We start from the raw sequence: 70974 nt of genomic DNA, 5'->3' as shown, positions 1-70974 counted from the left end.
TGTTTCATTAAAAAAAAGCCAACAAATAGTTGGTCATACTAAAAGGGATGGTTGTTTGTGGAGCCTTGACCATCCCCTTATCTTGGTTGCTTCTGGGCACATTGACTTAGTAGGGATTAGTCATTGTTGTCTGACCTAATTATTTTGTTATTCGGAGTGTACATAGCTGTGTAAACCAAATCAGGTTGGAGATTTGGAGGAATCGCAAGTAAAATGAGGAAGATCTGTTGCCATCAGCTGATAAACTCGCTCTACACGGGCTATCAAGACAGTGATAGAGCTGCTGAGGCACTGACAATATCTATCTAAATGATGCTCGGACAGCTACATGTACTGTTTGTTAATGGTTTGGTTCTTGCATGACAAATTCACCAATGCATGAAGTTCAAAAAATTTCACAGCTGGTCACACTTTTTCCCCACATTGCATGCTTTGTTCACATTTCAATCAGTCCCTGCATGTGCTGCGAAGAAATATCAGTTTCTCATCGAAAATATGTTTTGTTTTGTGTTGCAAGTCACGTTTGGTTTGGCTTGACTTTGGAAAAAAACTCCACTTGTGTGAGTGACATTTCATCAGAACTGTGTAATAAACTTTCAGCAGCAGCAAAAACACTTTTTCAACATTTCATATCAAAGTGACTCCAGTTGTAGCAGTGCTGTCTTAACCTTTTAATATAAAATGCTGCTTTGATTTTCCCTCACCAAAGTAGAAAAAACAGTCTCCACTATATATATTTTTTAATTTAACACAAAATCACTTGAGTAGCACGTAACAAGAAACCTAAAGAGTGAAGACAGACTTTTCTGTTTCTGCTTCTATGGGCGTTGTTTCTCCCCCTCTCTTTCTCCTCGAGCCTCTCACATAGTTTTGAGAAGTTTGTCGTATGATATATAAGATGTGATTCATACATAAGGCATCCACCATATGTTTCTCTTTAATTCTTGAAGGAAAGACTGGGCTCTTTCCTGGATCCGTGTTTAGGCCTGAGGCTCGACTCACTGTTGACAACTCCTAATCAGATGAGAAACTTTAGCCTGTATTTTCTCAAACACGTTCTTCAACTGCAGGTGGTAACCTATTTTTACAAAGATCTCCTGATTATGTCCCAAGTTTTGCTCGAGGGTTAACTGGCTCGTCAGGTGACTGTTCTAGTTTCAAAACAACAAGCTATGTGGTAAGACTTAACTGTAAACTTCATCATGAGACTAATAATGTCACTGTATAGATTAGACCAAGAAGTGCAGCTCTGTGCAGTAGCATACAGTATATAGAAACAGTACCCTGAGACTCTTAACAATATCCTGTCTCAGGTTTTCAAAAGAGCTGTCACACTCACAAATTGGTTCACACACCAAATGTGTCAACAGTGTTAACTTCTTGATGTTTCACCTTTCATCATGTTTCAGTGAGAACCCGGGTCAGTCATTGACTGTAGCTCAGCCTGTGTCTTTCTCCACACACTAACAAGTGAAATGAATAAGTTACTGTTCCCAGGCCGTATTTAAAACAGGCTTTTCTATTAGCTGTATTTGTACAGCTTTATCCATTCCCAGCCTATGTAAATATTAACCTCCATGTGGTGCACTAGTGTTGTCACTTCTCATTCCAGTGTTTCTGCCAGTGTATTGCAAGCCCAGCGGCCCACTGGGCCTACGTATCAGAGGATTTTTTTAAAAAAAAGTATTTTTAGATGGGTTCTAAACTAAAATGTGTTATACAATGTGCATATTGGTAAAAATGTGCATAGCGAGTGTGCAAACCAGAACCAGAGCAACCCGCCTGCCTACCGGAGAGAGACACACCGAGAGCAGGCTGAGCAGGCAGAGAGCGGGAGAGTTTCTGCCGAAAATGAGCACCGAGACCCGGGGAGACATGAAAGCAGCTGCTCACTAACAGCTACGTGTGTTTACAGCAGAGAGCAGGAGGGAGGACAGATGTCTCACTCTGCTACTCTGCCGCTGCTGTGGACAGTCACATAGCAGACACTTTCAGTTTGTAATTGTATCGTCCGCCGTCCGACTAATTATTGATAACACGCTTAGTATTTTACAAATTAGAGGTTTTTTTTATTTGATGAATGTGGGCGCTGTGGGGGTGGTGGCCAAGTAATGTAATCAGTGCCTGAACACCGTGTATCACCGTTGAGACCTTTACACATAGCAACATGTTTTGACTGGTGTTTTTTGAGATATATTTAAAAGGTAAGAGGGCATAGCTACTTTCACATCCATTGCAACAACATTTGAATATGCAGGGCTGTTGTATTGTACTGAATTAGTTTTATCTAGGTGTACCAAAAAAAAAACCTGCCAAATGAGTGTATGTCTTTAGTTCAGAGGAAGTCAGCGTTCTAAGTTGCAGCATGAGTTATTCACAGATTTCAGTGAAGATTCTGAAGTTGAGAAATCTAAGCAGACCTGTATGATAACTTGTGATTTCTTCATTGTAGAAAAACCAGAGCAAGTGCTTGGTATCATTTCTCAAAACAGTAAATTGAGACAATATAATAACCCAAGATTGGGCAGGACTGAACACGACTCCTGCAGCTCAATGCTGGTGGCCCACTTTTTTTTTTTTTTTTTTTTTTAAGGTGTTTCTTAGGGTTAGTTTTCATTATTGACACTAATCTAACTATGATTTTGTTCTGTAAAACATCATCAAATGTCTTGTTTTATCTGCCAAACAGTCCCCAAAATACTCAATTTTACTATTATTACAAGTTTGGTGTTTTTGTTTGAAAAAATTACTTAAACAATTAATTGATTAATAAAAAAAGGTGCTGATTAATTTTCTTTTGATCAACAAATTGATTAATCGACTAATCATTGCAGCTGTAGTTCAGTCATACCCAGCATACCCAACAGGAGCGTTGTAAGTAGGTGTGTTTGGGACGTACCTTATATATTATAAGAACCCTTTACAATACAATGCCAGTAAATAGACCTACGCTTTAAACTACAGCCTTAATTTCAACCGAAACAACAATGTCCACTCTTCATTTCATTGTGTCTGTCACCTGTCTATACAATAGTAGGTAGTAATAGGTAAGTCATGCACGCCCTACCCTTCCCTCATTATTAGGGAACTTGATAACACTTACTGAATATGACGACACATCTGTGACTAAAGGTGGACACAGAGAACTAATGTTACATAACATCAGCGTTAGTAGTAGACATTTTTGGACATTAATTTACCAAGTAAGTAAACATAAGTTATCCAGTAAGTCAAAATGATCTTTGATTGGATTAATTAGAAACTTTAGGCAACTCCATTGGAAATATAATTGTTGCAGCTGCTAAAATTAAGCAGTTGTCTCCATAAAGTACAAAGACCTGCATGACACACACAGGAATTTCATATCTAACAAATGTGTAACAGAGCTACACTCTTTGAGTGTTTGGTCGTGTATATTTAATACTGTATATATGATATGATAAATTTGTTATTCATTTTGGTGAAGATGATGTTGGCAAAGGCTCATAGATAAATATGTGTAGCTATATAGTATTTTAGGAATTACTATGGTCTTTCTTTTAGCATCATTGTACAGCTCTCCAGCATGCATTAGCTCCCGATTTAGATCCTCTCTCTCTCTCTCTTGAGGCCTTCGATCGACCACGTAAGAGCGATGCCCTTCTTGTTCATCTGTTTCACACCTGACTAAGGCAAACAGGTTTTAAATCCTTCTCAGTGTTGTCCCACTCGCAGAGTCTTGACTTAAAAATCAACATTTACATTGTTACCACAGCAAACAAGGACAACCGACAAACTGTTACTACGGCTGACTCGCCTCCATGACACTGTTTTTTTGCCATCTTTAGATCTATGGTCAGTTAAAAAGAGCACTCTGGCCTACTTGTAATTGCCTCTCTCAGTGGAATCAGTGAGTCGTGCTGACTGGATCCATGAGCGAGCTTGTTTCGCAAGGTAGTGGCACTGGATGTGATGATGTGACTTTTCCCCTACAATATCTTATGAAATGAAACTCATGAGGCGGTTTAACAGATAGGGAAAGAGAAAGGAAGCTTACGGGTCAAGAAGTTGAATAGACGATTTGTAAGTGACGTGAAGCTTTGTGGAAGTTGCAAAATGTCTTAAGCCAGGAAACTCTTCCTCCATAGCATGTGACTTCCTCTACGTAGGTCATGGAGAAGGGTCAAGAACCACATGTCCATGTGTGTGTGTGTGTTTTGATGACAGACCTTACAGTTCTGTTTTTATTACCACTCCTGTTGATTTATCCTTCCCTTTATCTGTCTTTCACTATAAGCACTTGGTGAGTCAGTGTTTCCTCCACTAAGTGCTGCAGGGATCCCATTTTGGTGTCCAGATTCCACAGAAGGATGTTCCTGGCACCAGGCCCGCTTTAGTAGTAATGTCGATTCTGTCTGAATCTCCTCTGCAGAGAGCATAATTATATTGTCTAAAGACACGCAAATGAGTAATGCAATTCAGTCAGGGCTGGTGCAGCTTTGTAGAGTTGAATGTTTGTATTGGTTTCAGTCCCTCCATTCAGTTCTGGAGATTGTGACTGCGGACACGTAGGCCAGCTCAAACAGGGTTGGAAGGGTGAGGACAGGAGGGGAGGCTTTTTGAAGCTGGGTGGGAAGTTTGTGTTAAGAGGATAGAGACAGAGTGAAGCTGTTTTGTCTCATTTTTGATTGTTGGCATTCATATTACTTGCCTACACAGCAGTAAATGATTTCATAATCTCCCCTTTCTGTTCTATTTTTCTGCCCCTAACAAGCTCCCTTATAAAACCCTACAGCTGAAAACTGTCCAAAACAAACAAGACACACAAATATAAATCCGTAGAATCTTTGTAAAGACTTCTACACCGACGACATGAATATGGGATATAGTTGTAGTTGAGCTGCTGTTGGGCCCCTTAAAAAGGAGACATTTGTCAGACATTACAAGTAGTTGCTGGCAGAGGCTTGTTAATTAACTAAACAATAACCGCACTGACTGCTCTGGTATCTCAGTGTTTATCTCAGTGTATCTTCCACGGTGGTTGATGGTGTTGTGGGTATTTTGTTGATATCTTAACTCGGCTTAAACCTTGCTGACAAAATGCATCTCCTCGTGGTCAAAGTTAACTTTTTGTCCCAAGTATTTGTAAAAAAAAAAAAAAAATTACTGTAACATTGTGGGGAACAGCTTTCAATGCACAATAAAAACTTCATCTGCAGGAGATGGATGTTTTCTCAAATTTGTCAATACAATTCTATTATCACTGCGTTACATATAGGCTTGTCCTGATTGGCAATCAGATCATATATCGACGATCGAAGGGATGATGGACGATTGGTTTTTCCTACGCCGATATTAAGGAGATTTTAACTAACTTATTATCAGAACTAATGTTATAAAAAATAATCTCAAGAGTCTCGTGCCCTACTGTGCATGTAGAGCATGTAGAGATGTTTCTGGCAGAGCAGCATGTTTGCCCGCTGAGTTAATCAGCATGAGTGTCAAGTAAATTTCAAATCCTTAATTACAAACCAGTTTGCCGTCTCTTTCCCATTCATCTCCGTTCTCCATATGTCTGCTCACCAGAACGCTGCTCCGCGCTCCATAAGAGTAATAAAGTTGCGGATATGATTTGGATCGTGATATTAAAGATAAAAGGGAGCCGTTGATTGAATAGAGGATACATCGCTATTAAATAGATTTTTAAATGCTTAAATATTTTCAATAAAATGTTCACACGCTTTTATAAATGTTTATTCATGTAACTTTAACTGCTTGCAGAAAGCTTAAAAGTTCAACTGTTTGAAAGCTCCGTCTGACGCTGATCCACGCTCAAGATGATTATTGAAAATCTTTAATCCAAATTCAATCTTAACGTCAATAATAATTTTAAAAAATGCTAAACAGAAGAAATTTTTGAACAGTTTTAACAGGTTTTAACAGTAGAAATGTGTTATTCACCCATAAACAGTTTACACTAATCACATTTGGATAACAAGTAACTTTATTACTTACTCTTAGAAATCCAAAACATACTTAAAATAGACAACTGCACGTTTAAATCAAGAGGTTAGGGCTTAAATTCCAAAAACAAATAGTACAAGTCTATTTAGACTATTTAGATACATGACATATATCACCAAATACATTTTTACAAATTTTCCTTGTCACAGAAGGCTGGAAGGTATCCCAGCATGCACTGGGCAACATACATTCTCCAGCCCTGTATTTCCCATGTTCTTCATTTATTAACCTACACACACATCCACATGTTCCCACAAAGTAAACACTCATTTATACATTCATTTCTTTCGTCTGCTTGCCTTTCACATACGACCCAGACACTCATAGTCAGCTTTTTGTCATGTCATCATCAAGTGCAAGGCTGCTGCGACGACCTTCCCGTGATGGATTATTGTTTACTGTAGCCTTGGATCCCAGTAACCTTCTCAAACCCAGTGCAGCCTTTCATTTCCCAAACCCCTCCATTCTTTACCAGTATACCCACGACCCCTGTGGCCCAGAGGTGATCCAGAGGAACCCATTTTCTCACCTTCCTAGTAACCAAGAGACACTAAAAGATCTACACATTAACACTTGCAAGTTGTTTGCAGGAACATTCTCTGCAGTTTCACATTGTTTCAGTGTTATTTGGTTTTAGGAGCTTTTAGAAATGTTTTTTTTTTTGCTTTCTGTTCCACTTGAATAGATTTAGATTTTTACCTCACTTTTACAAGTACAGTAGGGTCCAAAAGTCTCTCAGACTTTGGATGCTATTGTACATGGAAAAAAACTGTTAAAGTTGTTAGTTTTAGGGTTGAGACCAACGATTATTTTCATTAAATTGCCAGTCATTATTCTGGATTAATCAGTAAATGTCTATAACTGGTCTAACATGGAAAAAAATGGCCATCACAGTTTCCTAGAGGCCAAGTTGATGTCTTAACAGTCCAAAACCCAAACATAGTAAGTTAACTATGATGGAAGACAAGGAAAAGCAGTAAATCCTTACATTGGAGAGGCTGGAATCATCAAATCTTTGACACTTTTGCTTTAAAAAATGACTTGTACTATTAATCAATAATCAGAATAATTGTTAGTCAGTGTAATCCTGGGTTTAAGAACTTGAAGTTGTGCACTGCTCTTTTTTTTTTCTTTCTCAAAACAGATGCAGGGTCGAGGATGCATCATCACACTTGTTTCCGTCCTTGCTGGTGTTTCCTCCTCATGTCCTTCTCTGTGTTGATCTTATGCAAGCGCTGCGTCTGTAATTTTTAAACCAGCATCTGAGTTGGAAAGCTTTCAGCATCCAGCCTCACGCTGCGCATTATTGACACTGAGCATCTGGTCTTGGCCTCGCTGCTGTCCAGGTGTCGGGCAACGCAGCCAAGTCTCTCTCCTCCACTGAAACCTGTTAAAAGAACACCATATTGCGCCACTTATGCCACTTGCGTAATGGTTTGGACTCACGCTGTGTCTGGCCACTTGCTATCACTGGGTGATGATCATTTGCCAGATCGCAGCTGGTACTGATTTTGTGTGCCTGTTTTGATGCAGCTTGTGTCTCGGTGAATATAACATTTTTAAATAGTGTTAATCTTTTATAGATTAGATGGAGTTGGTAGACAGGAAGAATCAATAAAGTGTAATTACAGTATTTTCCCTCACAACACCCTATTGATTGACAAACTCATAGAAGCAATAAATGCATTAACTAAACAACATTACAGTTGTTCATTTCAGTCCCTGATTGTTTCTCTGACGATGTCGCAGGCCCTTCACAGTAAATGACTTATTGTGCAGTACGAATATACTAATACAGCAATCCCAGATGTGTTTAATGTATTGCGGCCAACGTAGGAATGTAGAGGTCTCTTCTCTGATGTGGTTTCTCTTTTGCTTACAGTTACTCTGCAGTCATTTCTGCTCATTTAGTCTTTTCCCATTCTCAGTCCTCCTTTGTTTTCAACTTAGCTGGAACAAGCCAGACTCTCCCTCATATATCAGCCTGCTCTTTCTCTCCAAGTAGACCTTGAGAGTGACTTAGCAGCGGGACTCACAGTAGAGGTGTCCTCTTAGAAAGCACATGTTTGTACACATGTCGATCCCATTTCTGTCACCACCATTCTCATAGCTCACACACCTGCAAACACACACATACACACCCAGCCTCTGGTTGCCGGCCATGCTAGCGCAGCAGTTTCGCAGCACTGACAGTGCTCTGGAGAGCTATTAGTAATATGCTCCGTCCTGCAAGTTGCCTTAAAAGGCCAGTTTATCTGCCACTTCTCCTCCTATGGGACAGTGTCTGAAAATGGAAGCTGTTGGTGCCTCTCACACATTCTTCTTTGTCTTTCTGTCCTTGTGAGATTTGTAGATAGACCTACATGGATGACATTCAATTAATTCACATCGCTGTGACTGTGGCGGATTACCGGGTTTCCAGTCGTCAAAGCCAACTCGTGAAACAGATTGTCGCCCACCATGTAACGCTCAGGAGAGAGATTAGCAGTTTGCTGTTTCAGTGTCATTTTAATGGCTATTTACAAGGATGGCCACCCCTCACATACGCCTCTCTCTGCACTCTCTGCACACTTAAGATATTCGCTTCTCTTCTTGCAATGAAAAGAACATGACAGCAAGCTAAGAAATTTATGACAGAGTCATTTCACAGAAGCCTCGGCCACAGAAGTATCTGATCGTTATCAGAGGTCGAGTGAGGATTTGATAGTAAGGCGTGATACCGCAGATCACACATTGAGAACTCTAACTTCCTTCTCCTTTTTCTGTGTATTTCTTTAGCCTCATGAGTTTGACGAGTGCCGACTGGATATAAGTGTAAACGACAGCGTTTGGTACTTAAGAGCACAAGACCCAGAACACAGACACCAGTGGATCGACTCCATCGAGCTGCACAGGGTAAGTCACGCTCACTCTGACACATCCTAAAAGGTACCAAAAGGAACCAAATCCTTGTCACATTTGCAACAAACACAAAAGTATAATCTATCACAAGTTTGCATTTGTGAATGTGTGTGTGTTTATTGTATGCGTGTGTGTTTCTATCAGAGTATCAGAGAAGGAAGGAGAGAGAAAGGAGGAATCCAGGGAACAATAATCATCCCTCCACCACTGGTGCGTTTGTGAACAAGTCTTTATATACTTTAGGACCTACCGAGTGCTTCACATGACTTGCGTGCTGTACATTGTAATGGCAAGTGTGTGTGTGTGTGTGTTTGTGTTAACCTGTGCACCTGCGTTTACTTAGTCCACACAAAGTGCATATACAGTATCTACACATACTGTACAAAGACTTTTGCATAAGTCTGTATGTCGTGTGGATCGTTAAATCCTGGCTGGTTACTCTTGGCGCATGACTCACGTAGAGGCTTTTAACACAGTGCACGCTTAGCTGAATGTTATCTCAACCTTTGGACTAACAGTTGGCTCAAGGTTGGTGTAATTCTTTTTTCACACATAGACATTTAACACATGGGTAACTCACTGAGAAAGCACAGCCAGAAGATAACCCTTGGGACAACCCTGAAAGGTTGACATTAACCTGCTCTAGAGGAGAGTCAGCAACTCCAGGACTATAGTGAAGGCTTTCTCGCTTTGTTGTTTGCCTACAATATCAGTGCAATGTGAATTTACACACGTCCTGAAATACAAGTTCAACCTTTAAGTGCTTTGTGAAAAGCCGTGTAGTGCAGGGAGAACAAAAGCGGTGGCAGCTATTGTGTTCAGTCAGAGTGAAGGACAAAGGAAGCAGGTTGTAATTCCTACTGTCGACCACAGAACAGAGGACAATGGAGGCAGGGGAGATCTTTTTAGATTATTTTTTTGGCATTTTTGCAGAGAGAAACAGGAAACAGGTAGAGAGAGAGGAGCACATCAGACCACAGAGATCTGTGGCCGGAATCAACCCACAAACATTTCGTTAATGTGGTATGGAGCTTAACCAGAAAGCTAGCAGCGCAACGAGAGACCAACAAAATGTTTATGCTCATATATACAGAGTACCCAACCATCACATATGTATATGTTTTGCATTGTTGCTGCAAAGAATCCCATGTGACAGATTGTAATTTAATTCATGCTAGCGAGAGAGAAAAATGATGTGTGAGTGCATCAAAAAAAAAACCCATCAAAACATGTTTTTTATGTAGTAATTTGTATGTTTGGAAGCTGCGATCTGAGGCAAACATAATCCAGAGTGGAGTCATAGTTGTGAATATGTCTCACATGGATGAGGGGAAAGCAGTCACCACACCTACAGTGTGTATGCCAAAACACATGCTTCTCACTCGTGGTCCTCAGTTTGGGAAACCCCCCCCCAACAATCCCCTCCCCCTTCTTCCCTCCTTCTCACTCGCTCATCCCAACACCAGGGAGCCTCCATGACTCACACAGAGCAGGAGGGAGTACACACACACACACACACACACACACACACACACCCCGGCCACCATCCCACCTCACAATGAGTCACCGCTGAAAACTTCCTAGAAGCCCCGCTTCCCTTTCAAATCCACATTACTCACAGCCCACAGCAGCCCTGCGTCTCCACGGTAACACAACACACCACAGCTAACACTTCCTCACAGTTAAACGTCGCAAAAATGAAAACAACACTGGTTTCTAGGATACTATCTCTATCTAAGTAAGCTGCTTGTATGTTTTGCATGCACGGAACAGCAATATGACGTAAAAAGGGTCGTCTTTCACAGCGATTTGATCTTATTTTTTTTCCTTTTTATCACTTAAAAAAAAACAGCTTTTTGATTTGGACAAGTTTGTTTCTGTTCTGAGCAGCTTTTTATCATCCACCAGCCTTACGTCTCCTATTATCAGTATTTTTCCCTCCTGCATGCAGCTTAAAACATGCTGTTTGTATATTTATGTGCACGTGTGTTGGTTTTACTGTACGGTTGAGACTGTTGACAGGAGAGCCAGCAGCTGATAAATGTTACTGTTTTATTTAGTGATTTTTATCAAATACTATAGCTGCAACAAAACCTGTGCTTGCTTGGATTTGTTTTCTCTGTCAAACAGATTAAGCAGCCCTCATGCTGACTGTTAGATACCGCTATCTGTGCTGATGAAGTCAGTGGGGTAGCAGTATGTTGGCTAAAGGGCAAGCAGCAGTGACTGAAATCCATGTGAACGCAGGCAGAGTTACTCCTGGTCGTTGACCGACAGTTACCCCAGGCTCTTACAAATGCCAGTCACGTGTGCTTACCTTTACTGCCCCTCGGTGGTTAAAAAATGGAACTGTCTCTTAAAGGGGCATACCCACTTCTCCTTTCCACCAGCTGTTCCTCTCTGCTGTCTATCTGCCAACCATCTATTTTGAGGGCCAAGCTGTTATGTAAGAGGAAAGGGGAACCACTCGGGTTTAACAGGAAGTCAGCTGACGTTTCGTTTGTGCTGCCTTGGTCACTGAATCTGTGTCATGTTGTGCTGCTGTATCCTGATAAAATGTTTGATCAGAGCATTAAAGATATTATTCCAAAGGCTTTCGTTAAAGCAGTTTTTGCAGTTTGCAGTAGAAATTCAACAGTCAACCTCATGAACATATTTGGATATAGTACAAAAAATATTTGAAAAATGTGATGTCATAGTTTGTTGTACTGAATAGAAAGAGAATAAATCATCTTCAAAATGTGATGTTATGTTAAATCAAATCTGAAAATGAATATGAATCAAATTGACAAGAGACATGACTCACAATTACATTCAGAAGTTACTCCAGTAATTACATATTATACTTTCATGAAGTTAAAGGACTCACAAAAGACAGATTTAATATCTGCCCATTATAAACATCTATATAATGGGCAGATATACATTTGGTTAAAATGAATAATTCCAATGTGTTTCATTAAACGAGGCTACTTTGTGACAACATCACTGACTTGTTTCCTCTTTGCCGTGTCTGTCTGTCCCCACACCTGTGGGTTTTCCTACAGGCTGATTCTGGATATGGCTCCGAGTCCAGTCTGCGGAGACATGGCTCCATGCTGTCTCTCACATCAGCCACCAGCGGCTACTCCGCCACCTCCACATCCTCCTTCAAGGTGAGACTTCTGGTTAATGTTTACTTTTCTGCAGAGGACATTGGCACTAGTTTTGTTTCTGCACATGTGAATGTTGTGTCTTTTCATTTTGTCACACGTGTACTTGAATAGTAGTCTAATGGAAAATAAACACAAGCCCTCCAACCACACTTTTATTGTTTCTTCAGAAGGGCCACAGCCTGAGAGAGAAGCTGGCAGAGATGGAGACCTTCAGAGATATCTTGTGCAGGCAGGTGGACACGCTTCAGAAATACTTTGACAGCTGTGCAGACGGCGTGTCCAAAGACGAGCTGCAGAGAGACAAAAGTAAGAACCTGCTACAGTCTAATCCACAGCATCTTCAGGGTCGTGTTCTTTGTGTTTTCATGGGCGGATTTTGGACAGAAAGTCAAGATTTTTTTCTGTTGAGATATTAATCCTCTTTTATGTTTTTTTGTTGTCATCTGTGCGTTCAAGAGCTGCAACTATTATGTTCATTATCCAATAATCTGTCATTTATTTTCTTGATTAATCGATGAGTCATTTGGTCTATAAAATGATAGACAATCACTGTTTCCCAAAGCCCAAGATGCAACCAAAAATGTCTTGTTTTGTCCAGACCAACAGTTTATTATCACAGAAGACTCAATAAACCAGAAAATATTCACATTTGAGAAGCTGCAATCAGAGAATTTGGACGTTTTTTCTTTAAAAAATGACTCAAAATGATTAATCGATTATCAAAATAATTTTCTGTGGATCGACTATTTGTTGCAGCCCTATTGCTTTCCTTTGTTTCTGCATTACTACATTAATATTACCAATGTGTAGACAGACTGGTTGTTTAATATTAGAATAGAAGGTAAATATTTAGAATGAATTCTGGGAACCAAAAACTGGAAATTAATCATAAAAAACATCTTAGAAGACACTGGTGTCACTAAGGAAATCTTTAGCTAGCATATTCCATATAAAGATGGTGAAAATATTTGTAGTTTAGGATAAACATGTACTGAGTTTTGAAATGAATGTGTTTGTGTGTGTTGCGACTCAGAAAGCAGTCATTCTACGAGCCCCCTCACCCTCACCTCATCTTGGCTGGCTGAACATTTGCTCATGGCAGCCTGCGCTGGGCGCCTGCGGATGACCGCAGTGAATGAAACCCTGCTTTTGTTCTCTTCACCTCCCTCTCTCCGTCCCTCGCTCTCTCTCTCACCCTCTCTCTCCATTCTGAAGATGAAACCAGACCATTGTCATCTTGTCCAGCACAGCAGAGTCCTGTCAGTCTGATGGCGTGCTGCGCTCTAGCTTAAGTTGTGAATGGGGCATTAGGCGCTCGCTTCCCTGCCCCGCAACCCTGAATGACTTTCAGTAGGGTCCTGTGTGTGTGTGCTGACTACCTGTTTGGTGTTTTTATGTTTGCTTTTCCTCCCTGAATCACACTTTTCTGTTTATGTTTTTTTTTTTTCCAGTTGTGGAGGATGATGAGGATGACTTCCCCAACACCCGGACAGACGGAGAGTTTCTGCACAACAACAATGGCAGCAAAGAAAAATGTGAGTCATGCAGAATTCTTACTTAAAGTCCCCTGAAAACTCTGTTTCAGAGTATTTCTCTACAGCCGTAAATATTCATGATTAAATAAGTAAAACCAGAGTAAAACTTCAGAAAAAATGAAGAGTGTATTCAGAGTTTAACGCTGCTTCATCACGACTGTGTGGGTGCGGTTTCATCAACAACTGTCATGCGATATTTGTTCAAATATTACTAAATCCTCTTGCTCAATCAGCTTTTTCCAACACTAAACCAGCAAAAAGAGCTCAAACAAAAGCAGAAATACAGAAATGTTGTGTGAAATAACAAAAGAATGTTCCAGTTTTTCATGTTGGACCACATCATCATAGTAAGATGACTGAAAAAATAGGAAAATTAGAGGATGTTAAGACTCGACCCAGCTCCTCAGCCACATGCGTACAGATTAACTTTACTGTAAGTAGCATTTGCTTCAGTCCTTGTGCTCTTCTTGTGCAGTGTTCCAGTCCTTGAGTCCCAAGGGAATTAATGGCATAGACTTTAAGGGTGAGGCCATCACATTCAAGGCCACCACAGCCGGGATCCTGGCCACTCTGTCCCACTGTATCGACCTCATGGTGAAGAGAGAAGACAGCTGGCAAAAGAGACTGGATAAGGTGTGTAACAAAAGAAAATGTATCTGGGAGGGGGATGAAATGTAGGAGAGAGAGTTATTGTACAGTTTGATTTTATGTCACATATATTTCCAACTTCCTCACTGGACTGACTGGATGTTTGTGTGTGTGTAGGAGATGGAGAAGAGGAGAAGAATAGAGGAAGGCTATAAATCAGCCATAAATGAGTTGAAGAAGAAGTCTCACTTCGGAGGTCCCGATTATGAGGTGAAGTAATTGTGAAATTCTTCCGTTACGCAACATAAATCTCAGGTTGTGTCTGAACTTTTGAAGTAACGTTCGCTCTCCTCCCCATCGACAGGAAGGTCCAAACAGCCTCATAAACGAAGACGAATTCTTCGATGCAGTCGAAGCTGCTCTTGACAGACAAGACAAAATAGAAGAACAGGTAAGGGATATAAATTATTTTCATCATTCATTAATCTGATGCCTGTCATCGATTTAATTGATTGGTTAGAACATGTTTAGTCTAACTAACAGTTCAAAACCACAAGATATTCAGTTTACTATCATGTACATCAAATATAAGCATTAAATCTTCACCTTTGAGAAGCTAAAACAAGCTAATTTTTGGCATTTTTGCTTAAAAAAAGGAAATAAAATTCTTTTTGGTTATGTTTTTGATGTAAATTCTGTGTTTTTGTTTTTTTTTCAAAGCAGTCTCAAACTGAGAAGACAAGAATACAGAGATCCAGTCCAGTTCCTCCTGGAGACGTCTATTCCAGCACCGGCACACACAGATTCTCTGACAAGGTTGTTAAACCCTCTACAACTGTACACACCTGCTACTTCCATCAGTCCATCTCCATTTCTTCCTTCTCATTTCACACTTATTTTGATTTTACATCTCACATCCTTCTGTGTAACATTTGTCTCTCTTTTTTTTTCCCATCTTTTTTTTTTTTTGTTGTTGTCCATCATCCCGTCATCTCATCTCTCCTGTAGCTTCATAGTCAGTCCTCCCCTGCTCTGATAGTCAGGGCTCCTCCTCAGGAAGTCCACAGATTCAGCGCAGAGGTAACTCAATACAAAGCCCCAGACAGTCATCTCTCCTCTCTCCTCTGTGTTTCACCTGCACTCATTAAACACTGTGTTTGCACCACTGCTCGATTCCCAGTAACTGCATCAGCTGAATCAGGAATATGATGAAGGATCCTCTAACTCACTGTAGCAGCATGAAGCAGGAGCTCCCTTCATATCAGTGTGTGAACTCATGTTTAGAGATGCTACTGGGTCATTATGTAACCAGTTTCATTCAGTGACATTTTAATTTTTATGACTTTTTAAGAACTCTGAGGCTTGTCAGCATCTTTGACAGTAACCATGGTTACAGTTGTTAATTCACATATATCACAAGCTCAGAGGTAAAGTTGACTTGATTCATATTAGACTCATTCTCACCAGTAAATCCAGTTTTTATTCCCAATTACTAAAGTTTTTTACAGAGCTGCTCACTTGCTGTAAAGTAACATTACAATATTACATCCACATTCACAGCCCTTCATGATAAAACATTCAAGTTAACTTCTTATAAATGTCAGCGTGCATGTTTTGGTATTTAATCCAGCTGTTTTTTGATGCTTCTTGTCTAATTTTTAGTGTGATTGTTGTACGCATGTTAACCGTTAACATCTGTTACATTACTGGCAGTGACGTAACCTTCCTGAAATACAAGATGCTGCTTATTAGAACAACAGGTCAAGCTAATCAATCAGCTAATTGACTTTAAAGAAGAGGTGCATTCATCTGATCTACATACAGATGAATGTAGGTCGTTGAATACGACTTTGCATCAAACCAGTAATCACTTCATTCATCCGTTTGTCCATCTGTCATATTTTATTGTTTGGTGTTTATTTGTTGATGAAAATTGTAATTCTTTTTAGTCTCCTTATCGTTGTAAAAAAAAAAGGTCTTTAACACATAAACTGTCATAGTGTTTGTTGTCTACATGAACACTGGTGTCCTCACAAGAAATAGCGTGCAGAGTATAGAAGCAGAATATAAAGCAGCGTTGTTGTCTCTGCACACATTCACTCCATTATTCCACGCTGACGTAGTCGTCGTCACATAATCAATATGGCCTCCTCTCTCTGTCCCCGGCCTTGTGTTACAGGTGGAGGAGATGGTGCAGAATCACATGACCTACTCCTTGCAGGATGTCGGTGGAGATGCCAACTGGCAGCTGGTCGTAGAGGAGGGAGAGATGAAGGTACGGAGAGTCGGGTTGTATTATTCTTAATCTTAGCGAGGCTCTTCTGGCTAAATGAAGATTGAATCATGTTTTTAAGAGATTAAAGCAGATTTATATGCAGTATATGAATTAATTCTTACAATTATCTGGAATGTATAATCAGACCAAAGGCTCCTACATTTCACCTCATTAGTAAATGTGATTATGAACGTGTGTGTGCAGGTTTACAGGAGAGAGGTGGAAGAAAACGGGATTGTTTTAGACCCTCTGAAGGCCACACATTCAGTAAAGGGGGTGACGGGTCACGAGGTCTGCCACTACTTCTGGGACACTACCTACCGCAACGACTGGGAGAGTAAGTCTTCTAACTCTCAATCAATCAGCAGTTTCTTACAATTAAGACAACTTCACAGTAATAATAATAATAATAATCACGTTCTCTGCCTCTTTCAGCCACTATTGAAAACTTCAATGTCGTGGAGAAGTTGTCGGACAACGCGGTAATCACGTATCAAACGCACAAGGTAAGAGCTGCGAGACTTAATGTGTTTGTAGACAGAATGATGACACAGGAAGTGTTTGTTTTTATATGATTATATTACGTGTGTTGCAGCGGGTGTGGCCTGCGTCTCAGAGGGACGTGTTGTATCTGTCTGCCATGAGGAAGATCTTGGCCAACAACGAGAACGACCCAGACACCTGGCTGGTCTGCAATTTCTCCGTGGATCACGAGGACGCACAGGTGAGCCGTCGAGTAAGACTCTGAGTAAAGAACTTTATATTAACGCTGCTGTTCCTTTTCTTAACTCTCTGTCCCGTCCCTGTCGTCCTACAGCCGACCAACAAGTGCGTCCGTGCCAAAATCAACATCGCCATGATCTGTCAGACCCTGGTCAGCCCACCAGAGGGAGATAAAGAGATCAGCAGAGACAACATCCTGTGTAAAATCACCTACGTCGCCAATGGTGTGTGTCCGTCAAGCTTTTTGGCTTCACTTCATGTTATGAGTGAGCTGGAAGAAACTGATATGAAAGTGCAAACAGGAGCAGTTTAAACACTGCTTCTGGCAGAGAGGAATAAATATATGCCCTTAAAAATCAATAAAAATCCAATTCCAGGCTCTCAAGCTGATGGTAAAAAATTAAAAGACTTTTATAAATTTGCATTACAAAAAATACACCAACGCATATCAGCACACTCTTCTTTCCTTCCTCAGAGTGTCTCTAAGGCTTTTTTTTTATTTTCAACATCTTCTTTAGTGCCTGAAATTGGATCTTTATCAGGGTTTCTGCAGGTCTTGAAAGTCTTAAACCCCCCCCCCCCTCCCCCTCCCCGAAAAGGCCTCAGAATCTATTAAAAAGTCTTAAATATTTTCTCTCTCCTGCTGTTGATGGTAACATGTGTTATGTGTTTCTTGTATGTGTTTTTGGACTGTTGGGAAACATCTATAAACTACATGTAAAGCTTGTGCAACAGTGGATCATGTTGCAGCATCAGATCAGCTACAGTATTGATGCAACAACAGCGGCGGTTAAATTTTGGCATCAATAATAAGATCTGGCAGTAGTAGTAGTAAAAAAACACCCAAACTGAAACAGGAAACACTTGAATATCGATGCTGAAACAAGTTCCACTGAAAAATAAAACACAGGCGTTAAAGAAATTACAATCTCATCAGCTGAATATGGACGAGTGGAACAGTAGTAACAACTGTAACTGTTAAATCTATTCTTCAGTAGGAATTATTATTATTATTATTATTATTATATACAGCTGGGAAGTAGTGACAAAAATGTGATACAAATCTCAATAATTGAATGTAAATAGTGTTTTTCCATCATTCTTTGACCAGTATGATCATAAATAAAGATATTTAACTGCTTCTACTGTTGAACGCTGCAGAAACCCTGTTTATACCAACACTATACTCATGTTTTAGGATATTTATTCCTCTTCAGAGTTGATACTATGTGATGTGATGAGGCCTTGTGAGGATAAACTATAGAAAGCTTTTTTTTTTGAAGTCTGATGTTTGATGTGTGCAGTGAATCCCGGAGGCTGGGCTCCTGCCTCCGTGCTCAGGGCCGTGGCTAAGAGGGAATACCCCAAGTTCCTCAAGCGCTTCACCTCCTACGTCCAGGAGAAAACTGCTGGCAAACCCATCTTATTCTGAGACTCACAGGTAACACGAGACACACTTCACTCATCTGTTCTTCATGTTTTTCATCTGACACCTCTGGATCTTGCAAAATGACAACATGAAGCATCTCCATCTTTTTTATTTATTTTTTTTTCTAGAGCACAAGAACAGAACTGCACGCGAAGCTTTGAGGAGCTGCTGTCTGCAGAACCAGTAACCAGTCAACATCCTCAAGTGATTTTGTTTGTTTTTTGTTCTTTCTTAGCTGCAGGTTAGTTCCAGTAGGGGAGGGAAGGGTCATGATGGCGCCCTCTGGTGGCTGCATTCAAACCATTGAGTAAAGTAAAATGTTGTAATGAGAGAAATAACTACTTGTTTCTCCTCTTCCTTGTGATTTAATTGATAAAATACTTCATTATATTGAGTATTATAGTAGATATAGTTATATAATATAAAAGCTACATCAGTCTCCTGAATGAATGCACTCAGCAGTGGGCTGACGTGTCGCCTTCCTTCCCTTTCAGCCGCAGTTTCTTTGATGCTCCTGTAGAAGTCAGACAGGTCGTGTCTCTTTTCTGGCAGATATATTAATATATATAAATGTACGTATGTTCCATAAGAGGTTTGTAAAAAAGAATAAGCAAAAAAAAACTCTTCTCTAATAGACTGAACTATTTTCTTCTTGCCATTTCTAGTTTGTTTTTCATAATTAATAATTCCCCAGCGTTCTTTTGAAGCTGCTAATTTTTTGCTAGTAAAACTTCAAATGAAGATGATTATTATCTTATTGGTGTCAAGTCCAGAGGGTTGTCATGACAACACATGACCCCAATGATATAAGACTTGACCGTTCTGACTTCAGTCTCTCTCATGAAAACACCTGCTGTGGGTGCCGATGGTGAGACGAGTCACATATTTAATGTACAGAAGATATTTCATGTACATTATTCGCTTGGCTTTATAATTGTGTCATTTTCTTTTTTTTTAAATGTGTTGTAGTGAAACAGCACATGTGAATGTTTAATGAACTGTAAATAGCGTCACTAACATTTCTGAAGTCGAGCCCGAATGCCTTAGCGTTAGAAGAAATCTAGTTTCACATCAGACGGGATGAAGCGTGCTGTTGGTGCACCTGTTAAATCACTAGAGAAGTGCCTCATGGCTGTGCTCCCCTTACTGTCTTTTTAAAATTGATCTTACAGATGGTATTTCATCTGCATGTGTGTGTGAGAGGACTGGCAGGAGATTTTTTTACCAGTATTATAAGAAGTCATCAGATTCATTTTAGCATCAGCGTTTTTCCACCCCGACCTTTCTGTCAGTGTTTCTGTTATTTACATGAGCTTCATGTGTTCTGACAGTATTTAAACTTCAGTCAGATCTTTGTCTCTTTGTGTTTTCTGTCTTTAAAACTGTTGCTAATATACGAGCAGGGCTGCAAAATCCAGAGTTTAATAAGGATTTTTTCATAGTAACAGTTGACTTATTAACTCTTTATTGGCTGTTTTTATTTACTCATCTGTGAACATTTTTAAATGCTTTTTAAAGTAAAACTCTGGACTTTGCAGTTTTGCAGTTGATAGAGATTCAAGCAGACAGAATTCAGTTTTCATCACCTTCATAGTTTTGCAGACTCTTCTCATTTGATTCATACTGGAGCATCAGTACCTGCCTGACTTTGTTTAGTAAGATTTCCACCTGTAAACAGCACAAAAACCTGTTTTTCTTTGGTCAAATCAATGATAGATGTGAAGCTATTTTATCAATCCTTAGATGGAATCAGAGCTTGTATCTACTGTAAATGAGAGACAGAGTGAATCCCCTTCATCTAAAGCAGATGTTTCTAATACAAGTTTAGTTTAAAGTTGTTGAAACTGAATGTAATTAGAAAAAACATTATTTTGTAAATAATTTGTTCATACTAACGCTGTGGGATCAACTTATAAATGTACTGTGACAAGGTGGCATCTCTCCTGCCCTGTTTTAAAAGTGAAATAAATAAGTTTATCCTCCAGTTGTCTGTTTGGAGACGTTTCTTCATGCTGCAATACGATACATGACACAAAGAGGGAACGTAGTGTTTTCTTTATTTATTTTTTTTAAATAAAACATAGTACAATCTTTTCATGTTAAATAGCTTAAAAACGTATCAGAGAACATGTGAAAGGTTATCTTTAGAGACACGTAGGGCCGGTTCTGAACAGTTCACGGCCCTGCAGCGTCTCTGGTCAGTGATCAGATTATGCATTAAACCCATCCTCCTACTGTAACATATAATTAGTGCACCATAAAAGCTCGTTAAGTTACATTATATGGCTTTGATTTTCCGGTTTTCCTATTTGGCCTCGACACAAAGAATCATCCTGCCTTTTAACGATTTATCAAGTCGGTTATTCAGAGTCAGAAGGAACCGTTTAGAGACAGAAACCTCTTGACGGCGGCTGCTTTTTTTTCAGGTACACTTGCTAATACAGCAGCGCAAGAGATATCCTACAACACTGATATCATACAACATACATTCAGGCAGAAAGTTGGCATTTTAAACTTGTTACAGCGCTGTCTCAAGCGAACCTTTGGCAAGTGCAAAACAAAAAAAAAAAAAGTTTCAGCTGTGTTGCTTTTTTTTGGAGGCACAGGTTGACGTGTTCTTTGTGCAGCTTGGTGGATTTGAACTAATCCAAACACCGTCGGTGATTCACAGTTGTGGCCTTTCTCAAAAAAATGTAAGTCAACTTGTCTCACTAGTGCAACATTCAGATGCAGACAAATGGCACGAAGAAGTAGCTGCAACATAACATCTCAGAAAAAAAAAGAAGGTCTTTTTGCAATCAGTCGGGCGACAAACAAAGCGAGCAGACGTCAGGTCGAGGTCTTTCAGTGCGTGTCGAGACTTTTTTAATGTCCCTGCAGCACTTCCTTCATTCAGAGACGCTTCAGTCCTCTCAGCACAGTCTTCTGCAGGTGTCTGGAGTGGGTTTTTCCTTCTCTGACTGATTCCAAGGATGAAGCTGCAACATTTTTATGTCACGCAGCTTTCTGGCTGTGACGAAGGTGTTTGTGTTAAGTTTGTTTTAGATCTAGAAGAGAGAGAGAAACAGAGCAAAGTCAGCACTCACGGTGGGAGAACAACAACGTTTTTCAGGCAACAAATAGCGGAGCGAGTGATATCTCTGACCTGTTGTGGATCATGTGGCTCTTGACGAGGTGTCCGGCAGCCAGAGCGGCCATCAGGGAGAGCTCTCCCGCCAGGACGGTGGCACAAACCACCCGGGCCAGCTGACGGGCGTTCTCGCCGGGCTCGTGGGGGCTGCTGCCTTGGACACCAAGCATCTAGAGACACAGACGGATCATCAATGTGAAGGTTTTATATTAATGGAACATCTGAGTGCTGAATAACCAGAGAGAGAAGAATAAATCATTTACCAGTATGTTCCTGGTTGTGTTAGTTATTCTTTAACCTTTCACATTCGTTATGTTCAGCAGACGATATTCAAATCCAGCATGTTTATTTATTTATCAGCTGACTTTAAAAGCTCTTCTGACATCCTGCAGTCACAGCAGGATCAACTTTAAAGTTCTCTCCTGTTCTGCAGTTTTGATGTTTTCAAAAATAAATCATAAATACTTTGCTTTTGTGTTTTTCTTCTACAAATTATATTTATTCTATTCTACATTTTTATTCATTTTCTTCTGATCCTCATAATTACGTCTGTGTTTTTATTTGTAATTCTCCACTTTTCCACGTTTTCTCAAGTAGTTTACTTGTGTATTTACTGCAAACAAACATTTCTAATAGTTCAGAGCATGAAGTCGTCATGACAGGAAGTTGTTGATGTGTATAAGTGACGGTTACCTGCAGACAGGCCTGCTGTGGCGGCAGGTTGGTGCCTCCTCCCACAGTTCCCAGTTCTATGGAGGGCATGGTGCAGCTGATGTACAGGTCCTCCCCGTCTGGACCGGCAGGCTCCATCTGAGTGATACAGTTGGAGCTCCCCACCGTCTGAGCCGGGTCCTGAGATATGATATCAACGATAAATCAATGCTCACCTGTGACTCTGATTCCATGTTTGTCTTTTTATATCTGAACAGGAAGTGAATCTGTCTGTTGAGGAACATTTATCAATACATGATCCATCATTTATGGATGGATCAGGTCGTCATACTGATCATTTTTAATCTGTGACACATTTTGGAGAGTAGTACATTCCTATCAGCCATTATTTTAAATATCTAATCAAAATCAGTGCTGCAAAAATTAGTCAATGGACAGAAAATTTGTTACTTTTTTGATTGTTGATTGATCGTGAAACAAATCTCTTGTTTATTTTTCTGGTTTCTTGAATCCTTTATGATAATAAACTGAATGTCGGGACAAAAGAAGACGTGAGGAGATCATGTCGGGTTTTGGGAAACAGTGATCGACATTTTTCACCAATTTCTGACATTTTATCGACCAAACGACTGACTGAGAAAAGAATCTACAGATCATTCGATGATGAAAATAATCACTATTTGAAGCTTTAATCAAAATATGTTTTAGCATCAGTTATTATTTGAGTATTCTGAAGATGCTCTGCAGTTACAAGTATTCTGTGAGTTACAACCTTGTTTCTCAGTCGTTTGTCATCTTTGTATATAAAACTTTAAAGTTCAGCTGATCAGAGTGATTAATCACCTGTCCGCAGGCGATGTAGATGGCTGCTACAATGTTGGCAGCATGAGCATTAAAGCCCCCGATGCTTCCCGCCATGGCCGAGCCCACCAGGTTCTTGTTGATGTTGAGCTCCACCAGAGCCGCCGTGCTGCTCTTCAGCACCTGCAGACACATGAAAGGTTTGTTTTAGTTTGAACAGATGAACTGGTGACTTGGTTCCTGGGTTAGGGAGATGCTAACAGAGCAGTTTGTATTCCGTGTCTTTACCTCTCTGACCACCTTGGCGGGGACGGTGGCCTCACACACAGCAGACTTGCCGCGGCCCATGATCCAGTTTATGGCGGCAGACTTCTTGTCGGTGCAGTAGTTGCCGCTGACGGACAACACCTCCATTTCTGGATACTGCTGCTTGAGCCTGAGCAGAGCCTGCTCGCTCCCCTGGGAGACGACAACACACTCTTCAGTGTTTTATCGAAGCAGACGTGTAAGAAAACATCACGTCCCCGGTTCAGGTCTGACTGGGACCTTTGTTGCATCTCTCTCCATCACTTCCTGTCATCTGTCTACTGTCTATTTTAAAGGCTTACTGACTGACTAAAGAGAGGAACAAACGTTACATTGACGTCTGACTTGCCACACAAGATTGGGTCATACCTTGGAGAGCATGTTCATGCCCATGGCGTCTCCTGTCTGCGACTGGAAGCGGATGTACAAGTTCCTCCCGGCTAAGCCGACCATCAGCTTCTCCAGACGAGCGAACCTAGCGAGTGCAAACATTTATTTAAGGAGTGTAAATCCTGGAGTACTAACAGACACATTTCACAGTTGTGACTACGGGAAACTGCCATATCTTCAATCATGCGTGTAATGTTTTCAGCCGCAGTGTTTCCACTGACCTGCTGGTCTGTTCGAAGGCCTCTTTGATCGCGCTGAAACCATCGGAGGTCTCGAGCCAGACTTTGACCTCTGCGGCCCGGCACGCTGAGGGCAGCCTCACAACAGGACCCCGGGTCATACTGTCAGCTAGGATCCTGCTGCGACATCCACCGCTCAGCTGGACAGGAAGGAAAACAGACACACACACAGAAATCCCATTTAATCATCTCTGCAGTGAAAAACAATGTCAACATGTCTTTTACATGTTATCACTTCATGCAAGATTTGATTTGCTGTATTGAAACAAGGACTCCAGCTACGTAAGCGGATGATGTGATGTAAAACTACACGGCACCATCATCAAATAAAAAAATTCTGATTTTTACAGAGCAGATATGTTGCTGTAGCAGATTAAAAAAACAGTTATTCCTCACTTACAGAAAGCGCCCTGCATCCTCTGTTCGTGCTCGCCACCAGGCAGCCCTCTGTGGTCGCCATGGGAATGTGTAACTGCTTCTCATCCAACAGAAGAGGACCAGCCACTCCTACCGGCACCGGCATGTAGCCGATGACGTTCTCGCAGCAGGTTCCCATCACCTACGGGACGAGAGAGCAAAAAAACACAAGCTGCTTCAGCTGTGATGAGAGAACACAGAAACATTTCATCTGCTGATAAAACGTGAGTAAATAAAATCCGCTAGAAGGTTAGAAGATGCTGCCGGCACCTTCGAGTAGTCGTAGTCTTTATAAGGCAGATGAGTCAAGGCGGAGGCGACGGGTAGCTTAGGTGATAACAATTCCCTCCTGATGGCCACGCCCCTCTCCGGAGTCTCCAGGACAGTTTCCAGCTTATAGTTCAAGATGTTACGCGAGGCGACGAGGTTCATCACCTCTGTGTCGCTAAGGAAACGAGCACCTCTCTGGAAAAGCATGGAGAGCGAACCGGTGTATTTGTTAAACCTTTGGATAAATATAAAAAGTGTATCTTGTGCTTTGTAGAATCTGCTCTGGTGACTTTTACCTGAGGATCTGAGAGGATGCTCATGCATTCCTCCAGCGGTCGGGGCTCCGGATTAGAGCTACAAGGAGCGAGAGACTCCTCGAAACATGAAACACAGGGGCCGATGTTCTCCCCCGAGGCTGCTTTAGGTTGAGTCACATCTGATGTAAAGGAAGCAGGAAGGAGACGAAGGTCAGGTTAAGCACAAAAAAAATAAATAAAAAAGCAGTGAGCGAGTGAGTGCAGACGTTATTAAAGCTTGCAGGACTCATTATAAGTCTCACCCTTCTCTCTGAACGGCGTGCCGGCCTCAGTGGAAAGTTTAGAGTCTGACGCGGCCGCGGAGGAGGAGGAGGGAGGGTCAGTTGCTGTGGTGCTGTTCTGGGGTTTCTGAGGTGGGAATTCCCTCCTGCAGCAGTCCTCGGCTGCTCTGGGCTTCTGGGTGGGAGGGGAGCTGATAATGGGACTCTTGAGGGACAGGGAGGACTCTGTCTCCGTTTGCTCGAAGAAGACGTACTTCACGGCCAGGAGCAGGGCCAGACCCAGAGTTATCACCTGCTCCAGGTCCATGCTGGTAGACGGTGAGGAGAGATGAACAGAGTTGTTTATCGGCGGGTTATGAACGGGAATAATATGTGAAGTATTAAGAGAATGAAACATATTTCACCTGGAGAGCTGCAGAGGCCACATGGTGCCGCCGGAGTCCAGTCTCTTCTCTACGGGTCCCTCCACGGTGCGGTTGTGACCCGAACGCTCGGCTGCTAGTCGAGTGTGAGCGTGAACCAAAGCCAGGCCCAGAGACTGAAAGGTGACATCGCACAATAACATATTTAGCCTGATGTGGATCCAGAGGAATAACGCTTTGACTAAACATCCCATCTAACAAAGCAGTTCCTCACCATGATGATTTTAACCCTCTGGGTGACAGGATTCGGTTTGTTGTCCTCTTCTTCAGCCAGCACACGGGCGAAGTGGCTCAGCTGCCAGATAGGACGGCCTTCACGACTTTCTCTGGACAGCTGTTCACACGAAAAAACACACATGAGCACCGAGATGCAAAAAACTCACTTTCACATCTTATAATCCTCCTAAAAGTCACGAATCATTCTTACCTCCAGGACCAGCGAGACGCAGGCAGGGAAGAAGGTCATGAAGACAAAGTAATTGGCCAGAACGGACATACAGCCAAAACAACACATGATCTCTAACTGAGGAACACCTGGAATATAACAGAGAGGAGAACTGCTGAAGATTATTTACATCAGCAATCAATCTGATGATTATTTTCCCAATTAATCAATTTGTCGTTTAGTCTATGACATATATTCATAATCATCATTTCTCAGAGGCCACAGTAATGTCTTCAAATTGCAACTAACGATTATTTTATTACTGATTAATCTGACAATCATTTGGTCAATAAAACATCAGTAAAATGTTGAAAAACACTTGTTACAACATCCTGGAGTCCAAGCTGAGATCCTCAAACATCTAATTTTATCCAACAAATAGTCCAAAATCCCAAAATATTAAATATACACTCATGTAAAACCAAGAAAAACAACAAATTGTCACATGTTAGAGCTGTTAACCAGCAACTTTTTGCTTGAAAAATTGATTATTTAATTATAAAATAGTTGCCAGATATTATTCTGTCCACTAAATATGACACAGCTGCCACTGTTCAGATAGAAGAATATAAACATTCTTTACCCGACATGGTGCCGATCCCGATGACCAGACACTCCACCAGAGCATCCAGGGTGAAGGTGGGACCCAGGATGGCCATGCCCTGGGAGATATTCTCCCTGACCTCCTCCTGCACACAACACACACACACAGTCAGTGACGCCTCAACTACATTCTCCATACGAACGTATGAATCTTAGCTCAGTCGCAGTTAGTACATGTGCCGAGACAAAGTGTGTGATGTTACCTGAGAGTTTGAGCTGAGGGCGAACTTGGCCAACGCGCAGGCTTTGGACAGGTCGATGAGCAGGAGGAAGAACGGCAGCGCTTCACTGCGGGGGGAGAAGAGTCAAATGACAATCAGGGAATGATGGGTATTCTCACTGTAACCTCTGTCCACATTTCTGGAAAGCCAAAGAGTTCCAAAAACTGGAGCAAAGAGTCCTCTGACGACGCTGAACTTCAACATGCATTCAGTAATATGACAATCTCAATAAGGGCTGCAACAGTCCATAACTCAAAGATATTTAGTTTACTATCATAGGAAACAGAAAATATTCACATTTGAGAAGCTAGAATCAGAGAATTTGGTCTTTTTTTTCTTAAAGAATGACTCCAAACAATTATCAAAACAGTTGGATTCATTTAATAGTTAATTTGACTAATTGTTGCAGCTCTAATCTCAATTTTCTTGATCTCTGGGAAGGGAAGGCACTATATACTCAACAGCAATGCTACACTAGTGAATGATCAGTATTATCTGCAGTATATATTAGTGCATATTGAACACTTACTTGAGGCCCGTCAGCTCTTTCCCGAAGAAGTGGATGACCACCGTACTGAAAACAAAGCTGGAAAACACCGTGAATAAACCTGCGATACCTGCAGAAGAGAAAACAAACAGATTACTGAGAGTTTAAACATAAACTGTGTGTTGTACTTAAAGTAAAGCTGAGTGTCGTCATGCACCTGCACAAATTCATTCACATCATACTGACCCAGTATATATTTGGATCCCAGCTGCCGAAGATTCTTAAACTGGAAATAGATGTAAACGATCGCGATGCAGCGTGTGACCGTTAAGATGATGACATCACTGCTGTGGACTTTCTACAAGGACAAACAAAAAAAAAAAAAGGCACAGACGTGTGATCTCGTTAACGTCTAGACACAACTTGAGCAGTGATTCTTCCTCAGCCGCACCTGTCTCTCCTCTCTCTCTCTCTCTCTCTCTCTCTCTAGCGCACTCACCTCTTCCACTTTGGGACATTCGTTCCAGCTGCACATCTGGCTGTTGGCTGCAAGGCCGTTCATGGACATGAGGCAGACGGTGGCGGCAAGGGTGCCTATTATCACCTCCCACGGGTGGGAGGCCACCAGCAGGCCGTGCAGCCTGAACAGACGTGCCAACATGGTGTCAGACTCGCACCTTTCTGCTGTATTAAAAAAAAAAGGAGGAGTTAATTGATCTAACTTTAACTTGCACGTATAGATTTGCAGGTATACAATTTTTACTATATAACACAATGAAACATGCAGACGGTATCTATACTGTCACCATTTCTATTACTGTTATTATCATCATTCACAGCAGTGCTCCTGCCTTCATTAGAAGTTTGATTTTGTTTAGCCACAAGGAAAGTTTCTATTAGACAAACAGAGGCAGAAAAACCACCGAGAACCAGGTTCCTGTCTGTCCAGTTGTAGCTACTCTGGATATGACTTTCTATATTGACATTAGTTGTAAACACACTGAAGTGCGGCTAGTTTACGGGTGTTTAATCGTAAGGTTCAACGATAGAGAGAGTCCAAACTTTCTGTATAATAATCATGGTATTATGTTCTGTGTGTGTTTACAAATTGCAGTTTCTGAAAATATTTAAACTGTTTTCAGTCCAACAAAGCTGTGATTATACCGTTCACCGTGATATTTATACCTATGATAATTGTAGCTTGAACATTTGATACCAGCACATCCGTATCATAAAATAAAAGATGCTGACACTAAATGTAGCTACTACTGATTGGGCGACACTGACAAAACCAAACCTACAAACTGTCTCTAATAGAGCTGCAGTGATTAATCGATTAGTTACCGACTATTATAAATTGTTCGCAAACTATTTTGACAGTCAATCGTTTATTTAAGAAAAAAAAAGAGTCCAAATTCTCTGATTCCAACTTCTCAAAAGTGAATATTTTCTGGTTTCTTTGGTCCTCTAAGATAGTAAACTGAATCCTTTACTTGAATAAAAGTACCTTCACAGCAATGTAAAGTTCTCAATTACAAGTAAAAGTCCTGCATGAAAAATCCCACTTAAGTTAAAGTATGTAAGTATGATCAGCTTGATGTAATTAAAGTAGTGGTTTGGGGAACGTTGATGCATGTGTTTCATCATTTCCTGACATTATATGGACCAAACAACAAACCAGTAATGAAAATAATCGTTAGTTGCAGCCATATAGTTCAAAAACTGCACAATAACTACGCTATTGTCGTTAGCATTTATAAATTAAAGAATTATCTAGACCAAACGACTAATCGAGGAAATGATCGAGACGTTATTCGATATTGAAAATAGTCGCAGCCTCTTATCAGTCTGGGTGTGACAGCTAATGCGGCTAATGCTAATGCTAACCAAAGACAACGTTAACTGTATGAACATACAGTCCCACATTAAGGTCTTAAACCTAAGTAAGTTAGCAGTTTCCTTTGGTTTAAGACGGATATATGGGATTGTGTAGTAATATAGTTAACGTTGTCATTGGTTAGCATTAGCATTAGCCGCATTAGCTGTCACACCCGGACTAGTTTTACACAGCCTGTCACCAAGGTCATTCTGTCCCTCAGCCTTACGACAGCTTTATAGTTACTGTGTTATTTAAAAAAAAAATACAAATTCACGTACTTCCGAAGGTAAGTTTCACCGTGGTCAGAGAGTCCTTTCCATAGTGATATCGTCCTAGCTACATTACGCAAGAAGCCAACATGGCCACCCGGAAAACGTGACGACGTACAACGTCATTTGGCCTGACGTCAGAGGGCGTGGTGAGAGCAAAGGTGAGGAGGGCAGACTCCAACATATGATAATAATAATAATAATAATAATAATAATAATAATAATAATAATAATAATACAAACAGCAGTAACATAATAAATATAACAGGAAAAAAACAAAATAAATAAATAACAAAGACACACACACAAAAATAAATATATATAATAATATATACAATTTAGCTACTATCACAACATTGTTACATAAATATTTCAGGGGAAGCAGACAACTATATATATAATATATTTCATCTTTAATTAGTTTTATTTTCAAACATACCCCAGAATCATAATAACTTTGCATACAATAAGTGTTAAATAATATTTAACTTTTAATTTACTTAAATAAAAGAACCAATATAACACAATATAATATTACTTAATTAAAATAAAAATCCCATGTCAGAAATTTAGTTTTAATGACAAAAGTGTCCAAAACAAAAAAAAACTCATTATGCAGATTGGGACTTGTCAGTTATATTATTATGCTACTGGATCATTATGCATTAACATGTACACAGTATTTTAACATTACAGTTGAGGTGGTGCTAATTCTAACTACTTTATATACTGCTGTATCTATGCATCATATTCTATAAACTGGTTGTATATTTTGCATGTAAAATCTTAATGTGAAAAGTAACTTTGGTACTCAGATAAAGTACAATATTTCCCTCTGAAATGTAGAGTAGAAGTATAAAGCAGCAAAAAAAAATGCAATACTCCAGAAAAGTACAAGTATCTCAAAACTAGGGATGTGCAGAGAGCCCAGTATTTGTATCTGTATTTGTTGAGGCAGTAAAACTATTTTGTATAAGTGTTTATGAGAAAAGTACCTAACAGAGTAAGTTCACACTCCGGGTCTCTAAATCAAGATCATAGATAACTACAGTGACCGCTGTGCTAAACCCAGTGCATTGCAGATTTGCAGACAGACCTCAAACTATTAATACACCCACGGAACAGCATATAATATGTAGAGAGAAACTTCAAAGGCGATTCTTGCTTTGCACTTTTCATTTAATTTTCAATTCAACTTTGTGGAAAAGAGGAACAACACGGACGTCAAAGCGGAGCAGAGGAGAGAGACTGAGATAGAGATCTAACCTGCGTGCTGGTATTTACATGTTTTTTTTTTTTCTTCCTGAGAACAAACAATTTTTAAAATATTTGTATGAAATAAATGTTCTGCTTTGCAGAACAACGTATTTGTATTCGGGCACAGTCCTACTCACAACTGTACATAAGTGCATTACCTTATTAAATGTACTTTCCACTGCTGCTCCAGACCACGAGGAGGCCAAAGAGCCCCCAGTTCACCATTCGGTTAATTGCAAATTTGTTCTAAAAGTTATAAATTTCCACCTCTAAAACTACATCAACAACAGCAGGTCTTGCATTATTACTTGATCCTGTAGTCCTTGGGGTTCTCTGTCAAAATCTAGACTTTAATTATGATTTTATTTTATGCTCACATGTCCATGTTCCTAAATAAAGTTGAGTTTAATCAAAGTACCATAAAACCAGGTGGTGAGGCACAGTAGTATCATTCCAGTAGTGCTGGTATCTAGTTTCTTGGCATACACTCAAACAAACCGAAGTCCCCAAACAGGTTTATCTGATTATGACAGATACTCACAGCTGCTTCATAAAAGGCATCTTACCGGTAGATGGTGGCGCAGCAATATTTCCTTTTACAGTAAAAGAGAACTACATATCTGCTGTACTTATGAATAACTTTATTGATGCTATAGTCTATATTGCTACCATGTTATTTTATGGGTTCATACCATATTCCCAAATATCTGGAGGTCTTATTTTATTGTTTTTAGATGCATAATTTTATAATAATCATAAAACTAACATTGTCACCGTCCATGTTTCTCTAAACTTCAAAATGTAAAACTTTTCACAAGACAAACAGCTCTGTTTCCAGCCTGTGACAATGACATTTTTCAGACTATCCAAATTGTTTTTTGATGGTTTATTTAGCTCTAAAGAAAATTTCTCAACCCATAAAGGAACACTTCACTTTTCAGTTTATCTGAAAAATTCAAAATCATCAAATTTGCAGAGATGTTTTTTCTCTGGACGGCAACAAATAAAGGAATCATTTAATGTCATAACCCGGCTCTTAGGCCATCAGTAATGTGGGAACAGACACGACAGATGATCAATAAATTAAAAATATTCGTTAAGTCATGTGACAAACTGAAGCCTGCGGTTGTTGGTTCAGATGAGTTAAGATGAGAGAGAAAGATCCACACCCGTATTCTCACCTACCTTTACAGACACACAAGAAGAGCAAAAACTCACTGTCACTCCAGCATCAATACACTGAAGGTAGGTTAGACAGGGGGGCGTCACACTTCAAATATTCTTCCTATATTCTCACTCTTTCAAATTCATTTCTGAGCGACAAAGTTTGTAACACAGCTGTTCAAATATTATTCTATTAATCTGTAAAGTTTATAAAAGTGTGTTTTATTGTATGAGTTATTAAGCCATGAAAGAGTCTAATTTCCTCTTTCTGGACATGTGGAAGTCACACATGTCATGTTTCATGATGCAGATATGATTTTATGATGGCGAGTCAATAAGTGTGAACAAGTCTAACATGTTTTTTTTTTATTAGAAAGATACAAGACAGCATTTAGATTTGCGCATAAAATATACTTTACACATAAATTGTTGATCAATTCATTCATAAGAAATGGGTCAAAATACTTTAATTGAAGTTATATCACATTATGCTTTTGCAAAAAAAAAAAGTGCAAACACTGCCATGAGACGGTGAGGAAGCAATAGGCAGTGATGACAATATTTGTTTCTTTGTGATTTATGCTGAGTGATAAACTGTCATTATATGCAAAACATGCTGAATGTACCTCTGTTCTTTCTTTATTACTATTCTATTATTACTGTCAGACAGTCGTGTCCCCATGTTCAAACACTAGAAAGGTTTATCAGTGAGCATCATAGAGTCATGACCTCAAATTATTCATGGGCATCATTTTTCATGCTGCAAATACACAGCTGTTAATATCAGTACAAGTATTTATGAACAGTCTGAAGTAGTAGTAGTAGTAGTAGTAGTAGTAGTAGTAGTAGGTGTTTAGGGCTCTGAAGCCACTAGATGTCTCCTCCGAGACATGCAGAGGTTCTTAACTCTTGTTTTTAGTCACAAAGTTTGACCTTCAAAGTGTCAGCCTATTTTGCCTGTTTATTTCTTGACTTCTGGCTGATAGACACCTGACTATCTCTCTGACTCTTTACCTGTTACGTCTGTGTTGTACACCTGGTCTGAAGTGGTGGATTTGCAGAGTTCACTTCAGACACACTTCATGGGTGAATCAATTTAAACATCAAACGTGGTTAAAAAAGGTCGTTCTCTCTTTTCTAAAATTGCATTTTAATGTTTCCGGTGGTGAAAGACAATTCTTAAACTTGCTAATAATTTCAAAAAATGAGAATAATCATATTGACGGCCAACTGAAACAGAGAAATACAGTTAGGTCATGTTATTCCTCTTCTGTCATGGACAGCCTCTGGAGAGAAAGTTGTTTTTGAAGCAATTCAAAGCTGCATTCTTCATTTCCAGCATTAAAATCTCTTTCACTCGTCCTATACATGTTTTTAATCCAGGCTATGATGGATTGCAGTATATTTTTTTTAATTAATTTCATAAAACACAGCAAGCCTGTCCTTATTTTGTATTATTAATATTTTATCTGCTTTATATAAACACAATGAAACACTATAAATCTAAGGTTTCTTTTCTGTGCTAAGACCAAACATTGTGTTCCACCCCACAGAAGTATGTCCAAAACTGCCGAGAGACATGATGTCTGTCTGCTTCTTTTCAAACACATCTGAAATGCTTCAGTTAGAAGTTAAGCTCTTGTTGCATTAATGATCTCGTGGTTGATCCCCTGTTGTTTCAGTATCTGTTTGGTTAGGTCTTTCGGAGCCAGCAGAACCTGTATGAAGTCATTGAAACAGACACAACTTTCACAGCCCGGTGACATCAGTGTTGATATTTCTAAAGCTGTGTTTTTATTTGTGTCACTGACTCTGACATGCTTTGTGATTTCTACTTAACTGTTATTACTATCTTCTTTCTCTCTCACACAAATGACTGATTCCAGTTACTATAAGCACAAATAATGAAGGGAGGATCACATGGTAAATATTCTGTACAGGTTTAGTCCACATCTTTCATGCAGCCTTCATCTGGCCTGATCTCACCTGTCTGACTGGTATACATTTTAAAATGTTGGAGAAATGAATGTTGCTCCACAAAAATCAAATTTTTGATGTAATCCTGACTTGTTCAGCCACATACATCTCTCTCTCTCTCTCTCTCTCTCTGTCTGTCTCTCTCTCTCTCTCTCTCTTTTAGTGAGTTCAGATGACTCCAGCCACGGGGTTTTCATTCATCTTTAATTCTTTAATCAGTAGCAGGTCTGCCATTAGACATATCTGTCACAGCTCTGGTTCTTTCTTGGCGCTGTTTACTGTCACAACATGCTACATGCGATGGTGTCTGGTGACATGTTTGCAGCTCATAGATGGTAGTGGATATGTCCCGAGCCCCTCCCTCTTCCCGGGTATTTCTGAGATAGGACTGAGCACTGGATGTTTTTGACCTTCTTGATTACTTTATGCTCCGGACAACCACATGGCAAATTAAATTTCGCAACACGATCAACGGAGAGATGCCTCAAGCTGGTAGATGTCGCACAAGTTGTGCGTAAAAATGGCACGGAAGATCCAGTCCCACTCTTGTCCTGACATCTATAAGGGCTTGCTTATTTATTGTTATAAAGCTTTATTGTCTGAGCAGGAACAGAGGTAGCGCACGGATGACAATTTAATTTAAACTCGGGTTTTTTTTTGTTTTTTTTTTATTTTCTTACAACTTTCAGGGTGTGACTTGATGACACTTTGCGAGGCGTTCGGCAGACCGGCAGCTGCGTGTGGACCAAGGTGGGTGAGCTTTGCATATTTATGTTTGCCTTGTCAAATCCGCACATTTGATGTTTTAGGTTTCATGTGATTTTCATACTCTCAAGGTTTAAAGTCCCCCCCCCCCCCCCCCCCCCCATCACGCAAAAATGATTGAGCTTCACTGTGCAGAACATGGAAGATAATTATGGTCCAGTATGCAAATTATACGAGTGTGATGTGGAAAACATGAAGCCCCCAGTGCACATACACTGAAAACGAACTGGTGTTTAACAGTTAAACTGTTGAAATAAACAATGGTTGCATATTGTGCAAGTCAAAAGCTTAGCCACACTTTCCCATTCCCTCCAGAAAGTGTGTCCAAACCTTTGACTAATACTGTATATTTGGGATTTTTTTTGTGAAAAAACTAAATCAGGAATAAATGATTCCAAGCACAGTATTTTTATATGTTTTAAAATGTGTCTGAATGGGATAATTAAACTTTATGTTGATTAATGTTTTTATGTCAGTTTCTTTTCCCTCACATCATGTTTTCTCTCATCACAGAATGAATGATGTTATTTCTGAGACTAAGAAGAAAGCAGTACATCCTTTCACTCCTGTCACTGGTCAGTGTCTGTGTCCTGCTATTGGTCAGCATGAAGTACAGCTCCATCACTGAACCTTTACCTCCCTTCGCTGTTCCAGGTGACAGTCAGATGTTTCAAAAATACGATATTGACTGCTCAGCTGTATATGACATGGACCCGATGGAGGTGGGTAAATCGCTGATCATCAGGAAGAACCAAATTGTGGAAGACAACGATGAAAGTCTGGTTAACCTCACCTCAAACTGCCCTTTCTTCATCAAATCCAGAGGTTATGATAAAGTGTGTCTCTCAGAGGAGGAGAAAGACTTCCCTCTTGCTTATTCTATGGTTGTGCATAAATCCGCATGGATGGTGGAGAGACTTATCAAAGCAATGTACTCACCGAGTAATAGCTACTGTATCCACTATGATCAGAAGTCCCCAGCTCAATTTATTGCAGCCATGGAGGGTTTAGCGCGCTGTTTGCCCAACGTCTTCATCGCCTCCAAACGCGAGGCTGTCTTTTATGCAAGCATCAGTCGACTGAAAGCTGATCTGAACTGTCTGTCTGACCTTTTGAGGTCAGAAGTTAAGTGGAAGTATGTCATCAATCTCTGCGGCCAAGATTTCCCCCTCAGGTCCAATATCGAGCTAATCTCAGAACTGAAGAAGTTAAATGGCACTAATATGTTGGAGACAAGCCGTCCAAGTGAGCAGAAAAAGCAGAGGTTCACCTTTCACCACGAGTTGAGAGACATCAGCTTTGAGTATCAAAAACTACCGGTGAAAACGGACCAGACTAAGACCCCGCCACCCCATGGTATTGAGATGTTCACTGGCAATGCCTACTTTGTCTTGTCACATGACTTTGTTGTGTACATGGACTCCTCTGTTGTGGTGAAAGATTTTTTGGTGTGGTCAGAGGACACCTACTCACCTGATGAACACTTCTGGGCCACGCTTGTGCGACTGCCTGGTGTACCCGGGGAGGTGCCCAGATCCCAGCCTGATATCACTGACCTGATGAGTAAGACCAGGCTGGTGAAGTGGGAGTATCTGGAGGAGAACCTCTACCCACCCTGCACAGGGAAACACATTCGCAGCGTTTGTATTTATGGTGCAGCGGAGACACATTGGTTACTGAACTACGGTCACTGGTTCGCCAATAAGTTTGACCCCAAAGTGGACCCCGTTGTCATTCAGTGCCTTGAGGAGAAGCTGGAGGAAAAACAAAGGTTTTTCCAATCAGCATCACCAGCCTGTCGGAAAGGATAATCTACCTAAACTACAGTATAAAGCTGGAATAATTAGTCAATTAACTATTAAGTTGACAGAAAAATTTGAGAATCAATCAATAATTTAATTAGATAGTCGTTTTCATTATGGATTAATCTGTCAATTGTTTTCTCAATTAATCGATTGGTCTATAAAATGTCAGAAGATGTTTCCTAAAACCCAAGATGACGTCCTCAAATGTCTTGTTTTGTCTCGACCAACAGTCCAAAACCCAAAGATATTCAGTTTACTGTGACAGAGGACTAAAGAAACCAGAAAATATTCACATTTGAGAAGCTGGAACAAGAGAATTTTTGCATTTTTTCTTAAAAAATAACTCAGAATAAGTAATTGATTATCAAAATGGTTGGTGATGAATTTTCTGTCGATCGACTAATGGATTAACTCATTAATCACTGAAGCTCTAAATTTAAGGCGTTTGTTAAGAAAAAAAATGAAAAACATTTGATAGTTCCAGCTTCTCAAACTGCTGCTTTTTCTTGTCTAAATATTCAGCAGATTAATCAATAATGAAAACTGTTTCAGCTCTACTAAAGTATGTAATATTTGGTAGCAGGACTGCCTTAATATGGCATCAAAGAGATGGTGTCTTTCTCACTGACATTCAGTTTCAAAGGGTGTAAACATTGTAGAGCTTTTTAAAAGTCAACATGAATGTAGTTTGTATCATAAACACCTGTCACCTTAAAGGTTCCTTTCACCCAAATTACTAAAAAAACACGTTCTCTCTCACCTCTCGTGGTGTCTAGTCATACATATTTTTGTTTTAACGGACCCTCTTGTATCCCTGTGAGCAGTTTTTATTAAAGAAGTGAGGAATAAGTGAGAAAATATGTTTTTTGTTTTGTTATGTGGGTGAATTACTGTTTTATGATGAGTTATTAGAATGTAATGAGTAATTACATTTGAGATCTAACATTCCCTGCCCATTTCTTACACCTCTGATGAATGTGGAAATGTTTTAAATACAATAAAGTTTTGGGACATAAAGAAACTTGTGATCATATCAGTTTTGAGTTGGCTTCAAAGTCCAGGATCTTCTGAACAGATGTAACTACAAATATGTGATGATTGTGATGGTGTCTGTATTTGTGTCAAATGTAATGTAAGTAGAAGATTATATTGTTTGGTTTTTATGATTGTTTTATTTGTTTGGCTTTCTTAGGCTGAAATGAGTGATTTTGCTTTGGGAAATGGGTGTGGGGACAATTGTTTCACATATTTTTTTTTTTATCTCAGGGAGCATATGTGCAGAAAGAAATGATCATTTTGTGGAGTGAATATAATGTGTCTTTTCAAATGTACAGTATGAAAACAAAAACCAAAAAGACAAACAATACAATAGAGAAGGGGATATATTGAGGATGTATGGGAGCAATAGTAACTAATCTGTGGCCTTGACCATGAAGCAGTCATAGAAATCAGAAAAGTGGTACATACTGTACATACCATACAGTAATACATGTTCAAACTACATTCCTTCTGTCAATGAATAACTGTGTTTCCATACCTAGATTGTTCAACATTGCATCTACTGTGCAGTTTTATATAAAGACATTTAAATGTCAAGTTTACAGGATGTAATAAAAATGTTGGGAACAATTTCAACGTCACACAATGGGCTGTATGTTTCTTGTGATTATGTACACTTGACAACAGCTTTAAAGAATAGGTTCATATTTTTTCAAGTCTATCTTAAAACATTTAAGCATTGAAACAGGTTTTTCTTGCTGTAATCATTCCTCCCATTCATACTGACCTTTAGAAGATCCCCTCCAAATATATTTATGATGTAAGTGATGGGGGAGAAAGTCCACAGTCCTTGTTTTGAAAAAAAAATGCATCTAAAAGTTTATCTGAAGATAATATGAGACTACAGTCATCTGAGTTAGTCATATAAAGTGGATATCTTCCACAGTTATAATCAGATGGACAGTGTTTTCCTGTTCAGCTGCAGTGGAAGGACAGTAACAAAAAGAGGGAATTTGGGAACTTTGAAAGATGTTTTGACTCATTTGGACGGTTGAAGCTTCATATTAGCTTCAAATAAACTTTTAAATACATTTTTGCACAGAAGGAGGACTGTGGATTTTGGCCCCCATCACTCAACATTTAAAGAGCATTATGAAGGGATCTTGTAATGGTCAGTATGAACAGGAGGAATGATTACAGCAAGAAAAACTATTGTTTTAGGACAGACTTGAAAAATGGTGAACCTATCCTTATTTTAGCTATTTGAAGGGGGATTCCAACCCCCTTTTTAGTAAAATGATCAAAATGCATCCCCCTTGTTAACCTGAAATCCCTCTCTCCGTTCCCTATTAGCAGAGAGAATTGCAGGGGCAGAGGGTTGAATATGTTAGTACAAGTGTGCCTGACTCATTGATCCTTTATCTGTGCGATGGAGGAAGAAAGGAAGGAAGAGGGTTGATGTCAGTGTCAGACAGGAATGTAAGCAGCATTGCCAGCTTTGAGAATTTGTTGCCAGGATGAGATAAAAAACAAACAAACAAACAAGAGGACAGCTTGACCTTCGTTTACTTTTCAAAAAGACAAAGACAGGTGAGAAATAAGCTTCGATTTGACTTTGATGTCCAGACAATTAAATATGCATGAAAATTGGCTCGTGTTACACAGGTTCAGATGTAATTACTTTAAAAATGTCATTACTATAGTGGAGAATGAACAGAGTCAGATAGCAGCAGGAGTTGGGCAACAAGGTGGAGGAGGGAGGGGGTCGTGTGGGTCATGTAACCTAAAATGTCCTTGCTTTTAGTGTATTGTGAGAAACATAAGAAAACCCTGCCTGAATAAACTCTGCTGCGTAAAATTTAGGTTACAATTACTTAAAGACAATTGAAGCAGGTAGAGAAGGAAGATAACTGGATAAACTATTGAGGCATCCTGCAACAATGTCCTTCGGGAGGTGTACATGGATGTGTGTGTTGGTTAGTGGTGTGGGGGCAGGGGCGGGTGCTCCAACTGGGGCTTCAGTCACCCAGTGCTACTACTGTAAGTCACGGAAAACTTATAGGTATAACAGACATTACCATAGATTTGGACATGTCCCTACCAATGTCAATGTGTTGCTGAATTGTCCCCACCGATATTTTTAACAGCGCTCCAACGAGCTTGCAATTTGAATTACTCCTAGCGTTATCAGTAAGATCACTGCAGAGTTGTAAGGTTTGTGGTTTTTTTGCAAAAAGTGGGTTATCATGATCAAGAGTGATGCTCTGCCCGGCAGCAGCAGTAGTAGTGGAGTCAATGATGAACAAACAGTGGTGAATCTGATGCTGTTATATTTTAAAGATCCCCTCCAGACATGTTATAAGATGTATGTAAAATATTCTACTTAAAATAATAATGTGTGTCTGATATGATTTTTCTGCAAAAAGTTAAATGATCTTGTTAAAATCCTTAAAAAAGATGTCTCCCACTTCACTGTAAAGTCCATTTTCAGTGTTTGTGCCGTGGAGGCTTCAAGTTTCCACATTACACTTGTAAAAGTTATACACCCTGGACCACGACTGTCTTCCAAACTATTTGTGATGTCACACGTCACGCTCGGAGGCCTGAGAACTTTCTACTGTCAGCAGATTAATGTGAAAAAAGCCTCCTAGTGTCAAACTCTGCACATACATCATTCTGTACAGTGAAGTTCAAACATTCAACTGTAGGAACAAGAAGAAAAAATAATTAAAAAAACAAAAAACATAACAGAACTGAAAACATCACTGGACAGAAGTAAGATCATTTGATATTATATGATAGCTAAGTTGCTCTGATGTGACATTTTATTGAACACCTTTATTACTGCTGGATGCCTTCCAAAGAGGGACCAGGAACCAGGAACCTTTGCTGAGGGTGTCACTAATCTAAACAATCTTCTTTGTAATTAGTGGGAGAAATATTTACTATTTAATGCCACCACTCCCCTTTTCCATGAGTGGATAAAGAGTTATTATTGCATGTGTGTCATTAATACATGAACATTATTTATAGACTAAAATTAGCCACAGCTTGTCCAACTGATGTCAGGCATCATTTCATCATGAAAATTCTGTCAGCAGCAGTCTGAGCAGATAGATAGATAGAAAGATAGATAAAAGTTAAAGAGGAAGTGAACATACACAACAATGTTGATTGTCTGACAAAAAAAGGTCCCTGACAAAGTCGGGTGAACTCTTACAGCTGAAACACTCTTGGTCCTTGTTCTGTTTGAACTGAAACTTTAAACTACTGTAGATGACTCTCCTTGAAGATGAGATATTATAATTCACAAACTCACCAGCATAATACACAAGATCACCAGCTTTGTTGTTCTCACAACCCAGATCTTTCTTTTTTTTTTTCATGGTTTTGCCACAACATTCCTATTGGTTATGACAACATTTTACTCAGCAGCTAGAAACAGCTGGAGACAGTTTCCACAGAAACTGAAGCCACACATCAGATCAAACCACTTCCTTAATACTAAAAAAAATTACTGTTCAAGACTGAAAAGACCTCATAGTTGCAACAGTTGCAACTCATGTAAGGAGTTTTTTTTTTACTATAAAAGCAGAACCAGAGACTGAGTTGATATACAGTATTTATTTCATCATCTCTCCCATAGCCACTCAGCTGTGTCTGGATTCAACTTAAAGGGGACAAATCATGCACATTTCCAGGTCTATATTTTTAATCTGGGGCTCTACTGGAATATTTTTGCATCATTTACAGATCAAAAAAACACTTATTTATCTTATACCGGCCCTTTATGCAGCCCCTCAGTTCAGCTTCTGTCTGAAACAGGCTGTTTTAGCTCCTGTCCCTTTAAGAGGCTACATCAACAAACCATGCAACAAGCTATTGAAGTAGTTGGCTTTTGACTTATAGGGAGCATTTCTACATATGTTCACCTCAAGTTTTGGAACTTTTACCACGTTTAGCATCCAACATCATAACAGTAAATAACAGAGAATCACAAAAAGCAATGATATGTCCCCTTTAACTGCTGAAGCCATGTGCACTCTGCTGGGGAACTGATGACTGAAATACAACAATTTCTCACTCTCTTCTCCTGTCTTCAACTCAGCAACAGTTATTTACCAGAATGCATCACTTTTTTTTCTCTTTTCTTCATGAAAAGGTCACTCAAGTTGTACAGTATATTGCTAAGCTCAGCTTTCTTGGCTTATACTGTAGTTGTCCTCATATGATGTAACTGCTTCTGGATTGAAAAACATGGGCTGGGCTGGACTGGATCTTTTTTCATGTTCAACACAGTCAGTAAAGAATTTTTTCCTGTTTGTTTCATGATGTAAAGAATTTACACACTTAGGTGGGTAGGTACGCATTTCCTGTCCACTCTATGTTGCTCCCACCTGCGGTTATTAAAATGCAAATTCCTTTTCCACTTCTCGTTCATTTTTTTTTTTATTATTCTCTATTGATGGTGGCCTTAATTCACAAGTCGCAGTAAAAGAATATTTAACATGTGGGTCAAAGAGGAGGAATAAGTGAATGTCTGAGAAACTGTTTGTCAGCCAAATGTAAAACTGGAACTTGGAAAAATCAAGCTGCTGAGGCTTTTACAGGCTGGTGCTGCAGAAGAAAAGGTGAGTCATGGCAGAAACCTTAAATAGCTCTCTGTGGCCCCTTACTATCCACGTGTCACACAAGTGTCAGGCAAAAGTCGGTAAAGAATGTTTTTCATCTTCCTGTTTGTTTCAGGATGTGAAGTATTTACACACTTGGGTGGTTTGCACTTTCTCTTCACTCTATGTTGCTGAGTCATGGTGAGTCATGCCAGAAACCTTAAATAGCTCTCTGGTCCCTTACTATCCATGTGTCTCACAAGTGTCAGGTTTCTATCTGGGTTGCAACTACTCTGCTCATGCACAAGGGTAATGAATCATGTTCACACATATAGCACATCTGATATGAATGGTAACCGTTGTTGACGGTGTTTGTGTTAGTTTGACTTCCATTCAATGTCCTCTGATTGCCCTCACAGAGTAATAAAACAGATTCTGTCATTTTGGTTTGGCTGATTTGCTTTCAGACATGCAAATGTAAACCATAAAAGCACATGGAGCTGGATTTTGAACCCATTAGGTACATTAAGTTAGCCAAAGACGGCTGCCCCTCAAGAGGATGACAAGCCTGAAAAGAAATTTTTAAGCCCCAGTGAGACAGTCAGTGATGTAAATCTTAAGAGCAGGAAGTGCAGTTGTAGCAAAACAGGTCTTATCTCTTTGTTTTGCTGTAATGTTTTGATGTTGATGTTGTTGATGATGTGATATATTTCAAAAATGTACTGAACTTGCTCAGTTTTTTTTTTTTATCAAAGATTTTGCAGAACTTGTTGAACTTTGATGGAAAGGGAGTCCTCATTACAGGAGCTGCACTCTAAGCTGCAGTTGCACAAGTGGTGTCAAGTGGGATTTATGCTGTTGACTGATGTAATCACTGCATTCAAGTTCAAGGTGAGCCTTAAGTTGACACAGTACCACTCCAAAGGCAGCCGATCCTGTCTTCCCGGATCCATGACATGTGACAAAGACTGTTGAATGAAAGTGGCACCATCTCTTTCAGAGGAGGCTTTGACTGTTATTTTAAAACTGTTATTATGCCTGTTTGGTAACTCTGAGTATCTTCATGAAGTTTCAGTTTTCACTTGAAGAGGTTGATTAAGAGGTTTATGTTTTTCATTCAAGGAGGTATGTGGTTATTTGAATGTTGCACAATATCCTAAAATTAGATTTAATGATTTCCACTGCTGTGGTTCCCCCTGGTGATTGAAGCACACTGCCACCCTGTGGCTTCAGTGTGAACTGCATTACTCCGGCTGCCATATCTGCTAAAACCAACAGGGATACACGGTGTATATGTCAGCTTTTTTTAAAAAAAAAATGTTTATTAAACTTTTCACTGTGTAAGTTGCAAATACTCCTCTTTCTTTTTTTATTTTATTTTTAGGATACAGATTTAATATCCAAATGTATTTCTGATCAGTGTGTAAACATGAATAATTTAATAAAAATAAAGTATTTAAATGATGATAAAACAATGGTACACAATAAAGTGTTATATTATGAAATAAGAAAAGTTGGAATCTACTAATTACTTAACTCAGTATGAGAACATGATGACGATGAGCAGCTTTGAAAACTTCACAGATGCATAATGTGCAGTAATTTAATTACAGCTCGGAAAAGTTTTTTTTTTATTCTTCGGTGCAACTTTGAACTTCATTTTTAGATGCATTACATCACTCATCACTGGAGGTCGTTATGAAACACACCATCAAAAGACTGGCCTGCCCGCTTGTTACACCCCACCCTTAGTCAGCTCTATGGGGCGAACAACAATCCACCATCGACCCAAAGCAAAACTCTAACAACACCTTTTAAAAATACCAAAACCATGAGATTTATTACCATAAAGACATACAAAGCAACCAAGACACCAAATAAAGACTACAAACAACAGTCAAAATACAACAGTAACACTAAATAAAATCCCAGGCTGAGAGGCAGCAAGCCCACAAACCAGAAGCTTCTCTCTGCAACAGGAACTTGGAGCGTTAAACCACTTCCTTTCCTGGACCAGGTTCACCTCATGGAGGACTAATCAGGTGTAGAAGACAGCACAGAAAAAGAACAGACAGCACAGGCAACACATACAGCTGTAGTTGATCTCATTAATACCATTGAGTCAATGCTAAGGTTTAATTGCTAATTGTATTAATTGTGACTGTAATTGCTCTTGTTTTTTTGATTGTTCTTATTCTTATTGTTTTATTTATGTATTTGTCTCATTGTCAGTTCCTACGCTTTTACTCCTCAGCATTGTTAATTTGACCTTGTTTTTAATTGATAGAGCCTCGTATTCTTCTTTTATCGCTGTTTGATTTTAGTTGCGTCTGTATTTATTGTTCATCTGTACCTCAGCAGCATTGAAAATGAGGATTCTCCCTCAACGTGTTTTCTGAGGTTTTAAATAAATAAAATGAAAATAAATGATGATGATGATGATGATGATGATGATATTGTCTGCCTGAAATTATGTCTTTTTTCCCGCAGGGGTGAATCAAGATAGTTTCATTTTAAAAACTATATTTAAAGCTGCATCTCAATGACCAGTTATTCATTAACTTCTCTCATTTTTATTTTGAGATTCTTACTCATATTTATCTTTCTGTTGAATTTAGAATGAATGCAAATGTTTGACTGATTTCCTGTTAACCAATGAATGGCTAACCTTTAAGCTGAGTAGCTTCATTTGTTGATCAAGTAAAGCAACGCTAACCAGCCTAGCTAAGCTAATCAGCATGTTGCCAGTACTGGAAGCACCAAACAAACCAAACAAGCCTCCTCATCCTACATCTATCAGCCATCTGCCCCTGTTTGATGAAACATGTCTGTGTGTGTGTCTGAAAGAGATTTGTTTCATTATATTTGCAAATATTTTTAGGGGGAAAAACCATGATTACACATCAGTTGACAGTTGCAAAGTTTGTGTTCACATTCATCTGCTCAAGAAGTTGAAGTTTTTCTGTGCTCACCATAAATCTCAGTTTAACGCGCGTATGTACGAGTATGATTTGTGACATCACAACTGCTTTAGAGGCAATCGTGGTTCAGTATGCGACTCATATAAATGTGGTAGTAGTAGAAATTTGATGAATTAGATGAAATTTTAATGATTTTAAAAAGGTAGTTTAACTTTTAGTTTGGAAATCAGACACAAATTATTATTCCAAGAAGAGTATATATTCATATGTCTTAAAAACTGTCTGTAAGGGATCTTTAAGTATAATGTATACCTAACAGATTTATGGCTGATTAAAGCTTTTATTCCATTCAAACTGACAGATAAAAGAGTTAAAAGTGACAGAGAAAGGCCACTGAACTGCCTCAGCCACAGAACTTCTTATTTTGTGTCGGGGCTTCTGCATATTTCAACCTATCTGGTGTGATTCATAGTTCCCACGCTCCAGTTTCCTTTTTTTGGAGCTTAACACTGTACTTTTTCTGCTGCATGTGAGAAAATCAGATATTCCTGAAAGGTTATGAAACAAAACGAAAGTACATGTGGTGTTTTAAACATGAAAATAATGTCTTTTTATTCCAGAAAAAAAAAATATTTGTTGTCTCTCCTAATCAACTACAATGTCCACACCCAGTGTTCTTCCTTATGAACTCAAACCACAGACATGACAACCTCCTCATAGAGAGAGAAAGGAAAATACTGTGCAATATACTTTGGTAATCAGAGTGTGATATCTGGTATTGATTACGGTTTCTGTTGGAAATCAAAGACTGTGATGATTGTTTTCCGATTAGGATGTTGCGACATAGAACAACATAATAATTCAAAAGAGGAGCCACAACAGTCCAGTTTATATTACATAACAGCTAAATTAAAACCACAGTTTAAACATCTTCATGAATAATTCTCTCTGTCGTTCTCCAGCACTTTAGAGACAGTAAACCACATGTCTGTTTTTCTTATTGTCAACAAATCTCATGTTTGGAGCCAAACCAACAATGAACTGACTAACAAGTATTATGTGTGTATCCAAAGTCTGATATATCTTATTCCTTTATCCCGTAGACCTCCGTTGTTGTCCAAAAACTATTAAAAACACGTCAGTGAGCCACACCACTGCACTGGACGACATGTTCCTTCATTACGAAGATTACGGTCATGTTAATTTGTTTAGAAACGGCTCCAAAGACCAATAACAGCGATCACATTTTCAGTCAGAGAGTAGTTCCTTGGATGGCAGACGCAGGAACGCGGTTCAGTTTACAGAGCTTTACTAGCTTGTTGTGCTACTAGTCACAACCTCGTACAAAGTACAAAGTCAAGAGGTTGTGACATGTAGCACAACAAGCTAGCGAAGCTGTAAACAGAACAGTATTCCTGCACATGCTCAGTGGTGTCTGACTTACACAGAACTACTCTCCGGAGAGTGAAAATGTGATCGCTGTTATTAGTCTCTGGAGCCGTTTCTAAACAAACTAATGTGACTGTGATGTTTGTGGTGAAGGAACATGTCACCCAGTGCAGCATTGTTTTAAACAACGATGGAGGTCTACGGCACAGAGGAGTAAGATTTATCAGGCTTTGGATACACCAGAAATATCAGGAATTACACACCCAAACATGCTAACACAACCCACACACTTCCTTTGTCCACGTCACCTCATTCCTTACCCTGATTTAAACCTAATGTTGATCTTAATGCGTCTGGTGACTTGTTCCTCCAATTTGTTTTCCTAATAATGTTTCCCAAATCTTTTTCTAGTGTATTTTGCAAAGTTTGAATCTTATCTACACAAGAGAAAAGGTCAGTTTGAAACATTTCGACATTCGTGGAATTTGCTTTCTTGCCAAGCGTTAGATGAGAAGCATCATACCACTCCTACATTTGACCCTTAGATATGAAGCTTTTGAAAAGATTCATGTATCTGATATTACAATCAGAGCTGATAATAAGCAGTTAAAAAAAAAAATCCAATCCGCAAATATCTCATACAAACATTCTCTGCCTACACGCTGACATGTATTTGAAAGGAACTGTAGAAACTGTTAAGACGTGTAACAAGAGCATTGATTCTTCTTTGGCAGAATTTATACAACTGTCAACCTCAGTTGAGTGTTTTATGAATAGATTATTGCTGAAAAGTTGGATACTTAAAAGAAAAAAAACATTTGTGCTCTTTAGTAGAGACAAAAAAACTGCCTGAACAGAACAGTAACCTATTTAGCAACAAAGAAAAGGTCAAAGTTTCTCCCCCAAAAGATGCTAAATTCTTTTATTTGACAAGCTCTTTCAAATAAACCATTCACATAATGTTTTGGCATCGTGGCTCTCATGATTGAGTTAAAAAAAAAAAAAAAAAAAGCCTGTTTTTCTTTTCTTTTTAAATTCATTTTTTTCATTCTCTGACCTTGATTACAAACATTTTTGAGCTCTTAATAAATTATGTGGCTATGCTGGATCAAAAAAAAAAAAAACTTCAGATACACTTGAAGTGCAACTTGGATCTCTCCGTTGTTACAAAATACAGATCTTGCTTCTCTTTATTGTCTGTTCATATCTTGCAGCCACAGTGTGTGTCGACAGCAGTGAGGCTCAGTGGTGGCGGTCTGGATCCACTTGGTGGTGCTGTGGCTGTGTGTCAGTAGGGAGGCTGAAACGCTGCTTTCTCTTTTGTCTTAGTCACATTTCAGACAAAAAGTGTCACATTTCCAGGTTTTAGATCCCCCAGGTTGCACAGGTTTGACTCTGAGAACACTGAAAATGAAGGAAAGTGATGAAAGGTGAAAAAAAAAAGTGATGTTATAGCTTATTATATTAAAATTATACAACAGGAATAGATCCTAACATTGACTAGGATCATATATCTATTATAACTCTACTGTTAGAGTGTCTCCTGATTTATTTATTTATGTAGCCTCAAACATTTTTTGTGTGCACCCTGACATACAGGATTCATTTTAATCACACTCATTGTTCAGGATAATCAAATCCTGCATTGCAGAACATGCGTGTCCCTTCACTCGTTCTGTTTTTGCTTGGACAGCCATGACTTAATGTGTCCTAAAGGTGCCCACCTGGGTGTATAAACACTCCAGCCTGACAGCCTGGCTATGCATGGCTTACTTCTCCTCTGTTCATTTTATAGTGTGCATGTATCACTTTATGGCATCCATCTATCTAGTAAACCTTGAAAAGGCTGTTGAAGCTCTGGATAAATCTGAGGGTGACACTCTGACAGTCCCTGATCTGCCTGTCCATGTTGCCTGAAATCTCTCTCGGCGATCGTAACTTTGCTCTCTCACGCGTTCTGACATATTCCTCGCTGAAGCAGGAAGAGGTCTGTCTCTGTTTGGGTGTGTTTGTGTGTATATATATATATATATATATCTGTGTATGTGTGTGTGTGTGTGTGTGTAGCATCAGATAAAGCAGCTCAGCTCTAATGTCACCTGTCAAGGTGCAGCTGACAAAGAAATATGCAAAAAATATTGCTGCGTGATACAGCTTATTTTGGGATATTTGTGTCAGAGTGAGTAGCTGTGATCTAAGTGCGTGTGTGTTGTGACTGAGCTTGGCATATAGACATGTTTGTGTGTGTGTGTGTAAAGGAGTATGTGAGTGTAATTAATGATGTGTTCCTCCTCTTCATAGGGTAATAGGATTTCCCCACCCCAGGCGGTAAAGAGAGTGGGAGGGGGAGAAAACGGCTCTGCACATATGTATGTGTGTGTGTGTGAGAGAGAGAGAGGAAGGGTGTGTTTGCAGAGTTGGTGAATGGGAGCCCCGTGTAGCGATGCCAATAGAGGGCCTGTATGTGTGTGTGTGTGTGTGTGTGTGTGTGTGTGTGTGTTGAGGGGAGGGGGGGGAGGAGGGGGAACAAGCAAGTGATTTATAACAGCTACTCCAGGTCTCTCCTCTCTCCCACAGCAGCACCACAAACACATCCATTACAAAAGTACTGATGTTAATGGGATTGTTGTGTGTTTGTGTGTGTGTGCGTGTGTGCATGCTCATATATATATATATATATATATATATATATATATATGTGTGTGTGTGTGTATGTGTGGTCATATGTGTGCACATGCATAAGGCTGCACTAGTGAGTGTGCACCTGTATGTGTGTGTGTGAATGATAAGCAGATGCTGCTGGGTGAAAGGGAGGTGAAGGTTACTGAGGGTGTTTCTTGGAGGTTTGCTGGTGTTCAAATCCCAGCGCAAGTTTCTGTGCATGTGTGTGTGTGTGTGTGTGTGTGTGTATGTGTGTATGTGTGTTTGAAAGTGTTGGTGCGTGTGTATACAGGCACACGGCCGATTTGTTTTGGACTCTTACAGAGTAGGCTAATTCCAGCACCATGCCTCTCTTCTTTTTTCTCTCTCTGTGTTTGTGTTTGTCTCTCTGTGTGTGTGTGTGTGTGTGTGTGTGTGTGTGTGTGTGTGTGTGTGTGTGTCTGTGTGTGTGTGTGTGTGTGTGAAACGCAGCTGAGGAGATGGAGTGATAAAAACCGGAATTGAGGAAAATACTCTGGAGAGTAAACAGAGGTAGCAAAGAAGAAATAAATAAAGAGGATGTAGAGCTTCTTGGTAATGGACTGGTAGATGCTGAGGACCACATCCGCCTCAGTGTGTGTGTGAGTGTGAATATATAACACACACACACACACACACACACACACACACACACACACACACACACACACACACACACACACACACTGTGTCTGCCTGTCTCCTCTCACATTACCCTTTACATTAAAACCAGTCAGGGGGAAAATTACTGCAGACCTGGGCCACCGTCTGCCCACCTGGCCCCACAGCGAGAGGAGGGGACGTGGAGCCAGAGGAGGGGATAAAGAGGAGGATAAGGGGATGAGGAGATGGGGGGGGGGTCATAGGGAACCAGAGAGGGACAGGACTGCCCAGAGGCACTGGTTTGAAGTCAGTTTCATGCAAGGAGGGAATTTCTGGTCCTGGTTCTTTGCCTGAGGGCGTTAAAAAAAGCTCCGACTCCACTTCTGTTACCAGTGTTAAAGGGATAGAAAGCTGTTTACAGATACAGTAACACATACGGATTTTAAATTTGACTTAAAGCTGCACTAATCAATATTTTTATACACACTAAAAATAAATAGGTCAAAATTTTAGCCCAGTTTATGTCAATATGGCACCTTTTACCCAGTAGCAATCTGTTATTTTGCTATTTGACTTTAGCTAAAAACTGTCACAAATGTGGTGTTTCTTGTGCAAACAATAGATTATAACGAGCTTTTGTTTATTTATTAACAGTTAATTAAATGACTGTGTGTAATGTGAAAGCTGTCGCTCCCTGTGATGAACCCACAGATAATTATCACCTCACTCTGTAGTTCCCCTCAGATCATTTTAGCATCTTTTAGCTCCTTGTTTTAGTCTTCTAGCGTAAAGATTTACTGTTTTGCTTCACTCTCACCATTTTCATTCATCTCTTTTTCTTCCTTCCTCTTGTTTTTAGTGAAAAAGCTCTAATAAACCCACTCTGTGCTTCCTGCTTGGTGTCAAAATGACAGAAAGACAAAGTTAGCAACTAGCTGGGGAACATAGCGGAGCATTTAGCAGCTAAACGAACCAGATATTTCCATCTGGAGTTGGTGGAGACCAAAAGAAAACTAAAAGGAGAGTGAAAATTAGACTTATATTTGCCACATGACTGAAAATTAATGCTAATGTTGGTCGGTGTCTGCTGGATGTGCAAATAGGAAACTGTCAGATACTTTATAATATGATGATACGTCAGTGTTGTGTTTACAGCATGCTGTGCCGCCCCCTAAAGTGGCCAAATAATCAATTAATGAAGGTTAAAAGTCGGTTGAAGAGTTTTATTGGTAAAATAAAATAAGATACTCATTATGTGGGACGGTTTTTTTACAATGTACCAGCCAAATTTATTTTTTACAATCTGGCAACCCAAAAGTTATCCCAATAAATGGCCTTTAATTAATCCACAAAGCTGTAATAAATATTAATACAGCAGTTTGTTACAACTCATAAAGCCTTTATGAAATATGCCTCATTATCAAGTGGCACCCAGAATTTAAATGTTGTAGCCGGTTGAGGAGATGATTTAAACTACTTTATATACTACTGAGTACTTTATATTCAATAACAATACATTATATTTTATAAGTTTACATTTATTTGTAAAATTTTAATATGTAAAGTAAGTGGTTAATATAGCTGTCAAATAAATGTAGTGGAGTAAAAAGTATAATATTCCCTTCTATAATGTGTATTAGTATAAAGTAGCATGAAATGGAAATACTACCTTAAAATTATACTTCCCAGTACTACAAACTGAAGAAATATAAGTGTCTCATAGGAGGATAAAATGAGTGATGAAGAAGAAAGAAAGCTCTTCAAGTTGTAAGAGAAGGTTTTATTACCAGTGCTATTTACATAGAAATAATACAGCCTTGTCCCTTTTTCCCCCCTTCAATGTGCACAAATGCACACAACAAGCATACACACTTCCCCACACACACACACACACATACATACAAGCACACATACACACACATACACACACACACACACGCACGCTCACTTTTGTATCCAAGAATATCTCAGTACATCAGAAATAAGACACATTCTTTCTAGATCTTATACAATGTCCAAAGGAAACACAAATTATCTCAATAAAACAATATTTCAAGTAGAGCTAACTCATTGTAGACAAAACAGTATTACACGTGTTAGATGTCGTGTGAATAAAAAGGAGCTGAAATGAGGAATTATGGGAGGTTTTGTAGTGAATGATACCAGCTAACATGGGCCAGATGAAAATCTTGTTTTCTTTAATGTAGCTCCACAAAGGCTGACTTTTCAAAATAAGGGTCACCGGTGACACTTGGCCCTGAAACTGCAGAATTATGGTATTATTTAGGAGAGAAAATAATAATAATTTGACCTCTGCAGTATAAAGATGTTCCTCTAAATACAGCCGGACTGTGTTTTCTTTGAGCTGATTTTTTTTCTTCCCCCCTTTAATTCTGCTGCATGTCTTAAAAACATGGCCACTAGATGGCAACGAGTGCTTCAGACGCACACAGCAGTAATGTCACAGATGTTGTCTGCCCCCTCTTTTGTTTTCACTCTTTAGAGGAAGGAGACCTCAGCTGTTGAAGGAGATTCTCCATTATGGGTTCAATGTTCTTTTGAAAATCATTTCCATTAAAACATGTTTTTTAAAAGGGACAGTAACAAAAGGAAGGTCAGGTGAAGCAGTGTGCAGAGCAGAACTATCAGGGCCGCCTGGATGGGTGTGAGGGTGCGTGAGTGAGCACAAGTGTCTGTATAATTGTGTCCGTGTTTTGAATAATGGTATAGACATCCTTCTTTTAAGGTATGATCAAGAACGCTTTTTGTGCATTAAGGGACTTATGGCTGAGATCTGCGCTAGAGAAAGCCAGAGGTGCGTGCGTGTGTGTTAATGTGTGTGTGTGTGTGCGGTTTCTATCAAGCAGCAGCTTTTGATTTGAAATATTGTTTTACGAAAGAGAAAATTTTTAATGAGTAACATTTTTGACTAAAACATAAACATATCCTGTCTTGATTGCCACATACTGTACGTGTTTATATATGAACATTAAAGCATATGTTAAAACCTGGTCCTTTGTCTTTTCATTTGAAGGTAGAGTGGCGACTTAGCAATAAAGACAGGTGTAGAGCAACAGAATGAAAACTAATATTGCTTTGAAGCAACGTTTTTTGTGTGTGGGGGGGGGGAGGGGGTGTGGTGAGAAATTAAGAAAACTAAAAATGTCCCCTTTGGCATTTCTCTCTAATGTGTTCCTAGAGCTTCATTAACATCAAGGGGAAGGCGAGAAGCATTTTTGCTGGATGGAATCTCAATTTTTTTTATTTTTTTTTTAATAATTCAAGTCCAAGAGGGGATATGCTTTGGAGTGTCTATTGGGCAGCAAATATTACCTTTTCCTGCAAGCTATCCCATTCTCCACCTCCATAAACTTGATTCCATTACCAAGTCCGTCAGTTTGTCAGTTGTGAAAATCGGTCCATTATTTCAAAAAGTCCTCCATAGAAATTTAAGCTGTTTACGCTCCACAATGTGGGTTTTTTTTTTTTCGATTCATCTCCTGAATTAACTGAGCTGACATTCAGCCCAGGAATGGTCCCTGCTGTTCGTCCTTTACCAGGCTGTGGTTTCTCCCATTTCCTGGCCTTGGTGGGACATTGGAGCGCTGTAGCTGGAGTTACTCGCCAAGGAGAAAGGGGGACTGGGTCCGCCCCCGTACGCCTCCCCCGGGACCGGCTGCAGGGAGCTCGGTAAGCCCGGCTCCGGACTGGGGGTTTCCGCGTGGGATATCATGTCCGTGAACCTTTGGTCGTCTGAAGGGTGGTGGCCTGATCCCTCCATAGCTCCGGGACCAGAGCCCAGGATGTAGGGGGACTCGGCTGGAGACTGAGCCTGCGAGGACGGAGGGCCGTGGGGGAAGAAGTCGTAGTTACTCCCTGGTCCGTAATAGTCACCTTGGTATTCTGTGGCGGGGCAGAAGGATACATGCAGTTAGACTTTCTATAAGAGACATGAAATACAAGTAAAAACATTCACAGTTCCCTCTGAGCAGTGTGCAGTTTTACACACAACTCCACCTTTACCTAAGTGGTGAAATTGATCATGTCCAATTTCCAACCAACCAGTCTCCAACAGCCTCATTTGAGTGTATAAACAACTCCACACCTCTCCACCTCAGTTCTCCCGCCTTTTACACAGTGCATTTATCTTCCTCACTCATTCAGCTCGCAGCCATGCGTGCACCTCGATGGATTCCCCTGCTGAAACTTCTGGATTTGGATGAGGTACTCCAAAATGAGATTCCAGCCTCCCCACAGCCCTGCCAGGTCCTGTGCTCAGCAGCCCTGTCGCCTGCATCTCTCTGTCATGTCTGATGCAGCTCTCAGCACCATCCCTCGTCTCTACCTCGCCGGGCTGTGGCTACTTCCAGATCACTCTCCATCATTCTCAGCATGCAATCCAGCTAGGGCTGCAACTAATGATTATTTTCATTATTGATTGATCGTGCGGTCTATAAAACGGTGCTAGATGCCCATCACACATTCCTAAAGCCTGAGGTGATGTCTTTATATTGCTTGTTTTGTCCTACCAACAAAACTCAAAGCTGGAACCGGAGAATATTTTGCATTTTTTGCTTGAAAAATTGCTGGAACAACAAATTTATTATCAAAGTGGTTGCCAGTTCATTTTTATCAGTCAACTAATAGATTAATCGACTGATCGTTTCGGCTCTAAATGTAGCATTGCTGCTCCTCTGGACACCTGCGTTGAGCCACTTGCAGCACTTTCCATCTATAATTTTTCTGTTTTAATTACTCCCTGCTCCTCAGTTTCGTCCACTTCATGCCGTTTCCAGCATTGCAGCAACTGCACCTCTTCAGTTCAAAGTTTCAGCTTGAAATCGTGTTGCGTGAGTTGTATCACTAATAGATTTCCACATAAATCAAATCAGTCATGGTAGTGACAGGTTTACCTCAAACCATTTTCATTTTTACAGTGATATCAACTGTGCAGCACCACGAGTCAAAATAATTCTCTATCAAAAACACATTATACCTGCTTATATGCAAATCATTAAGAAGAACTCTGTTGATGCCAACATTTAAGTAAGTGAAGTTGTGCCAATATACACATGCACATGAACCAAGCAGGTGCAACAGCTTCCTCAGTCTGTAAATTATTTCAAAACTATGTGGCAATTTTACTCAAAACCACAAATGTCAGTCTGATGATGGTGCAATAGGAGAAGTGAGTTGGTCACCATAGTTAGTAGGATTTATCCCCTGGAGACAATGAATCTCTACAAGATCTCAACATCTAACAGGATCAAAGTGTTGGTAAGAATAAACTGTATTTATTAAAACTTCCTCTCACAGTGTTAATTGTGCAAAGTTTCATTCATGACTGAAGGCTGTCTTGTCTTAAATTTCTCCCGAGTGTCTCATGGCATTCACTTCAAAGCGCTGCAGCATAAACTGACATGTTAATGACAGAGAAAAGCCCAAATTCCTTGCTTTCACTGAAAATCTCCAGCGCACACTTGGATTTACAAATATTTTCTACCTAACCTCTAACACTGACTGACATGTTTGTGCTTCTTGAGAGGTGTCGGCACGCTTGGATCCACAACTAATGTTTGACATCTGCAGGTGTTTTCTTACTCGCACCTAATTTTTCATACAATATCAATGAATGTAGAGAATGAGAAACATATCTTAATATCTCAAAACAACAGAGGTGAATGGAATTTTGTGGTAGAAACATTGAATGTGACAAAATCAACAGTATTTCCACAAACAATGTCCCCATTACTCCGGATAACGGTTTTTATGGGACTATTTCTTTGGTGGTCCATATGAAAACTGCTTATTGGATGATCAGACAAACATCTAAAACCACGGACTAATACAAACAAAACTACCTATTGATACCACTAGATGTAAGAGACTTTTTCTCTTTTTTTAAAAAAAAAAAAAAAAGTTGGCTGCACACATGAATCCAGTCCTGAGTGCCAAGCCACTTAAAGATCTGTCCAGTAGAACCAAACAAGCCAACAACTGGGAGCTGTCAGAGCTGCCCAGTATGTATAATTGTGTATATTTGGCATTTTGGAGTGGCATACAGCTGTTCCAAGTCTCTCAAATTTTGCAAGATTTGCACTGCTCAACTTTAATCCTAAACCAGGGACAGACATCTCCAAACTAGGCACCAATATATATCCAATCTGATCACATAGAAATCTTTTCAGCACAGAAACAGTCTCAAAAGAGACAATGAGTCAGTTAAACCAGCAATAGCTGATTATTTGGCCACTTGGGGACAACAAATACAAGCTAAGAACACAAAGCTGACATATCATCACCTTAAAAAGTCATGGTTGGTGATTTTAGGTCCAATATTCACTCAACTTTTAGCTCTGTTTTTGGTCTCCACCAGCTCCTGAGGGAAGTATCTGGCTCTTTAGCTGATCAATGCTCCACTATGTTCACCAGCTGGTCACTAACTGTGTCTGTCTGCTGTTTAGTTCTGAGCAGGTAGTGTACAGCAGGTTTTTAGAGCTTTTAGCGCCGAAAACAGCACAATGCAAGCAGTGAGAATGAACCAAAACAGTAAAGTTGTGTGACAGAAAACCAAAACAATGAGCTGAAAGACGCTATAAAGCTCTTTAGGTCTGCAGAGAACTGCAATTTATCATTACGAGCAACCCCTTTTCACATTACACATGGTCATTTCATCCATTGTTATTGTAAAAAACATATTGAATATAGACACTTTAAAATCTATGGGAACAAAACAATCAGACTTGCTGAGATGGCAAAAGTTTAGGAAAACAAATTTTGCCCATTGATTTGATATAAAAACGATATTTCATGAGTTGTTGGTCAGAAACAATACAGCCAAAACAGTTTAGAAAGAATTCTTCAACTCCATGTGTAGCCAATTACTTCACACACCGTTTGCATCCATTAACAATTACAAACTCCACCTGCCTTCTGCTTCTCACCGCTTCTATATTCTCCTTCCAAATTTACATCTCCCTCCGCTCCAAATTCCCTCACTTACATTAAATCCGTTCTGTTGCAACACCGCCTTGAACTGAGATCGATGGCAGACTTTATCCCGGTGCCCCAGATGTTGCACTAGCATTTCTCCGCTCCCGACCATATGTTCTTCTCGCTCATATTTCAGCGGTTCATAAACGGCAGAATCAGGAGCTAACAGGTTAGATATCAAGAAATGCTGTATGTTGCCTAATTATAAAGAACCGCGTTTATTTGCTTAGCTTTTACACTGTTGCTCTGCTGCTTTTTGGAAACGATCAAGAGAAACAATGAGAGCTGACACAACTTTCACAAACAAGCTGATGATTTGATCTCACAAACAAGCCCCTGCTAGTTCGGCCGACCTTGAGAATAAGCAACAAGCTTGTGTGTTTGTGTTTAAGGGTGGGGGGGGGGGGGTATGAGGGGGGGGGGAGGGGGGGGGGGGGGGGGGGGGGGGGGGGGGGGTGTTGGCTCTGCAAATTATAATTACACTCACACATGCAGACACACCGTACCACACACAGACACTGGCCTGTGCTGCTGCGCCACAAAAGGGTGTGAAAAGCAGCGTGTGAAGAAAGCAAGAGAGATGAGAGCAAGGGATGAAGGTTTTGCCACTCCCCCCCTCCCTCCCGCCTCCCCCCCCCCTCCTGCCTCCAACCCTCCAACTCCCAGCATTCCAGCCTTGATGGCTCCAGTTTATTGTATCCTCAATACTCGGGCTCTTCAGACAGATGTGCTGTATAGAAACCACGGCTCTCAGACTGTCCATCAAAAACAAACTGCTGATATACATGACAAACGCATCTGGTTCACTCCTACACTTCAATGTGGGGGCTATTGTGTGCGTTAGTGTCGTGTTGTTATCTGCGGCCCACCTGCTATTGTCTCAAAATGTTGTTTTTTTTCTTGTTCCAGGTGAACAATATAGACTCAGCAAATACAAAATGTATATAGTTTTTCTTCAAGTGTGAAAGAATATTGATTTTAGATGTCTTTACGCTGCCTGGAGATCAAATTGTGATTCTAGCAGTCGTGATGTACACAGTGTAAAGACAACAGCTTATCACTCACACGTGTATAAAACAACAAACCAGTTACGCTGTATCGCAAGTATTCAGTGCAAAAAAGACCATCACTGTTCAACTATTTGCCAAAATCAGGAATTCTCTATGACATTAACATTCCATTAGTTTTTTTAAAAGCATGCTTTCTACAGTGTGTGTCAGGTCAACGCTGCAATTTGTGGTTCATCCTGGTCGATGAACGAGTGCAGTCTACACGTTTCCATCTCTGCCAAACAACAGACATCATTTCATGACTTTGTAGTAAATACATACAAAGTGTCATCAGTAAAGGTTATAGTATGAAAAGCATATGTCTTTTATTAATAGGAGTTAACACTTGAGCCTCTGTAACTTTGGTTCAGGATCATTTATACTCATTCTGACTTTTTGGTTGTAAAATTTAAAGAGTTGCCTTCGAGTAACCTTTTTATTTTATGTACACTATTTTTCAGTCTTATGCACAATAATACAGCTGCCTCATAAGAAGTTAATATCATCTTCAGAATCTTTTCAAACTTAAGATATCTGCTATTCATTACTGCAAAGCTTCTTTTTTTTTTAACACTTAAAGAAATTAATGAAAACTACTTTTGTTGGATTTTCTCTAATGTGTTACTTTCCTTGAAAAAATCTTTTTTTTTTTTTTTTTTACCTTACTAATTTGAGCAGCTTCATTTTTTAAGAAGGAAATTAGCAACTTTTCAAAAAGAGACTGATGCTCCTGAAGGCAGCGCCGAGTTTTTATCAAGTGTTGTGATCTGTAAATGGTTATACAGCAAAGACTCATTTTGATTCAAATTAATTAGGATTAAGATTAAAAACTAAGGGTGCGAACGTTTTTAATGCAGAATGACACATGAATCAAATCTCACAAATACCGCTGTTGTCTCTTGTTTTTTCCAGAACTTACTATCTTTAAAGTTCTCCGTCCTTACAGAGTGAGAATCCTACACATAAATCAATATAAGTTGTGTGTTTTCAGCTAAAATGGATGACTGAAGATTGCCACCCGTGCTGCACGACACTCTCGCTGCTGCTTTGTTTATAGAGTGACTGATTGGAATAAATACAATTGTTCCCTTCTCTAACATTTATCCTCTCAGCTGTAACAAGTGACAGCATGTGACACTTACACAGCTTTTATGCTATTTTGAGCTTTTGTCTGCTGGCGTTCCTCTCTGGAGGTAAATCAAACTAGAATTTGGTGTTTTTTTTGTGTCAGTTAAAAGTTTTAAGTTTATTTTCTAACTAATAGTGAAACTTTGTAGGAACATTCACACTGAAGGAAGACGGCCCAAACTAATGACTTATGTTGTATCTTTAAACAAATACTCCATTAACAGCTGGTATTAACATGCCCTCTGTATCTGGATGAATAAAACATGTTAATGCAGATGTAAATGCACGTTGAGATCAATCAGACCACATTAGGCTCACACTGTGATCAGATCTCAGCTCAGGTGTAAATGCAATCAGATCAGTTTGACCACATTCATGAGAAAATAATTGGCCCAGTAAGTTGAAAGGTCACGTAGCTTCACCTCTTCCTGCCAGCTAAAGCAAATCCAGCAGAGACAACAGGTACATCTCAAGTCTCTTAATTGCATCCGAGTTTCCCTCACTTGCATCTTTTCCCTGCATCTTAGAGGATGCAGGAGAGACACAAGGAAACCATGTGAGGAGAGAAGAAATATGTTTTTAGAGACACTTTTTTAGACACTTCCCCTCTGAAGCTTCATCACATGAAGCGACGTCCGTTTCCGATGACGGCTGCAGCTGATCAGCTGTCAGTCGGCTTTAACGGCTGTAGAGACTTTTGATGGAGTTTGTGTCTGTACACATGTTTCGCTGTGCTAATACTAATAAAGCAGTTATCACTGGCAGAGCAGCAGTGTTTTCTCTCTGCAGCCTGTTACCTGTTTAACAAACACCTGCACATGAATAAAAAACCTGTGTTCTGTATTTATACTGAGTCCTGCTCAGAGGCACAGGAACCATTTCTACTGGCAGAGTGCGTTTATATTATTTATTTATTATTTGCATCTTTATTTATTGATATTCTGATTGTGAATTCATTATTTGATAACTCAGGATATGATTATGGTGTCTTTTGAACGCTGGAAATTATTTATTATGCTAAATGTTTCAGGAAATGATGTAACTCATATCAAACGTTGACGCTCAGGAATTTTCAGCCTCACATGAGACTGAATGAAAATATAAATGTGTTTAAAATGTGTTTCTTGCTGACAGACAGACTCTCCCTGACTTTAATTTGATCTTTAATAACATTTAACGGGGGAAACAACAGATCAAATTTACTCTGCTATCTGTCTTCCCTCCGATATGAAACTGCAGTGATGTTGTGACAGTATCAGATCAGTCCGATCAGCTGCAGCGTCCAATCAATAAGTCATATCCAGTAAGGGGGGCGTGTTAGCTGGTAAAATACTTCCGTGAAGGCCGCTCTCGTGTTTCCTCGCTCATGGCTCCTCAGAGGAGGAATAAGAGACTTGAGACGGCCTTCAAGATGGCGGACCGGAACAACTTCCTGTTTAAGGAGCGAGGAGCGAGGAAAGATCAAATAAGAGACTTGAGATGTGCGCTATACGTAGCAGCAGTAACTAGAAGTCTTGACATCTGTTGGTGGCAGCAGTTTCCCTGACCTGGGATGCACCATGTTTGTTGACAAATCCGCCAGCAGGCATAATTGAGAAAACAAGAACACATTTTAACACTAGTTGTAAATGCAAAGACTCATAGATTGGACGTCATTATCCAAATAACGTATCCAGATACAGATCACCTGTTAATACCAGGTGTAAAATGGGCCCATAGAGAATTATGTGACTCTAAACGTTGAAATAAACTACATTCACGTCACATCTTCAGCATAATGTAGAGATAAAACTGTCTTTATATAATCTGCTCGCAGCCTGATAACATACTGTAACCAGCTCAGCCCTGTTGCTGCTGCTGAAGGTTGTAATTCAGTTACACAATATCACATTTTTGGAGTGAAGCTTAAACCAGGATGCAGATTATTTTTGCAATTTATTGAGCAAAATAGATCAGAGTAATCCCCCATATTGCATATTTCAAGAGATAAAGAACCATACAGTGATTTTGAGGCTGTATATCTAAAGAAACAACAGGACTGTGTGTTTAATTCTTACCTCCGTAGTAACCGTACGCTCCGGGCCCCAGTATGTCTGGATCCTCCAGCCTGCCTCCCAAGGGCCTCATCCTCCTCGGGCCCCTGAAGAAGGCGTGCCGCCGCGCCCCGAGAGCGCTCAGCTGTTTCATTCGTCGCTCTTTGGATCTTCTGTTCTGGAACCAAACCTGCAAACACGGTTAAAAAAGAGGCGAGATTACAGATTACAGTTATCAGCTGATCTCCTCGTTTTTAACAAACTTCTACGACGTCACGGCGAGAGTCCAAATCACTCACGTCGTCCTCGTAAGATTCAGAGTTTAATCACAATCATTACAGGATTCAGTCTGTTGCATCTCGCGCAAGCAAACGCATGAAGCACGACTGACAGAACTGAAAACAAATTAATATGTATCAGCTGTGACTGATTTCAATTTGAAACCTGATCATTTTAGGTGATTTTCAGTCATCTATTTAATTTCACGCTCGTTGTTAGTTTGTGTTGAAATCATCATTCAAATCGGACTCGAAATGCTGTTTTTTTTTTTTAAAGCAGGATTTTGTTGTTTTTTTGATAGATGTAAAGAAAAGAAGGAAAGTATGATCCCAGTTACACCTCCTGTAAGTATTTGGACTTGTATTTATCACATTTAGTTGTTCTTTGATACTTTGAAGTTATTGTTTTAAAAATATAGTTACAGAAAAAGTCAAGATTAACCAAATGTTAGATGAACATCTGTTATTAGAATTACATCCAGCTATGATCAGTTCAGTAACACCAGAAGCATTTTATGCCTGTAATTCACTCAGGTGGAAAAGAGCTTTTATATATATTATATATGTTTAATAGAAATGTCACAATACATCTCTGGAAAGCACAAAGACCGAGTTAAAAAGGAGGAAAAGCCTAAAGATGTTTTAAATGAAGCATCTTATCAGTGACAGAATATAAGAAATAAGGATGATCGTGATGTTTTAAAAACACTTTTCACTCATGAAGACGTTTTCCCGTCGCAAAATATGATGAAAGTTACATAAACCTACGCCGACACACGACCTAACGCACCTCTGAACAAGTTCAAATAAACAGCAGAAGCCATAAATCAGAATTACAAAAAAAAAAAGCTTTATCACTAACGTTAAATAAACTGTCTTTGAAGAGGAACAAAGGGGAGGAGGGGTGGGGGGGGGGGGGGCGGAGGGGGGAGAAGGGATTTCAAAAACTGTAAAACTACACACCATATGGAGGAATGTCTTTGCATTATAAGCACATAACACATCTTGTTTCGCCTTTTGCATCACTGCTGCATAATGATGTATGTTCACACCAGCTAGGCTACACCAGAGGCAGAATCCCACTGTGCTGCAGATTAACAAAAACACACACACATATATACACACACACACACACAACACACACAAAAACACCTAAAACCACTTAGGCTCTGCTCTATGTGCTCCAGCGACAGAGGCGACACCTGCTTATTGAGAACAATCGTCTAACTGTAGGCTACATTTTTATGGAAATGCTCCCGCTCCCCTCGAGAGAGCGTTGCTTAGGGATTACATACACACGCTGGAGAAGCAGCGTGGCTCACAGGGCTCCCCGCGTTGAGAGCAATGGTATTTAACACACAGTGAACGAGGAGGAGGATGACGAAACAGAGCCTCCATTTTGGCTCCGAGCACCACGATGGGGATGGGGATGGAAGGAGGGGGGGGTATCACAGGGAGGAGGAAGGTGGCGGAAGAATAGACTCCCTGATTGATTGGTGGATTGATTGATTGACTGTTGGATTGAGCTGTGTTGATACACACACACACACACACATACACACAGCTGCCTGCAGTATGTGATATAGATGAGGCGTTTGAGGGGCCCCTGGTCCGCTCAAATAAGCAAAGGGAACAGGCTGTAAGTGAGTAAGAGCAGAGAGGTGGGAAAGGGGAGGGTGGTATGTAAATCTGTGAAATCAGCGATAATTACAGTGAGTGCACAAAAAGCCACATCACAGTTGGCAGAGATGGTGCTAATCATCTTGACACAGTCTGCACCCAGACACCGAGCTCTGGGAGACTGTGTGTGTGTGAGTGTGTGTGTGTGTGTGTGAGTGTGTGTGTGAGGATGAAAAGACAGACAGAGAGAGGTCCAAAACAGCGTACACTCGTGTTATATCCTAAACACATGTTTGAACGTGCTGTTTATTCCTCTCGCCCTCGGCCAAAAACACGTCTAACCTTTCACCGATTTCACGGCCGTGCAACACGTTACAACAGTTATCTGTAACACAATGAACGAGACTCCTTAAAAAAAAAAAATTTTAAAAAACACCACCACACGTATACATGCATCAATAAATTGGATTACTAGATTTTAATTTCAGGGAATAAATTAACGCCTGCAGATATGAACGTGGCTGAAATTGGATGCAAATTGTAATGCAGATTTTAAAAAAGAGGAGGAGGAGGAGGAGGAGGGTAAAAAATAGTGGCGTTGGAGTAGAGTTTTAAATCTTAAAAATAAAAATGAATTTATTATAAATAGTAACAATTATAATAAACTACAAAAAATGTTTTCTTTTCTTTTATAGAAATTTAAAAACCCATTTTAAGGCTCACGCTGCTTCTAAAACTGTGTTTTTACTGCTAAACTATAGATTTATTATGAGATAAAACATATTAAAATGCAAATTGGCAAAAGCATTTATAAGGCAATAATTTCATTTTTTATCTTCTTTTTTTATATGAAATAATTCCTCATAATATAACAAAAAACACTTGACGTGTGTGTACATTTCACATTTGGATGCACCGTGTTTTGACGTTTCTTTCATACATAATGAGGCCTTCAGTTACACATCTGAGTCTTTGAGTCAAATTAAGATTAATAATCCGTCATTTCTCATTAATTTCTCTTTGTCTCGGTTGATCCTCTCAGTCCACACAACCTGTTCTTGCATCACTAACATCAGACACCAGCAGACAGGTGATCTTACCTGAATCACGCGCATGTTTAGTCCCGTTTCCTGGGCCAGCTGCTCCCGGATATGCCGGGTCGGTTTCGGCGTGGCGACAAACGCGGCCTTTAACGTTTCCAGCTGCTTGGCCTTGATGGTGGTCCGGGGCCCCCGTCTTTTGGTGCCCGAGTTCTGCTCCTCATTCTCAATATTGTTCGTTTCCTTGTCTGAGGACGTTGAATTGTCCGTCTCCTTTATGTCGTCCTGTATTGGGTCCTGCAGATCCGGCGATAAACTCCTATCTGTACACGACGACACTGCGGGACGAAGAGGGGGAAGGAAAACAAACAGAGGAAGGTCACGATCCGAAATGTCAGGGAGGAGGAGGAGGAGGATGATGAGGAGGAGAAAGAGGAGGAGGAGGAGGAGGAGGAGAGGGGAGGGAGGGGGGCTGTAATTAGGCCTGGATGCACAGCTGCAATAAAACACTGCAAAATATGCATCGAAAATATGAAAAAAATAAAAAATAAAAACATGATTGCACCCTTTTTTTAATTTTAAAATTCAATGTTTGTATTTATTTGTTATCTGCACGTGAAAAAAAAATACCTGAAACAGCTAAAAAAAAAAAAAAAACCCCAGTACAAATAAAACTCCTATTATTCGTCTCCTCTAAAGGCAGCGATCCTCTCCAGGTTCCAGAGAAAAAAAATACAAATATAAAAGTAAAATATCATATTTCTGTAGGATATCAAGAATAAAAATATGTCTATACGGAACAAGGGAGCGTGACGCCATCAGCACACAGGACGTGGAGAGAGAGAGAGAGAGAGAGAGAGGTTTGTGTCTTCATGAGCTTTCTATAAGCATGAATAGACAGTTGAAGAGGAGCAGCACGCGCGGGCCAGACTACTCATCCCCAATGGACCCTGGCGTACAATAACAGAGAGCCATTGTCCTGTGGAGGTAAATATTGAAACCATTCATCTGACAAGGTTGTCGTGAAAAATGCTCTCCACGGACTGCTGAAAATGTTCCAACAACAATAACAACAACAACAACAAAAAAAACCCGAAAAAAAATCTTCGGTACATTTTTAAGCCTCGATCCGCCCACTTCCTGCTTTTTTTTATTTTCTTTTGTCCATTGAAAGGCCGATTGCCATTTTATTGATCAGATATGAATTTATCCACAGCGCTCGTTCATATATTTAACACACAACAAAACACGAGCACAAGAAGAAGCTTTTTCAGATCGAATAAGAGACACAAAAATAAATACGCACAAATCATATCACGCACATTCTTTTTTTTTTTTTTTTTTTACCTGAGTTCAAGTTGACTTCCTTAATGGCTCCTGAGCTCAGATAATCTTCTTTGCACACAAACTTGTTTTCGTCTATCACGTAGAGTTCCTCCCCCGTGGACAGCTGCTTGTTACACACCATGCAGGTGAAGCAGTTCAGGTGAAACACCTTGCTGCGCGCTTTGCGGACCAAGTCGTTCGGTGAGATTCCCTGCAGACAGCCGGCGCATTTTGTGCCAAACCGCCTGGACAGAAACGGAAAAAACAATGTGAGATTTATTTATTTAATATTGTTTTATATATATATATATATATATATATATATATATATATATATATATATATATATATATATATATATATATATATATATGTATACATATATATATAAAAGCGTGAGTCTTTTCAGGCCCACGCGCAGTGATGATTGTAGTTTATACATACGCACGTGGCCTGTTAGAATAAAACACCAAAAAACACCAACAGAATATATTAAAATTGTTCACATCCACATTTTAAAAAATGGGCTTTTATGGCAAAATAGGTGCATATGAATCATTATTAATATTCATAATATAATGATAGGAACTGATTAATAATTCGGACATTTATGGATATGATAATAAGATAATATTAACAGACAAATTATAGGCTAATGGTGCGTAAAATAATCTTATTTCAAAGCTAATAATAAGGAAAATAACAACAACAAATAATAATAGTAAGAATGACAATAATAATAATAATGATAATAATAATAATTCTTATTGTTTCTTAATTTTGGTAAAAAAATATGAAGTAGGCTGTTAAAGTATTTAGTAAAGTATCATCTATAATAAATAAAACGATAAATAAAAGCATGTCTTGCTCTATATAACTGACTCAGAGTATGAAGAGAAACGACGGCAGCAATTAAACTGGAAGGAAGAAAAAAAAAACCCAAAGTCAGACTTTAAAAAAAAAAACAGAGCAAGAAAAGAAAAAAAAATCATACTCATAATTTTTGACGGAGGTGCTCTGACAATAACCCCACGCAAAAAAACGTATTAGTGACAATCAACACATTGTAGCCAAGGATATATTATGGGATTAAGCAGAGTGGGAGCATCTTAGCGTGGAAATCTTCTCTTAATCCATATTCACCCGCTTAAATACTGGGTGGGAAGACTCATCAATTTGATACACAAATAAATTCAGCAGAATTTTCCCTCCTGATTTGACAGTGTATGAATCAGAGGGAGTGAGCAGAGGAGGAGGAGGAGGAGGAGGAGGAGGAGGAGGAGGAGGAGGAGGTGGAAGAGGCTGCTTTTTTTTTTGTCATTTCATCCTGGAAAAAGACATATTTGCTGTATCTGACAGTGATGTTGGGAGTGTTTATCACCTGCATGGATGCTTTTTTTTTATATTAATATGAAGAGTTTTAGCAGATGTTTCAGGCCTCCCTGCACTGCACTTGGATTTGCAGTCGGCCTGTCGTGGAGGGGGGGGGGGGGGGGAGCTTAAGCCTTTGGGTGAAAGCAAGCACTCTTTTTCTCTTTTTGTGGAGCTTTGTTTTAACACTAATGTAGGCTTGTCTCTCCATTTGCAATGGTATCGTTTCACTGTCCCCCCCTTCCTCTCTCTCTCTCTCTCTCTCTCCTCTTTTCACATGCATGGCCAAGCCTCCCCCCCAGCGAAAGGGTACAACTCTACTTACACAACAAATGGACACATTAGGGTGATTACTGTTTCGCCTGGCTAATGGCCGGCCATTTAAATCCACCGCTTGATGGGACCTGCGGTAATATGATGGCCAAGGCCGTCCGAGGCCAATAATAGCCCGTCCCAACAAAGCCTGATGTGTCTTACATGTCATTAGACAATTTGGGGAGAAAATAACTGACACATACAAATGAAAATGATGCTAAGAGAGTGCGGCGGGACAAACAAGGGCTTCACTTATCACTCAATTACCTGAAACACTTTTTAGGAATTGTGAAGCGGTTAATAGCCTAATGGCTGTTTGAGAAAGTGTTGTCTGGATCTGCAAAAATAAGCTAAAATACACGTGGCTGCACAATTAAATACAATTTTAGATGCACCCTTTTTTTTATAATAGTAGAAGCCATATTAAAAGGCCACACGGTCCAAAATAATGTGGCCAATATTTCATCATAGAGATGAATTAAAATCCTAAAATTTTACACACAAGTGTTGTCAAATATACCTTTAGATTATAAATAATTTCTTTAACCTGTTTCAACCTCTGACCCTCAGAATTTAATTCTAAGCTTGACTTTGTGGGCCACATTATTATTACTGACACTTTTCTTTTAATTGTCTTTATTTCTTCTATATTTTTTTTATCAATAAGGCATCCGTAGAAATATTTGTCTCGTCTTAAACTGTGGAATCATGGCGCGTATTGTTGTAAATATTTGAATCAGAGCCTTTTTTTTTTTTTTTTTTTTTGAGGAACTCTCACTCCAGACTCTGTTACCTGAAAAAGTCCGTTTTGCAATAGAGCTTTCCGTCCCTGGAGAAGCACTTCTCGGTGAGGTTGCAGTTACAGTCACAGCACTGGACGCACTTGGCGTGCCAGGCTCTGTCCAGCACGTTGAGGAGGAACCGGTCCAGGATGGGCCGTTCGCACCCGGCACAGTGGACCATCATGTCTCCGGCCTGCAGGACGCCGAGTGCCGACCTTCCCACACGGACTGCGCTGCTCGGACTGGGGCAACCCGGGTCCACGCGGAACAACGTCTTGGCTCCGGGAGGGTGTGCTGTCAGGCGAAAACTGGAGGAACCTCCCGTGACAATCCCCCGGAATTTTTGTTGTAGTCCTGGTCCTGTTTGGTTGCTGTCCTGGGCACTTGTCACAACCCACAATCCAGAGGAGAGGAGGAGAGATTTCAGCCGCGCCAGCTGATGGACTGCGTAATGGACAAACCGGACATGTTTTCTCACGAACACGCAGTTAAAACATCATCATTCACACGTGTTTATTTCTAATATTTTATCCCTCGCTTGTGCTTTGTTTTGGGTCCAGTCATTTCCTTCGGGCTCACTTCACGTCGCCACTTTCGCATCACTGTGCCTGGTTATCACGAGGTTTTGCCAGCGCGACGCGCGTCCTGCGCTCAGATTGGATGACGCCCTTGTTAATTCCCGTGCCAGGAGAGCCAATCAGAACGCAGTTGTTATGGTTACACGTTCATAGCTGTAGCCTCCGAGCGGACCTGAATCGCACGCCGTGCAGAAATACCAGGGCCGTGGATGCAGGGTGTTTCTAGAGGCGCTTTAAGAGGCCAGCATGCATGTGGAGGGTTTCATGGCGGGCCATGGAAACATCGCTGACTTTAAAAGGAAGAAAAAAAAAACACTACCTGCAAGGTTGGATTGTGCAACCTAAGATCCTCTCTGCAACATTTTGATCGCACCTTAAACGTGAAAGTCCACACAACACACAAAAAAACACGGTTAAGGTTAGGAAATACCTGTAGAACAGGCAAGGTAGGACGCATTTACATGGCACGGCGCTGCTGCCACTCAGATGAATGTGAATAGACGCAATGAGGGTGGGAGTAGCCGAACAAGGGCTAATGCTACACAACCTTATAATGGCCTTGTGACAAAACGGCCCTGCATTACACTGTGGCGGTGCAGGGTGAAGAGGAGGGGCCGCGGGCCTTTTCTCATGCAGAAAGCTATTTACAGGGAAATGCGATGGATTAGCTGGAGCTCATCAATAGGGAGAGCCTGGTCACCCGGTGCTTTAACAGAGTGGCCACCAATCGAAGGGAATTTCAATATTTACCAACAGCCGCGTTTTGTTAGTTGCAGTTAAGCAAACATGCAATACGCTAATTCATGTTAGTGGACGGATGGGGTGAGACTTGTTTAAGCTTTTTTTTTTTTTTCTTTGCACGTTAATGATGATTCATTTGAATGACATTAGGTGTGAATTTTGACTCATTTCGGTGCGATTATGGGTCATTCAAGACAACATTTAGAGAGAAACAGATAAACAACGGAGCTGTTGGTTTTAAGAGATGAAAGAAAGAAAAGAGAGTCTTTCAAAAAAAGTGTCAGTCTTATTTATGAACACATAAAATATTACATTTTTAAAAACATCCACGAAATTTACCCAGTTTGGGTCAATAAAGCCACTGAAGAAGAGGTTGTTTTCACACAGTTTTAGTGCTATTTTCTATTTTACTGTTGGGTTATTTACTCAAACTACATCTTTATAATCTACTCTACTCTTTTTAAACTTAGATGTCACAGTTTGTTATTGATTGTTAATAACTTGTGTATCTTTTGAATGTCATATGCACATGGATTTATACAAGAAACATGACATTTGTGACAGTTTTCAGCCAACTTGTGTCTAACACTTGGTAAAATCTATCTATCTATCTATCTATCTATCTATCTATCTCAAACTGCATCTTTAAATTGGAGTTAATCAAAAGCCAATTTAATACATAATATTTTTAATCCATTTGGGAGATGCTTTTGTCTTTCTTATTGTATTTCTTTTTTCCTCATGTAAATTCTTTGGGTGCAGTTTGCTTGCTCACATGGTCATAATGAACCTCAAAGTGCCCTTGCCTTGCTCAAGGGCACTTTGAGTGGACAGGAGAAGCCAGTTATCAAACCACCAACTTTATAATTAATAGCCAACCTACCTACTGCCTGAACCACCTGAACCACGTCTTTCTGTTCCTGTTGTCTATTTGTTTTCCTTCCTGTTCTTATTTTTGTTTGTTTTGTTTTATTTTGCATCCTAAACTGCACCATTAGAAGTCGTCTCCACTTCCCAGCTGTGTGGATTACACTGTGGCACCTATGGTGTAATTAGTGTTGTCCTATCCAAAATTGGAGGCCAAGTGTGGATTTATCCTCCAGGTAGCAATGGTTTAACCGGGCTATTTGAGGACTTTGTAGAGACAAGGCTGAATGAGTTTTCCCAATTATCTGAGCTTCTAGTACAGCACCCTTTAGCTTGAGAGACAGAAAAAAAAAAGGGGAGGGGAGGGGTGAGAGAGGGGGAGGTAGGGTGGATTCAACGGGGCAGACAAAAAGCCCACGGTGGGAAACAGAGCATGTGAGGCAAACGCGTCCAATCGCCTCTTGTTTGAATGTAGCCTCATCACATTGTGCAAAGGAATAAAGAGAAGCCCTGTTTGCTTTGCTCTGCTCTCTCCTGTGCACACCGAACGCCACCCAAAGAGCGAAGCACCCACCTGTGGAGAAAAATAAGGGAGCTGTCCGTGGTACCGAAGGCAGGAAGCACCAAGGACAGCAACAGGCTATTCTCCTTTCAATGGGAATCCTGCATTGCATGATCACACAGCTTATACTCTATTCTGTAGATGTACATATTACTGTAAATGGATTCTGACATGTGTGATATTCTTGGAGATTGAAAGCTTTCATTCGATGACATTAAAGCTAGTGACCATAATAAGACATTTCAACCTCCCATAGAAACAAAATCAATTTGTTTTGCTTTTACAAAACGTTTTTTTTTTTTTTAAATTCCTTTTCCTTCAAGGACTTTAGACCTTTACGTGCTTCTCATGATGTATTTATATACTTCCTATACATTATGATGTGTGTCAGTGAGCAGAGATTTGTAACCACATTCAGATATGT

General features: G+C 39.9%; 4 protein-coding genes across 9 annotated transcripts in view; 2 read left to right on the top strand and 2 right to left on the bottom strand.

Annotated features, from left to right (window-relative positions):
* Window positions 1–20593, top strand: part of LOC121885219 (ceramide transfer protein-like) — a 23496-nt gene extending 2903 nt beyond the window's left edge. Inside the window, exons 3-19 of one of the 4 annotated variants that reach the window (XM_042394447.1) lie at window positions 8782–8898; window positions 9049–9114; window positions 11952–12059; window positions 12227–12365; window positions 13511–13594; window positions 14070–14227; window positions 14360–14452; window positions 14547–14633; window positions 14906–14998; window positions 15191–15262; window positions 16362–16457; window positions 16662–16794; window positions 16893–16963; window positions 17053–17181; window positions 17275–17404; window positions 18485–18621; window positions 18738–20593. In XM_042394447.1, coding sequence (XP_042250381.1) covers window positions 8782–8898; window positions 9049–9114; window positions 11952–12059; window positions 12227–12365; window positions 13511–13594; window positions 14070–14227; window positions 14360–14452; window positions 14547–14633; window positions 14906–14998; window positions 15191–15262; window positions 16362–16457; window positions 16662–16794; window positions 16893–16963; window positions 17053–17181; window positions 17275–17404; window positions 18485–18612 — 1704 coding nt within the window. In that variant the 3' untranslated portion in view covers window positions 18613–18621; window positions 18738–20593. Of the gene's footprint in view, window positions 1–8781; window positions 8899–9048; window positions 9115–11951; window positions 12060–12226; window positions 12366–13510; window positions 13595–14069; window positions 14228–14359; window positions 14453–14546; window positions 14634–14902; window positions 14999–15190; window positions 15263–16361; window positions 16458–16661; window positions 16795–16892; window positions 16964–17052; window positions 17182–17274; window positions 17405–18484; window positions 18622–18737 lie in introns of all 4 variants that reach the window. The other 3 variants (XM_042394446.1, XM_042394449.1, XM_042394448.1) reach the window with 3 other exon arrangements.
* Window positions 20594–20649: 56 nt separating this feature from the next.
* On the bottom strand, window positions 20650–29815 carry LOC121885218 (3-hydroxy-3-methylglutaryl-coenzyme A reductase-like). Of its 2 annotated transcripts, none has more exons than XM_042394444.1 (20): window positions 29708–29815; window positions 28050–28234; window positions 27797–27908; window positions 27593–27680; window positions 27046–27130; window positions 26823–26928; window positions 26222–26328; window positions 26009–26128; window positions 25777–25910; window positions 25394–25680; window positions 25131–25270; window positions 24835–25029; window positions 24548–24706; window positions 24130–24287; window positions 23888–23993; window positions 23501–23671; window positions 23255–23395; window positions 22433–22591; window positions 21755–21909; window positions 20650–21656 (listed from the first exon to the last, which is right to left on the bottom strand). In XM_042394444.1, exons 2-20 carry the CDS (start codon window positions 28209–28211, stop codon window positions 21599–21601), a joined length of 2643 nt encoding a protein of 880 aa, XP_042250378.1. In that variant the 5' UTR covers window positions 28212–28234; window positions 29708–29815; the 3' UTR covers window positions 20650–21598. The 2 variants fall into 2 exon arrangements, with proteins under 2 accessions (XP_042250378.1, XP_042250379.1); XM_042394445.1 differs by having other exon boundaries at window positions 28050–28231; window positions 29708–29807.
* Window positions 29816–34450: 4635 nt separating this feature from the next.
* Window positions 34451–36729, top strand: LOC121885888 (beta-1,3-galactosyl-O-glycosyl-glycoprotein beta-1,6-N-acetylglucosaminyltransferase 4-like). 2 transcript variants are annotated; one of them, XM_042395692.1, is made up of 3 exons: window positions 34451–34846; window positions 35375–35436; window positions 35516–36729. In XM_042395692.1, the coding sequence occupies exons 1-3, from the start codon at window positions 34797–34799 to the stop codon at window positions 36670–36672; spliced, it is 1269 nt and encodes a 422-aa protein (XP_042251626.1). In that variant the 5' UTR covers window positions 34451–34796; the 3' UTR covers window positions 36673–36729. The 2 variants fall into 2 exon arrangements, with proteins under 2 accessions (XP_042251626.1, XP_042251624.1); XM_042395690.1 differs by having other exon boundaries at window positions 34767–34846; window positions 35375–36729.
* A 14897-nt stretch (window positions 36730–51626) lies between these two features.
* On the bottom strand, window positions 51627–68899 carry lhx5 (LIM homeobox 5). Its single transcript, XM_042395633.1, has 5 exons — window positions 67814–68899; window positions 65356–65579; window positions 64069–64346; window positions 61095–61260; window positions 51627–53770 (listed from the first exon to the last, which is right to left on the bottom strand). The coding sequence occupies exons 1-5, from the start codon at window positions 67984–67986 to the stop codon at window positions 53421–53423; spliced, it is 1191 nt and encodes a 396-aa protein (XP_042251567.1). The 5' UTR covers window positions 67987–68899; the 3' UTR covers window positions 51627–53420.
* Between the last annotated feature and the right edge of the window lie 2075 nt (window positions 68900–70974).

This window comes from Thunnus maccoyii, chromosome 19 (genome assembly GCF_910596095.1).
Source record: "Thunnus maccoyii chromosome 19, fThuMac1.1, whole genome shotgun sequence".
NCBI lineage: Eukaryota > Metazoa > Chordata > Actinopteri > Scombriformes > Scombridae > Thunnus > Thunnus maccoyii.
The sequence above is the reverse complement of the archived record's forward strand: the minus strand, read 5'-3'. Positions and strand labels throughout refer to the sequence as shown.

What these genes read in the sequence shown, in the direction of transcription:
- lhx5 (XM_042395633.1), bottom strand. Translation starts at nt 67,986, where the DNA reads ATGATGGTCCACTGTGCCGGGTGCGAACGGCCCATCCTGGACCGGTTC. An exon ending in TGCAAAACGGACTTTTTCAG is followed by an intron (nt 65,580 to 67,813) that starts GTAACAGAGTCT and finishes GTTTCTGTCCAG; the next exon opens with GCGGTTTGGCACAAAATGCG. An exon ending in AGCGTACGGTTACTACGGAG is followed by an intron (nt 53,771 to 61,094) that starts GTAAGAATTAAA and finishes GCCCCGCCACAG; the next exon opens with AATACCAAGGTGACTATTAC.
- LOC121885888 (XM_042395690.1), top strand. Translation starts at nt 35,380, where the DNA reads ATGATGTTATTTCTGAGACTAAGAAGAAAGCAGTACATCCTTTCACTC.
- LOC121885218 (XM_042394444.1), bottom strand. Translation starts at nt 28,211, where the DNA reads ATGTTGGCACGTCTGTTCAGGCTGCACGGCCTGCTGGTGGCCTCCCAC. An exon ending in AAAGAGCTGACGGGCCTCAA is followed by an intron (nt 27,131 to 27,592) that starts GTAAGTGTTCAA and finishes CTCCCCCCGCAG; the next exon opens with TGAAGCGCTGCCGTTCTTCC. An exon ending in CACGCCGTTCAGAGAGAAGG is followed by an intron (nt 25,271 to 25,393) that starts GTGAGACTTATA and finishes CCTTTACATCAG; the next exon opens with ATGTGACTCAACCTAAAGCA.